Consider the following 69,802-nt stretch of genomic DNA (forward strand, 5'->3'; position numbering starts at 1 on the left):
CTGTCCCCTCTCTGGTTGTCTGAGTCCCCTCATGCCACACTTGACTTAACAAATGTGTTCTGAGTGGGGGAAACACATTTTTTATTAACTTTTGATGTTCAAGGCATGTGCCTCCTCCCAGAGACACACAAGAGCACATGAATATGACAACGCATTTCAGTAACAAAAGGCTTTATGCTGTTCTATAGGAAAGAGAAGATCTATGTTCTGCCAAAAATTGCCAAGAAGGTGACACAGGGACCAATACTGGAGACTGTCACCTCGTATACCTGGTGGCCAATTAATTGTGCTGTGCACCATGGTGAGAAGACAAGCCCTATGGCAGAGACAGAAGCTCGTTCAGCTGCTGTCTCTCCATGGCACACCGTTTAGTCCCAAATGTCAGTGAAACAAACCCCACCATTATGTTTGTTCACGAGGAACTGGATTTGACTGGCCAAACTTACTGTATGTAGGCTTTCAAACAGCCAGGCAGGCAGTTTTCTGTGGAGGTGGGTTCTCTTGGAGAGGGCAGTCTCCTGAAAGGTTTCCTGTCTTTTTGGCAAAGCCTGTGATGTGATGTCATTATGGTTTTTGCAATGTTGCCTTTTGCAGTAAATGCAGGTTTCTTATGTGGCTTTATTTACTTAGTGTGTTAACTCTATGAGTACAAGACTCATACTTTGAATAATGTGAGAGCACTGCATGGGAAAAAGTTGCAGGAGAGCTCCAGAACACTATACAACGTGGTGAGTTGTAACAGGGGCAGGGGAGACAAAACAGAGAGGTGGTTCTTGCTTATATCACTTATGGAGCAGGATGTGCATGTGAACATGTACAATCTATTTCTATACTTTTTTCCTTACAGTGAATTAGCATGGTTGCTATCCTTTCATGTTTGAAGACCACAGAACCTCAGTCTCTGCATAAAACCTTAATAACGGCATCTCAGACAGAATACCCCACACCTTACGCTTGCTGGAGACCTGTGCTAGTATAAACCGTGCAGCTTGTGTGCAAAGGAATAGAAGAACTCAAGGCAGATAAAGGAATAGGAGAACGTGCAAACTTTAGAAGTTGCTTTCTAGTTCATTACCTATCCCTTCTGACTCTTGTTCGCAAGTTATCCAGTAGCATGCTATAAGTAGGTCCAGCTCATACTAGCATTGGTGCTTTGCCCTGCTTGGACAGCACCTGTGAAGTTTGTAAGACAGTCTCTGGGCACTAGCCTTACGTACAGCAAACTCCCAAACTTGAGAAGAGGTCTGCATGGCCCTTCTTGGTTACTGGTCTGGAGAGCTGTGCTGGGGAGAAGTGGCTGAGTGTTGGAGATGCTGTTTGAGTGGCAGAAGTACTTAACAAAGCAATTGTAAGTGTTCCAAGTCAGCACAATAGTGTTAACCTCCCTTTGCGCTACTGTAAATAGGCACTCAAGGTGCAAGGCAGTGGGAACCTTCTCTTTATTTTTTTTGTTTCTGCTAACATGTATATTATGATGACACTCGAACTATTGCCTGTCTTTATTTTTCACAATTGTATTGTTGAATAATGAATCATTGTGCACAATAATATTGCCAGTATGCTGGAATGTGTTGTACTTACAATAGATCTTTATTTCTATATGTATCCATTGTGTGACCAGTGCCAATTACACCCGAAGAAATTATATTGTATCAAATGCTTATGGAATTGCTCTCTTTCACTGTAGGTCAAGGCTAGGCACACTGAGGGGATTGGCAGATAGATAACATGCATCCCCTGGCTTAAACCTCTGAGTCTAGAAGTGCTAACCCTAACAGAAAGAAGTGTGGCTGTCTAGGAGTAAGACTCACTGTGGTTGAGTCTGTAGTACTGGTGTCCAGGTTCACATGATGCAGCATGAAAGGAAGATGAAAGCGAAGGGCAGAGAAAAACACAATAGCAGGTTGATGGGTGCTCTTGTTCATAAGGCACCTGCTTTAAATGCTTGTTGTTCATGTTGGCCTGTCTGGCTTTTTTTGTTTGAGAAGCACTTTGGTTCAGGGAAGATCCACAAAGTCAGAAGGAAAGGAAAGTCTAAATCTGTAATGCAGCCCTCTTGTTACCTGCTGGGTGGCAGAAAAAGGAACAAATTTGTCCTTGCCCCATGTTTGAGTTATGGAATTGCTTACGAATGTACCTGCATGTCCTTGGAAGGATCAGACCAGGAAGGTGCTCGCAAGGACGGTTCCTGCACCAGGCTTCTGCCTGCTGGTAGAACTGGATGATGTCCCTTACAAAGGAGCACCAGGTAGGAGTTAGTGTCTGAAGTGGGAAGCTACTGCTGTTTCTGAGGTGCTTGTTTTAGCAGCCAGTAAGATTAATAGTAAATATTTTCAGCCTTGCAGATATTCTGTGGCTCCTGTGTTGCATAGGTGTCAGCCTGTGTTTTGAAGGATGCATTTGAGATGTGTGCTGGAGTAACAGTGTTTGAAAATGCAGCTGTTGAGAGATGAAGTGCTGTTCAGAGATTTATAAGCTGTTCATAGAATGCAGTCTGTATGAAGATGTAAGTGTTGCCCATCAGTGTAGTTGTCAGAAGTGTTGTGTGTCAAAGGTACTGGTGCCCGTGGATTGTCTTGGGCTTCTTGTAATGCCTTGTGCCATGACGAGCTGATGAAGAACTCTTGATCAGGATGTGTGTGAATGATGAATGACCAACTACAACACTTGACAGATGAGATGAAGATAGTTCTAAGCTTAAGCTGCAGCAAGTCTGAGCTGTGTAACCAGATAGTAACATCCACAGGAGCAGGAACTGTGTTTCTTGCTGTGTTGCTTTGCACAGTGCAATTCTGATTGAATTGCTGTCCTGGGCACCACCAGAACACAGGAAATAACTAATACTGGATTTAAAAACCAGGAACAGCCATGTGAGATTGTGGAGGCTGTGCAAACGTTAGTTTTCTGAAACTAATATAATCCAAACTGGGGATTAATCACATCCCTTAATACCCTGTTTGTCTGTAGTTGTTTAATAAGAAATCAAATTGAAATTAAATGATCAGATGATGTTCACAGTTGTGTTCTTTGGAACTACTTTTATGTCCTCATAAGCTGCTGGTTTGGCTTTTTAATTGAGGCTTTACCTTCTCTAGTGCATTATAATCCAAGAATCTCAAAGGACTGACAATAAATGGAGAGGATGCTGTATTGGTATATCTAGACTCACATTTCAAAGCCCTCTACAAACAGCTTTGCAAGCCTTCCAGCTTCCCTGGAGGGGGGGAAGGTAACTGGTGGTAGAAGCATTTGGTCTGTGTTCTGTTTGGAACACGAGACAGTACTATGGGCTTGGTTCTGTTCTTGACTGCTGATGATTTTTTTTTTGCAACTTAGTGAAGACTAAAGTCACGCGTGAAAAAGCTTTGACTCAGTCTTTCAGAAGTACAGGTTACCAGTGGATGAAGAAAGTGCAAAACTGCTTTACTTCTGCAGTACAAAGAGTAGCTTCTTCATCAGGCTCAATAAACCAAGGGCAAAATTAATTTTATAGTCCAGGAGTCCTAGTTGCCTGTTACTGACAGATGTTCTTGGGTTTCTCTGTGTCTGTATTTTCTGTGTATCTTTCTGTTCTGAAGTTAAGTTCTTGCTGGGTTGAGAGCAGGGCTTGTAGAAATGCGTTTGTAGCATCACATAAAGGATTGCAGTAAGCCTTCTTGTCCAGCCGTGTTAAGGTGTTTAGAACATGAGCAAAAAGTGTTGCTGTTGGGTCTCTCTGAAGATCTGCATTAATGCAGGTGTATTGTTGCATGACATCGAGATTGCCTTAATATGTTTCTGATGTGTTTGAATGTTGCTCTACAGTAACTGCTAGATTGTTTTCCATCCCTCAAATATTTTTTTACTATTGTGTTGCTAATGCAGCTTTCAGCCCAAATCTGTACTTTAGTGCAGCTCTGCATACTAAAATAGAAATGAGACTGGAAGGGATGATGGGATTGGGTTTCCCCTGAGGCAGTTAGTCAAGAACATATGTAAGCAGTTCAGAAGTGACCAATGCAAAATAGAACAATAAATGTCTTTTTAGGTCACTTCCCTGCCTGAAATTTTTCAGACTGAGACCCATCAGGATTTGCATCCTTGGTTTTTTTTTGTTGTCTTGGTTTAGAAGAGGAGACCTATCACTGGTCAGACCAAGAGTTTACCTAGCTCAATATCCTCTCTCTGACAGTAGTTAATAAAGCTAGTGTGAAATACATATAAATAAGTCTTCCAGTAACTGACAGTTTGGGGAATGTAGCTGATCGGAGCCTAGTTCTCCAGCTCTGATAAAATGCTTGGAGTTGCAGTGCTAAAACTGATTAACCCGACATTTTGATAGGGAATTTTGAGTCAATAGTTAAGCAAAGAATGTACAAGCAAAATAAGTGCTTATATTCCTTGAATACAGCTTCTCTGTCTCAGTTGCCACTTTGCTGTGTTTTCGGAATGAAGCCCAGGCTGAAGAAGAGGCACATTTGATTTCCTATGCTTTCGAGCAGGAATATCACAGTGTTGTCATGCTGCTTCTGCATGTTACAAACAAAGCAACAAAAAAAGTAATTTTCAGTTCTTGAGATACAAAGTGAAGAAAGAAAACGGGGTTGGTGCCCTCAACTTAATTGAGTAACATTTCAGGCCCAGTCTTGTGTAGCGATGTATGTCATGAGGCTGCTTTTGATGCCACCCTAGAGGCTGCCTCGTCTGACAAGCGGAATCCCTGCTGCCCTCGTTCCACCGCTCACAGCCTTATGTTATCTCTGAAGACTTATTCTGTGTTTGTTTCCTCCTCCAGCCTTGCTACTGTCCATCTCCTGTGCCAGAACTGAATAAGCCCGTTCATCTGACCCTGCCCAAATCATCTGGCATGTGGTTGTTCTTACCTCATGTATAATTTTCCTGATTCTGACTTAATTTTGTGACTTTGTGCTGCTCTTTCTGGAGCAATAGGTGTGTGTAGATCTTTCCCCTGTCTCCCAGGTGGGCTCAAACTGTGCTGGGCATGTTGTCGATGCCACACACGGTCTGTTGTTTTAGTTTATTTATAGAAGCAATTTATGCCCAGTGCAAGAGGGCAGGCAAGACTCCTGTACACTACCTTCTCCTTGGCGCCCAGCCAGCTTGCTGCAAATTTACTAATCTGTGCTTTTTAGTGTCTGTGATTTGAAAGGCTGAGCTGGAGCAGGAGGAGGGAGGAGTTAGTCCAGGAGACTGTAGAGAGAAAGGAAGTGAAGAATAGGAAATAATGTTAATACAATGGGGTGATACTGCATCAGCTGTGGGGTTTTTATAAAGCTTTTTGGCTGTAACTCTTGATGCAGTCAAGCGTAGAGAAAACAAGTTGACCTGCATGTACCTCCCAAGGGTTTGTGGATGAGAACACATTCATTTTCTGATATTAGAGCTCAGATTGCACATACGTTCACTCAGAAGTAAAGCAGCACCAAGAGTGTTGATTTAGGTGACTACATTTGGCTGATGGATTTGTAGTCTTGTCTTCTATGAGGTCTTAGTTTTTTTCCTTGGAACAGCCCAAGCGGGACTTCAGTGAACACAGTAAATTGGATCACTTTTTATAATGCTGGAACCCAGATACCACGTAGGTTTCCCATTTACCTTAGAAATCAGAATTTTGGCCAAAGCAGAAAGCTTCAGGAAAACATGTAGTGTAACATGAGCTGAGTCTTAATTCCTAGAGAGCTCATGCTTGTAAATGGAAGTGGTGCTTTTCCTACAGTAAAGCAGGATTTGATCCTGCAGGTTGGAGATCCATAACTAGAGTATTGTCTCAGTAATAGGGTACCTTTCTCTCAGGTACAGTAAGTTCAAAAGAAGCTGGTGTGTCTCGGATGGATTTGTTATGCTAAAAACTGATGCTAGGGTAGGATACTCACATATTGACCACAGACATCGATAGGAATGGAGCTGAGACAGCAGAAAGCTGCTAGAATGATGCAATGCCTCAAAGATTCCAGGGTTAATCCCAATGGAATGGAAAAACTAGAGCTGTATTACTTGAAAAACAAGTGAAAGACAAACCCCAGTTAACTCTCTACTTTTTAAAAGTCTCAAATAACAACAATGGGTTATGGTCTTATTTTAACTGGTAGAGTTGTACCAGAGGTCCTGTTACTCCAGACCTAGTAATTTACAGCTGTTGTTATTTGAGGTGTTAGAGATTGTAGGATTACTCCTTGCCCTACCTTGAAACTACTCTGCAGTTTTTGATATTATCAAGTTATTCTGACAGCCTCCCAGATGGATAATTACTTTTATAGCTGAGGAAAGCGAAATACAGAAGAATTTGCATAGGATTACCCAGGAAATCAGGGGCCAAACCAGGAGCTGAAACAAAACTGCTCAAGTCCTTGTCTGATGTGTTAAAACAAAAGCTCATTCCTCTTCACTTTGTCAGCATTAAGATCAGGCAGGACTAAGAGCAAGATGCTCAAAATGGAGAGCTGTGGATTTCTCATTTGCCAGAGTGGTTAGTCACTACTGAATTAGCAAAATTATTCATTGCCACAGCTGTCAAGGGAGGGAGGATTGTGTGCCAGAATGCCAGCACTGTAGGTAAGGCTTCTTTTAACAAAGAAACTATTCATGCTCTAGGAACCATGTTTTGAAGTGATGCTTCTGCTAGGCAAGGAAGCAAATGATAATATTTTCGGAAATGCTCAGTGGCTCTTGAAGAGCCACGTGGACAGCTGAGTACTTGAAAACCAGGCCACAAACTAGCAAGGTCATCGGCAGATGCAGCTTAGCTCAAAGCACTTGGATTTGGAAAAAGAAAAAGCAAAGGAGAACTTGTGGGCTGTGGCTGCCAAGTCAGCATTTGGAGAAGGATAGTGAAAGGCTTCCTTCCTTTGAAATGATGTGAAGTACACAAAAATCCAGGATTCTTGTGAATATAGAAAGAAGCTGCTGCTTTTGCCTTGGCAATATTTATGTCTGGAGTAGTTAGCCAGGAGAAACCGTGGGTGGAGGCAAGCCTCTGGCTGCTGTTGGCTCTTCCAGATGCATCATAGCGTTTACATGCTGGAACAACGGGGTGTCTTCTCAAGCCCCAAAGTGCAAGGTGTGAATGATTTTGTCATAGTTCAGGTAATTGTATTTTGTCAAAAGGAGGCATGCTAGCTTTCAGGCTCTGCTTCAACTTCCTTGTTCTTTCTGGATATTTTTTCAAAGAACAGCTGTATTAAATGAGCTTGTTAGCTTGGAACTTCAGCTGAAGGAGCTATAGCTGTCACAGACAGGATTAGAGATGTCCTGTGAGTACAGGCTTCTTCAGAACAACAAGCTCTTATCCTCCTTGAGGAGGAGCACTTGGTTTTCAGTGCCTAAAACTTTTTTGTGCCTGTGCCTGAGACTCCCTGTTAGAATCCGTGTATGCTTACAGAAGCAGAAAAGCTGTGAAAAGGGAAGGAAACAATCATTCACTCATTTGAAACTTCCTGTTTCATTTCAGGGACTTTCTGCCCCGTGGATCTGGCATCGTAACCAGGCGCCCGCTGGTCCTGCAGCTGGTAAATGCCAGCACAGGTATGTGAGCTACCTTCCCTGTGTGTCCAGCTGGATTGCTGTCTTGGTCAATAAAGGTCTTATTTGATCAGTGGCACTGCTCAGTGTGGAGCAAATAAATAAGAATTATCCCCAGTAAAAATGACCTGCAGCTGACTTTCAGTTCTACCTGTTTAACATCTGATGCATTAAGTGTTCAGAAGCAAGCTGCTGCTTGTTTTTTTTTTTTTCATTTTAATTTATTAGGCAAGGCTCCATGCATACACTTATCACAATTTTCCTTTGTCTGTGCAGTTGTGACTCTTATGAGTGGGTATGACCTAAAAGCCAAGTGACCCTGCTGATAACCTACTGAAATAAGGGGGTGAGATGATTTAATGTGCTGGAAACCCAGTGTGAGAACACTGGGGTCTGGGGAAGAAAGGCTACAGAGTTCTGTGGCTGGTCTTTTGGGCAGGTCACTGTTTTTGCTCCTTAGCGGCAGGATATTTTCGTTGCCATTCCCCTTAACGTAAGATCTCATCCGGGGTTTGGCAAGTGACTGTTTCAAGGTACTCTTCCTCTCCTGTCAGGTGAACTTGATCCATCCATGGCAGCCCTCTTGTCTACAGCAAGGAGACAATCTGACTTTTAGGAGGCTTTTAAAATTGAAACAGAGGGTTCTTGGATTGGTTAGCCCATTCAAGGACTGACACACAAAAAACCCAACCACCAGCCAATTAAAAATATTTTTTGTCAAAGTTTTTTCTTTTTTGCTCTCGAGACTTTGAGTCTGTTCTCATTATGTAATGAGGCTGTTACTTACCCCCAGCACTTTAATACAGAGCTAGCCCAAGCTCTCCTGAGCGCAACTGTTTTTGTTTTGCTTCAGGACATGATATTTTCGTTACATTTTGAGTATTTTTCTGATTTCAGTGACTATTTCTCACTCTCTGCTTCTGCTTAAATAGAATATGGTGAGTTTCTACACTGCAAAGGAAAGAAGTTCACTGATTTTGAGGAGATCCGTTTGGAGATTGAGGCTGAAACAGATCGTGTTACTGGCTCCAACAAAGGGATTTCCCCGGTGCCCATCAATCTTCGAGTCTACTCTCCCCATGGTGAGTCCTAATGCAGCATCTGAGTCAGGATCATAGATGAGAGAGGTTGCTGCTTTGTCATGAAATAGACAGAAAGAAGAGAGATGAAATGGGGAGCGTGCTTGGTTTTGACTTTAGTCTCCATATGCCTGGGCAATGCTCTATCAAACTGCCAGCTTAGTCACACTGCTAAAATGGGTTTGCCTGCCAGCTGAAGTATCTGACTGCTAGCAGAACTTCTTGAAACAACTGATGTCTGTGCAGAAACTTGTTCCTGAGGCTGTTCTTTTCCATCAGTATGGGCATTAAAGAGCTGCTGTATCTCCCTGCTTTCTGATACTGCTTTACTAGTCAAATAAATTGAATGAAAAAACAATTGCTGGGGAGAATGGCTTTCCTGAAGAGCACTTGCCTTCTGTTTGCATGTACATATGTACTTTTTATAATTTTCTCTGGGTAGTGCCTATGTCATGTGCTGTTCATCTTAGTGGAAGAATTCTGCTTCAACATAGTCCCAAATTTGCTAGCTCTTTAAATGCGAACAGCTGTATGGGCATTTTTTGGAAAGCAGCAGCTCAGTGTTACAGCAAGACAGTTACAGGGCTGCATATTGTAGTCCTTTAGAAGGCCCAGCTGACTTTGACAGGAGCCCCCTTTGAAGAAGAGTGGCAGGACTGAGCCCTTCAGTAACAGGGACAATGCTTAATGAGTGGAACCAGCTCTTCTGAATCTCCAGTCTTTGTTATGAAGTGGAAAAAATGTACTGTCATCTCTTCCCTTTCAGTGTAGTGTATGTAGAAGGACTTTGAGGGCACAGTTTCACTGATCGGTGCTATCTCCTATTTCCTATGTCTAGTCCTGAACCTGACCTTGGTGGATCTACCGGGTATGACAAAAGTCCCAGTAGGGGACCAGCCCCCTGACATCGAGTTTCAGATCAGAGATATGCTCATGCAGTTCGTCACCAAAGAGAATTGCCTCATCCTGGCAGTATCCCCAGCCAACTCTGATTTGGCCAATTCGGATGCCCTGAAGGTTGCGAAGGAGGTGGATCCTCAAGGTAAATATCTCTTAACTTAGCATGACATTACGAGACAGTGGCCTGATTTTTCCTTTGACCTTTTGGTTGTGATTAGCCCAGTAGCTGTGGGCTCTTCTCTGTCTTGGGTTGTCCCTCCACCAGCACACATTCTTCTGAGAAGTGTTAGTGAGTGTTCGCTGTTACTGTAATAGAATTTTTGTTATCCCCCTTTCCTCCTTTGTCCAAGCCCCATTTCTGAAGAGGTGAAGGATTCCCCTTCCTTTAGTTATGTCCATTCTGCCTGGAGGAAAGCAGGAAAATCTGCATTAGAATCCCTCTCTGCTGTGGCATAGCAGGATGTAACTGGGAAGTGAGCTAGATCATTGTCTGTTTTTTCTCTTGTGGCCTCTTGGACATGATGGGAACTTTAATGTTTGAGTTCAGGAGCCCTTGAGTAGCCAAGGTGGGCAATCTGTAAGCTCTGCGAACAGAGGAAAACATTATGTGAGTTGTTTGCTTGATCAAGTATGTTTGTGTTTTTTCCATAGGGCAACGCACTATTGGAGTCATCACTAAGCTGGATCTTATGGATGAAGGAACTGATGCACGAGATGTATTAGAAAATAAATTACTTCCTCTTCGTAGAGGTATGTTTCATCATGATTTGTCCATGATTTCCTTCCTCTATTTTCCCTGTGTGAAGTGTCCCGGTTTCATCTCCTTCCTCCAGTGCATCCCCTTCCTGCAACATCTGTTACACCTTGTGGTTAACCCACCTTTGTTCCTCTCTGGAACTGAGAAGAGCTGGGGAACAGGGATGAGTTGTGCTGTTAACAGGAGCTTTTTAGGTATTTGTATCTTAATAAGTAGTCCTAGCAGAAGCGTAGCCTTATGCTCTTATCTTTACTTCCTCTTTCCTTACTACTTTTAATAAGGCAAGATGCAAAAATGGAACTCCTGTCTAGAAGACTCCCCTTGTCTTTTATTTAGATGAGATTGCCATAGCATGTCAGATGAAATAATTTTGGGCTGTGATAGGTGCTGTGTATAGCACAGCCATAGCAAAGTACCTGTCCTAAGGACTTGACCAGAAGAGTGTCAAACAAATGAGATTAGGGTATGCTTGTGACTGGGGGAACACTCCTAAATAAGATAATTCTCTGTTGCATAGTTACTTTTGTCCTGCATACCAAAATATCAGAACCTGGATAATGCAGAGGAAGTTCTAGTTTTAAACTCTCTAATTGGTTCCTAATAATGTGTTGCCACTAGAATTCCCCTTTTGCGATGCTGCCAGCTGGCTAACTTCCTTCTCAGTTGGAATTCTGTTTGTTCTCATTCTTGCAACCATCTGATCTCTAACTCACTCTTACAGGTTACATTGGTGTAGTCAACAGAAGTCAGAAGGACATTGATGGCAAGAAGGACATTCAGGCAGCTCTGGCTGCAGAGAGAAAATTCTTTCTCTCCCACCCAGCCTACAGACACATGGCTGATCGCATGGGAACCCCCTACCTGCAGAAAGTATTGAACCAGGTACTGTCAGCAGTTAGGATCTGCTGCCCACTATGTCACAAGAATGGCTAGGTTGGCCATCAGGGCTCTTCTGAGATGGAAGAATACAGGAAAAGCAAAAAATTGTGGTCAGCAAACTGATAAATGGGCTAAACTGTTTTGCTGCAGTGAGACTTGTGAAGATTGGTTAACTCTTCCTCCTCTGCATCATGGAACACATTTTGGTGCCAAGTCCTGTGAAGTGTCTCTGACTTGTGAAACACATTAAGGCCAATAACAGAGCTTACACAAGGCAGAGCACTGCTTTATCCTCTAAGTGACACTGATGCAAAATCAATAGTTGGTTCATGGCATTTACACTATCAGAATGCAAAGTCTTTCTGGTTAAGCTAAAAGATACTTTCTGAATTTCTAGTGGTCTCTGTACCTAACAGAAAGCTGCAAAGATTTATTTAAATGTGATACTGGTAGTCATTTTCCCGTTTATTAAGGCTTTCTTGTCTCCTGTCTCATACAGTAGCAACTTATTTTTGCTTCCCTCTCTGCTCCCTTGAAATACTCCCTTAAGTGAAGAATTGCTTTGTGCTTTTTCCTCTTTATTTAAATATTAATCTTTAAACTGGAGGTTTCTACATCTGTGCTCTGTGGAAACCCTCTTACTAGAGCCTTATCAGAGGTTTTGGCTCCTTCCACCTTGCCTTGTCACCCTTAGTGTTGAAAAAGGTCTTCACCACCACCTTAGGTGTCAGTGGTGTGCTAATCTGAAGACAGAATAACCTTTACCATGGTGTAAATAGCAAATGCTAATACTGGTATGTGAAGCTTAATCTTGGGTTGGAGATAGCAGGCTTGTATGAAAGGGGGTTTAGTACCAGACTAGAAGGTAAAATGAAGGTCAAAAATAGATGGGCGCAATAGATAGGAGCTGGGAAGGCAGGATACACCTGGATCATAACTGGTATCTATCCTGGGATAGACTTTTTATTTGAACCACTCAGAAGAGAGGAGCATTCCTCTTTATTTTGTGGTGTGGAGGTAGCAAACTCTACCTGTAATCACCTAGGGGTTTATTATCATCTTAAACCTTCTTCTTGTGCAGCAATTGACCAACCACATCCGTGACACCCTGCCAGGGCTGCGGAACAAGCTCCAAAGCCAGCTTCTCTCCATTGAGAAGGAGGTGGAAGAGTACAAAAACTTTCGCCCTGATGACCCTGCTCGCAAGACCAAAGCACTGCTTCAGTAAGTGGCCTCAGCTGCGTGTCCCTCCCTGGAGATGACTGCTCAACCATGACTTCTGCTTCATGCTTTTTGTTTTCTTTCAGGATGGTCCAGCAATTTGCTGTGGACTTTGAGAAACGCATTGAAGGCTCTGGAGACCAAATTGATACCTATGAGCTGTCAGGAGGAGCTAGGATTAACCGCATCTTCCACGAGCGTTTTCCCTTTGAACTGGTGAAGGTACTGCTTTCCTGTGCTGCTTAGATCCATTTTGTCTTCTTGCCTGTTGTCTGTTACCTCTTCTGTCTGTCTCCTTAATCTGCTGGGTATCTTTCATCTCTTTCATTGTTTTTCCTCTTATCACTTTTTAAATTTTATCTCCTTTTTTGGAGCCTTCCCATAGTACTGACCTTTCTCTCAATCCCTCCCCTTGTGACAGAACTCTAACTGTTAGTTAAATGACAATATTTCTTTGGCTTAATTCCTAAATGCTAAATTAAGTGTGCAAAACAGCTTCCTTTAACACAAACAATAGTAAATCAATGACAATGTTCTTGCAGATATGTGAAATTCAAAGTAGCTTTGACATAACATAGTACAAATGGTGCTGAAACTTGTACTTCCTTGATCCTGAGCACCAGACTAGACCTAAAGTTGCCCTAATAGCTATGCAAGAAGCAGGAAAGAGGATGTAGGTATACCTGGGATTACTTCTGTCTGTCCCCTATCAAGGGCCTAGAGGTGGGAACAGTGTAGAAACTGTTTCACTCTCCTAACAGTTGAAGAGGACTTTTATTGAATTATAGTTTTCTTGGATAGCAAAGTTTGCTAACCTGATCAGAAGTGGTACAGGAAACCTTATTTTAATGTCAGTTGGAACAGACTTGAGAACCAAATCATTCCGTTCCTGGATTTTTTGCATTTTGCTTCCTTTCTTTGCATTTGAATAAGATGAGGTCTTTTTAGTGAAATACAAGAGCCTGCCTTGTATTGGATAATACATTTTTGTATGTGAGTTGTGAATCTGTTTGTGGTGTTCACTGAAAAAACAGCTGCCAAGAGGTCATGCTAAATCTGGGGAGACAAACCAGTTGGTTTTAGAAAGCAGTCTAGCACTTCAGTCCTATTGCTTTCTCAAAGAAGCTCCTTGGGAGCTGCTGGGGCTTGGCATCTGTAAATGTAGGCCCTTAGCTATTCATATTTGTCCAGGGTGTCTGCACTGGCAATAGAAGCTTTACAGCTGGACTCATTAGCCCAAGTGTTGGATACAATTTCATCTGTCACATGGTAGTGCTGGCATGGGACCTCTTCTCTGTAAAGCATGCTGTTGTGTATCCTGGGGTTGCGCAAGTGCCAAACAGTTATTGATAAAATTTTCTCTTGGTGCAGATGGAGTTTGATGAGAAGGAGCTGCGGCGGGAGATTAGCTACGCCATCAAGAACATCCATGGTATCAGGCACGTATCACGCACTAGGCAGACCATTGGCTGCATAGCCTTGTAAATACCTCTAGACCTTCCGAATGGAGTTGAAGACTTCAGAGGTACGGTAGGTCAGACAGAGGGGAGGAATAACCTCCTTGGACCACCCCAGTGAATTGAGTAGGGACAATCATCCAAGTCAGTTTGCTTTCTCTTCCCATGTGAGAGTCGCAGAAGCTTAAAAGGTAAAACTGCCTTGGTGACCAGACATTTTTTTTCCCCTCTTTATTGTGTCTTGACATAAGAAAGGATAGGAAGAGGGATGCAAGCCCATACTACTCCTTCATTTAGTTAAAACTAAGACGTAGGTTTTCACTTCCTGCCTCCATGCTCACCAGCAGTTAGTTGTTCAAACCAGTTGTTGGTACTGAGCACCTCTTCCCCTAGAGGTCTGAGGGAGCAATGGAGTGCCCATCACCAGGATCCCAAGGGCCCCAGGGCGTAGTTAGCAAACACACTTGTGTTTCATTCAGAAAGCACAGCCCTGAGACCCAGAGTGGTGCTGCTCCTGGGAGGGTGAGCAGGGCCTGGTGCCTGCCTGAGCCCTTCCTGCACACTGGGATGTGGACAAATACTGACCCAGATTCACTTTTATTCCTTTCTTTTGCTCAGTCACTAGCTGAGGTTCAGAAACGTTATCAAATGTGTTAATGTCCTAATCATTAAGAAAATCTTTCAGAAAGGCCTCGCACCTGCTGCACAACTGAGACAGAATGTGCTGCAGAGGGGTCAGTGCCTGGCAGCTGAGGTGGAGCCGTGGCCTGGCCGTGGCTGTCCAGCTGGGATCCGTTTTTGCCCTCAGCACCTCTGTCCTGGGAGGTGCCCAGCAGCCCCCATTTTCCATGGACTCCAGTCAGGGCTTGTCTGGGGACGTGACACTCCCCAGCCCCACATGTTGTGTTTCAGTGATGGTGCTTGCTCCAAGATGTGTGTGTAACGCTGTGACATTCTCCTTGCCCCTTCTCCCCCTCCTGCCTTGTCTTGTCCCCACCCTGGGTGTTTAGAACCGGTCTCTTCACACCCGACATGGCCTTTGAGACCATTGTGAAAAAGCAGGTGAAGAAGATTAAAGAACCTTGCCTGAAATGCGTGGACATGGTCATTTCGGAGTTAATCAATACCGTTAGACAGTGCACCAAGAAGGTAACCAGAGGCAGCATGGAGCTGGCACTTCCCTCTGCTCGCTGGCTGTGGCGCAGCACTGTGACCTGGGCAGGGACTTGCCTGCAGCCACAATTGGTGTTTCTAACCACCTCCTCCTCAGCATGACTAGACCTGAGCCGTACCAGCCTGGGGCGATCCAGCCAACAAGCCAAACAGGAGGGGAAGTACTGCAGGACATGGGCCGTGGCCCTGGTCCTGAAATGGTTTAGAGCTGAGGGGTGCTGGCGATGTCCCTGCCACCCCTCTGTCTGTAGCATGACTCCTGATTTCTTCCAAAACCAGTGGGATTTCTTATATGGTCACATTTGACTTTAAATTTAGTATCTGGGTTTATTTTCCAAGCCAGAAATGGGGATTTAAATTTTGTCCCTTCTGTTCTTGTAGAAGTGAGAGGGTTAATCCCAAACTAGCCTCTGGGTGCTGCTGAGGGGATGTATGGGGCTGAATTTCAGAGGCTGCAACAGTTATAGCTGTGGGTTGTATTGCAGGGAAACGTTCCTGTGGTGTTTGGCTTGGTTTCTGGTTGGCTTGGTCCATATTCTGTTCTGGAAGAGCAGCACATGGCTGAGAAGAATTGAGTTAGAAATGTCCATCAACCTCTGAGGTCCTCCTGCTCTCTCAGAGCGAGGGCTTTGGGTTTTACCCCTTGGGATCCGTACTGGTCTTAGGACTGAGGGAGGGAATCTGCCTTGGTTCTGCCCTTTGGACATTGCACCTTTTGATTCTGAGGTTGGGGTTGAAAGGAGCAAGATAAGACAACTTGTGCTGTTCCTCTCAGCCGTGGCTTGCTGCTCGACGCAGGGCTAGGTGCTGGTGAAAAGGCACCTCAGTTAGGATGGTGGTACGAGCGCTGGAGACTGGAATAGCTACGGGCTGTTCAGGTGCAGGTAAATGGGCATTGCAGGAGGTGTCTGGAGAGTCTGACACCGTGTGTCTGCAAGGGTGGGGAAAGGTGGTGATACTAGCCATCGCTTGCAGAAATGCCTTGTCCTTAGGGCCAAGAGCCTCTACGGAAGGGCTTGGGTGTGCAGACACATGCTTTGCCCCCCAGGACAGCCTGGGAAAGCAAAGTGGATGCAGTGAGATATTGCTCAGGTTTCTAGAGTGCTGGAGGAGCTTCCTTTTTCTGTCCTGCTGTTCTCTCTTGGAGTGTGTGACTGTGGGGAGCACCCAGAAAATTGCCATTAGAGCCTGGTGACAGGTAAGCACAGGCCCTCGGGCTGCCAAGTATCCAGAGTTGCCTCCTAACTGGATCAGAAGGGCCCTCCTTTTTCATGCCCTCTGAAGCTTGTCTTGATTTGGTCTTCATCCATCAGTTGCTATTCAGAATTTCCCATTCATTCTCTTTGCATCCTTTCCTCCATTTCCCACCTCTTTTTTTCACTGTTTCTTTTTGTTCCCTCTTTTACTGACAATTTCAGAATAGACCATCTGTTCTGACAGTGGCAAGTTCTTCCAGTGATCAGGTGGTGGGTACAGCGAGGTGGGAAATAAGAGACCCCAGGGATGTGGGGAAATGTCGGATTCAGGATTAAAGCATTCCATTTTAGCTTGGATCCTGCTGCTAAGAATTTGATGGTTGACTTCCGTGCTAGTTCCTCTGTGTGTGCTCTAGTAGCCATGGTTACAATTTTGGATCTGAAGAAACAAAATATTGTCATGCTCAGGTACTGGAAGGGACTGATGTTTTTGAATTTTTTTTTGTGCAGGGCCCCCAAGTCTGGTGGGGGAAACTGTATATCAAGCTTATCAGGGCAACTGATTTAGTAGGAAACTGCTGCTGAGTCAGAGGATGTGAACTTAACTCTGGAAATGCCCTTGCTTTGCTCAAAAGGGGCTGCTTTGGCACTTTGAGAGACCCTTGAGTGAAGCTGAATCCTGTAACATATTCCAGCTCTTGGCTGCTTAAAATGCAGACTAGTTGTAGTCCCATCATATGTGTTGAGGAGTGTTTTAATACTGGTGTTGCTTGGGATCTTGCAGATGTTATCCACAGAGATGTGAAGGAGGAAATACAATTTAAATGAGGTGGCGGTTATTTATAGCTAGCCCTGGGTTGGGTGTTAGCTGTAGGCACCCCAGGTTTGACTGTTAACTGTACCTTCAGAAAGGCAGTATCCCCTTCCCATGTCAAGCGGACGCTGTCCCCTGGAAAGCACTTGCAAAGCAGTAATGCCCCATGCTGAAACCAGTAACTCGGATTGTGTAACACTTTAGAGCTCCTACCAGCATGCTCTCTGTTAAAGATGTGCTGAAAAACTTCTTTGGCTGCAGTAGTCTTGAACTGGATTGATCTTGGCCATATTTTAGTAACTTTAGTTTCTGTGGACTTCCTGCTCTTTCATAGCGAGGCCACTGAGAATACAGTCTACTCAGTGTTGGTGGAAATTAATACTTCCCTATAAACCCCAGCAGGCGCATATTGAGTCTGAAGCTACAGGTTAGCTGGGGTGGAACAGATGCTTTGTATAGCTATGGATGCCCTGTAGCGTGTTTGTTTTTTTCCTAAATAATGTGTACATCTGTTCTTACTGAGGAAGTTAATGTTGCAGAGAAGGTGAGGGAGATAAAATATGCTCACTAAGTGGGGCAGTTTGTCTGAATCCCTGAAACTGAGAGACTTCAGTTCAGATCTGCCAAAACAAGATGCAAGTGACAGACCTTCACAAGTCTTAGCTTGGCTCCTGTTCGGGTTTCCTGCAGCTGGAATAAGGAAAACACAAAGGGGAGATAACTGGTGGGAAGGAAAGGGGGAATGCCTGAGACAAAGGGAAATGAGACGTGGTGACCCTCCAGGAAGAGAGGCAGTGGCTCACTGTGGCAAGCAGCTTTGCCTTAAAATCCAAAGAAGCTTTCCTTCAGGAAGAGATCACTTGATCCCTGGGGCGTTCCATCCGTTCATCTTGTTCTTGCCAGCTCACCATTTCACTGGCCCAGCTGCTCCTACCTCATTCCCCTTTGCCACTTCCATTTGCCTGTAGACTCTCCTGATACTTGGCAGTGCACAGGCCCCATAGCAATGCTCACCTGGTTCAATAAACTAATGGAATGAACCAAGATCTCACTTCTCATTTTGCCTTGTGTTTTCTCTCTTTTTCCCTTTTCCTTCCTTCTCTTTCCTCCTCCTTCCTGCTCTTTCTCTGCTTTGCTTTCTTCTTCCTCGTTGCTTCCTCCCACCCTGCCCCTGCCATGCAGAACGGGTCTCTTCACGCCTGACCTCGCTTTTGAAGCCATAGTGAAAAAGCAGGTGCAGAAGTTGAAGGAGCCGAGTCTGAAGTGTGTGGATATGGTAGTGAGTGAGCTCACATCCACCATCAGAAAGTGTAGCGAAAAGGTAAAGAAAACAAAAAATGCAAAGAAAGGTCAACGCCCACCCCCTTCCCACACACTTCCATGCTTTCTACACACACCTGCCAGGAACTCAGCAAAACTAGGGAGAGAAAATGGATATAAATATGCATCTGAACGAGAGCAGCAACCTGCAGTTTAAAAGCTGGCTAAGAAGTGGGCATCAGCTGATGGGCTCTTTAGCTGAGAAGTGAGCTGGGATCCAGTGGATTGCTCTGGAATACCCTTGTTCTCTGGCTCAGTGGCATCCACCTCAGTGTGGAACAAACTCTTTGCAAGCCCTGTTTGCCATGCCACTGGAACTTACGTGTTTTTGCTGGGATCCCCTTAAAAAAATCCAGATACTCTAGAAAAAGATAAAAAGCCAGAAAGAGACCTTGCACCCCCACAGCATGAGTTGTCTGCAGGTTTCATCTGCAGAGCTGTGTTGAGCGTTAGCATATACAAAACAACAATTGATTAAAAGTTTGGGGTGCAGGGTGTTCTGCAAGAGATACTCAGGGTCAACAGAAGATTACTGTCCCGAAAGGTTGGGTGGGGAAAAACTTTTCCAGGCATTACACCCTCTGCATCATTCTTCTGCTGATCCTCTCGCTCCATGGACCATGTGCAGTGGGAGGTAGTGGGGATGCTTTCCGTGCGTGCTGTGAAGCCTCAGGCTGGCACAGGGCAGCAGCAGGTGGAGAGGGAAACTGCCCAGAGTGACACCGAGTGTCAGATGCTGCTCGGTGCCTGGGGCAGGAGCGGGTTGGTGTCCCAGGCTGGTTTCTCCAGGAGGGGGCACCCACATGCCTCCTGAAAAAAAAAGGCATCTGTGGCAATTGGTGTTAAACTTGCCAGTGAGGGGCCAGAAACATGTCTGTGGCAGAACAGAAGCGTGTTCTGGGAACTGAGTTGGAAAGGGCTGTTCCATGAGTTATTTTAGGATTGAAAATTACAATTCCCTTCTTCCAGGGTTACAGCCAGACTCGCCAACACATACCCCTGAATTGGGAAGGAAGGGAAGATAAGAACTGGTGCGAGTTCAGAGTGAAGGCAAGGGCTGAGCTAATGAGGTCTAGTATGTAGGAATGCAGAGCTCACCTCTGCCAAGGAGATATTTCTGGTATGCCCTGAGCTCTGCCCAGGCTATTTCTTGCAGAGTCCTGCTGTTGCCAGATTGTGGGGACTGATGTGGCAATGCAGAGTAACTCCTTTCCAGCCTGTTTGTTATGTGGATTTTTTTATTTTGATGGGTTTGATTGCTTCTACTGGTTTCTGTATCTGGCTGGAGATGTCCCTTCTGGGTGGGGATGGAGAAGGATGATGAAAACCTCAAGGGTGCTGAATTCCAGTTTCTGTTGGATCACACTGTTAGAGTAGCAGGGTACCCACTTGCTCGGTGGATTTTAATCCATGACATAGTGGAGGACCCCATGAGGATGTTTCAAGGTGATGCAACCAAGATATATCCTGTAAGGGAAATGATAGTAGCAGTGACATTGTAGGAGACTAATGTCTAATAAAAGCTGGAAAGACCAGGGAGGCAGGTGTTAGAGATGAGAAATAACTGCTTGAATGAAGATATCTAGCAATTGTACTGGAAAATAAAAGGAAAGTTTTAGTAATGCTTGAAGTCAAATGCCTACAGGTAGTGAGAACCTTAGTCTTGCCTGTATCTCCCTCTGAAAGACAATAGGTCACTTTAAGATAGCAGCCAGCCTGAGATGGGTTCTGATGGCATAAGGCAGTAACAGCACCGGGGTATTAGTTAATTTGCAATCTTTATCTTGCATGTTATAGCCCTGACTGCTTGATGTGGACCAGAGCATGTGCTATTAGGGGAGGCATCTGGAAAAGGCTACTTTAGGACTGATGCTAATTGTAAGGTCATACCCAGCCCACTGTGTTGCAGACTGCTGCCTTTCAGATGACAAAAAACCTTTAAACTATAAGGTTAGTTTACACTAAACACTAAAAGTTCTGTAAGGCTTCTTGAAAGGAAGGCTGCTTGGGCTAACACCTCTTGAATTAGCTTAACAGTCCTGTAGCCTTGGTTTGTTGCTGTCCTGAGTATTGTGTTATTGTCTGTGTGCTGTCACAACTATTTCATTTCACTCTGAATGGTGAAGAAATCTTTGTGCAGTTGATAAAGTTGCATAGATGGAATAATATGAGACTATTAATAAAGAACACAGGAGGAAGCAAACCCATTTCTTTGTGTGCTATAGAAGTAGAGCTTTCCTGTATAGAGATTTGCAGTTGACTGTCTCTTGACTATTAGAGTGGGGGGCTGAAGAGAAGGTGGCTGTTAAGAGCTGTTCTGACTGGCCTGATTCTGAGCTTTTTCCAGTTGGTTTAAATGGAGAGTAACTCCAAAATCAATAGAAAGCTGGTATAAGCATGCAAGCCCTTACATCTAGGAGGACAGTGTTCCAGCGAGTGTTTTTCCAAAAGCAGAACCTTCTGTGCCAGACTGCACTGCAGCATCTCACAAGTGCTGGAAGGTCTTGCAAGTCAGCAGCCTTCAGCTGAAAGGTGATCTTTGGTGTGCTGGCAAGGGCTCCTGGAATCTGCAAAGAAGGGAACTAAGGAACATTGGGACAAATTTATTTTCAAAGAGGGCTGTGAGCTTGTATTTTGATTAAACAGGCAAAGGCAGCTAAAACAGGATTGGAAACCCACTTGAGCTAGGACATGATCCCAGGCTGACAGACTTAACCCCTCGGAGGGTCGTGTGCTCTCCTGTCTTTCAGAGTCATGGCATTTCTGGGTGCTGTTTGTACTGCTGGTGATAGCTCCTTGCCCCTCTATGCCCTATTGCATGTTCTCTGGTGCTGTGACATCCTGTGGCTTGTCTGTGTCCTCTTTGCTTGCCCACTCTTTCTTCTCCTGTGCATGCTTGGGGTTGGAAGCTCCTGCATGGGGACTGATGCTGTCAGTTTATTTTTTGCACATGAATGTTGCTGGATGACCTGGGTTCTGAATAAACGACAACTTGTTTTGCATTTTGTGCATTTGTACTGGTTGGGAATGGGGTAGTGGGGGGAGGTTTGTGGTTTTTTTGGTTGAGTGTTTCTTTTAATTTGAAGCAAAGAAGCTGAGACTTGCTTAGAGGTTTTCCAACTTCCTGTTTTTCTGTTTGACACAACTTGCCCACCTATCCTTTGCCAACCCGCCAAAGGAAACAGGAAGCTTTCCCTGTGTGTCTCTGAAGCAACCAGCTGCCTGAACTATAAAAAACATGGAGAACACCCAGTTTGTGCTTTTGCGACAAGGTGGTGGTGGGGAACACCATCTGCCTCTGTAGGGTCATTGGCATTCAAAACAAACCACAAATTTGAAAATAGGCAGTGTCAAAGCTAATCCTCAATTTCAGTTCCAGGCTATTGCAACTGCCTTGGCTGCAACGGTGCTGAAAGGGTTTGGGACTATTTGCAGTCAGATGTTAGGGATATTGTTGCTGGTTAGAGAAGGATCTGGCTTCCAGTAGTGATGCTGCATGCTTTCAGCCAGTTCCTTCTTGCTTATGTATACAGGACAAAAGGCCAAATCAGTTTAAGAAGCTCTCATGTAAATTGGAGGAAGAACACAAATGCAGTAAAGATCATAGGCAAATTAGATTTCTTTGTTTTACATACCCCCTTGAGGGGATATAAAAGACTATTAGGAAATGCTGTTTGTTACAGTCAAATTGGAGGTGATGTTTTTAAAAAATGGGGGAAAATATTTCACAGGGAATAGGTGAAGTAGGGAAGAAAGGGCTAGACCCTGGGTCTGGAGGATTAATTTCATTTGACTGTGCTGGGCCTGACCTGAGGAGCATACAGTTACTGCTATTGAAATCACTTGGGGCTTTTGAATCTAGGCAAGTAGGAAGGTGCTGTGTGAAACCCAGAGAGCCTCGAGGGTGCTCACTTTGGAAGGGTTTCTCATGTATGACTTCTGCAGACATTCTTCTTTTGAACCATAGCTAGTAAAGTCCTTCTGCTCTGAGCGGGAAAGGATTCCCTCCTCAGTCATGTGCCAAAAAATGTGGTGTAGGTGTGATGTGAATAACAGACTTCAACCGTGTAATCCCGCCCCAACACAGAGCAGGTAAAGCAGCTGGATGCGCAGAGCACAGTGTTTCTTGGAGACATGTCCCCAGGTTGGTCAGATCCTCTGTCTCTGCCTGCAGATGTTGATGGAGAGGACCAGATGCTTTCACTTAGTGCTCAGCAAATGGGGGATTGAAATCCACTTCACTTCCCAGGGAGACTTCCCCAGGATTTAGCAACAGGCCATAGGTTGTAGAACAGGTCATTCACCTACTTAGCCTACTACAGTGAGATGCTGAACATGTAAAGAAATTGTTCACTTCAACGGGAAAAACACAACGAGCAGTAAGTAGTGTGTTTACATCTGGGGTTTGTCAAGACCTTCATGCCAGGAAGAATGTGGTGGGTTTGGAGCAGGTCTCCAGTCAGGCAGAAAGGTTGCTACAAGAGTGAAAAGAGCTTTTCTCTGAAGCCCAAAGCAAGAGGGAATGAACTTTGCCCCCAGCAGATGTCCAGGAACTTGGAAAAATCTGTCTGCAAGTCCCAACTTTCTAGAACTTCACTTGAAAATATCTGATTGCAGGGTGTATGTGTGCATGCATATGTGTGGGGGGCCTTCTCCCCCCTTTATACCTCCCTTTCCCATGTGCACGTCCTTTCTCTCTCTTGCAGCTCAGCCAGTACCCTCACCTGCGTGAGGAAATGGAGAGGATTGTCACTACTCACATCCGTGAGAGAGAAGGCAGGACCAAAGATCAGGTAGGGGATTGGGAGTGTGTGTAAAAGGGGAAATTGGGTAGGGGACGCCTTTGAAGGGATGGTCTAGGCTAGAGTAGCCTGAGCCAAGGGGTGTCTGGCTGCAGAGGGATGATCAGATGAGCGATGAACAGGGCTCTGTCTGCCCCTGACTATTAGCAGCGTCAGTCACTAATGTCTGTCTTGCTATGTGTCTGTTTGGCAGGTCATGCTTCTAATAGACATCGAGCTGGCTTACATGAACACAAACCATGAGGACTTCATTGGCTTTGCCAAGTAAGCACCTACATACTATTGCTTCCTCTTCTCTGCATGTGTTTCCTCTAGCTCTGTCCTACAGCTGCTCCAGTGAATGGGCTGCAGAGGCCCTGGTGCAGATGCTGTGATCCCAGAGGATGGTTCCGCACTCAGTACTGCTTGTTTGTCAGTGGCTCTGTATTGCCCGGCTGGGGAGAACAGGGATGCGTAGAAGGGGGAGTTAGACTTTTAGGGTTGTGTCAGGGGGGGAAAAAGCAGAAGCCGTGGAGGGTTAGTGACCCAAGTGTGCTTCAGATGGGAGTGAGAAGATGAGCAGACCAGGCTGAGAGCGCAGATGGAAACAGACTGGGTTGTCAGGGCTTAACAAACAGTGGTGAGAGGCATGAACTCACTGTAGCAGCTACTTGATGGGAGCAGGATTCAGGTGGTGAAGAAGAGCCTGAGGGGTTTTGAATGTCTCTGCTGTTGTTTGCAGTGCTCAGCAGAGGAGCAGCCAGATGAGCAAGAAGAAGGCAGCTGGCAACCAGGTAGGCCAAGTTCCATCTCCTTCACTGCTGCACGAAGGACATGTTTGCTACCTGGAAGCTACCAGGTGGTCAAGTGCTGGGCTGGATGCAGCAGTGCTCTAAGTCTTTTGGGATTTTTTTATTTTACTTGTCAAACACTGTTTATACCTGGAAGAGGATAGTGTTTTAGGCTCACTGGAGTCAGGAAGAACTGAGCATGTAGCAACAACAAAGTGAGAGTGTTGTAGAGGGAAATCGATGTTTGATAATCAAGATCTGGTCTTGCCTTTCTGGTAGAAATCCCTACTAAGGTTGTGTAAATCCCTGGTTTTTTTTCAGCCCCTTCACTAGCTATGCTAACTCTTACACTGAGGTGAAGGGTACAGAACACTACTGAACTGTTGCAATACAGAATTGTATTTTCTAGTTGTCTTTCCCATCAGTGGTATCTACTTTCTAGAAGGGGATTTCAAGAGAGTTCATGGACTCTCTTGTGGAAAACTTCGCTGGAAATACTTGAACCTCTGTATAGGGAAACAAAGGGCAATTATAGCTGTAGTTGTGCTGGGTGTGTTAGGGAATGCACACATGGGAGAAGGCAGCAGTGGAGAGGAGGGTGTTCCCTTTTCTTTTAGGAACTGTAAGGAGTGTGCATGCAATAAAAAATGGGCTAATGACACTCTTCCCAGATTGGCTGGGGACATGGCAAGGCTATCTAGGCTGGAAGACCTTGTAGAAACAAAGCCTTAAAACAGCTTAATAGAGAATGGAAGCAAATGCTTTTGCTCAGTCTTTTTAAAGACCTTCACTCTTGACATCTATTCTCTAATGTGTTTGACCACCCTTCCCTGCATGTGAACATGCAGACTGTTTCAGTGCTGTTGGCAGGCAGGTAGGTCAGCAGGTTGGGCTGGCCAACCAACTATCTCATGGGATCTTGGAGCAGCTGTAGGGAACCCCATCCACTGCAGTATACCTTACTGAAGAGCTGAGGGTAGAAGAGTGCAAAGGGTAAGCTCTGGATCTACTGGTGAAGCACTTTGGCTTTTCCCATTAGCAGACTTTATTTTGGGATGGGGGTTGCTCTTGTTAACACCTTGGGGTAAAAGATTTGGTACCAGCTTCCAGTTTGTTTTATTTTTGAGCCTCTCTTTTCCTGCTCCAGCTTTCCTAGTAACCATCTCTCCTCTCTTTGCTCCTCTCCTGCTCTCTGCTCTGCTGCTGTTGCTATGGTTCCCCTTTGCAGGATGAGATCCTGGTGAGTAGAAGGCCACTCAGCAGGGTGTGCTCATGAACATTAATGTTGCATCTGGGAAGGCAAGAACAGTGCATAGACAAATTATTCCCTCTGCTGCTGAATGGGGAGAGGAGGGCAGCTGGCACTAGACACAGGTGAAGTAGAAATGAGGTGAAAAGGTAGTATGTTAGGGAAAAATTCAGAACTGCTGGTACATGTGAGTGAGTGGAGATAAAAAGCAGTAATCCAAGGATGTGTGGTTCTGTTTCACTGCCCCCTCCTGTCTACAGAGAGAATAGGACTATCTTCAGTTTAACAGTAGGAGCACTGGATCTTCATGTCATGCCTATGTTTACCTTTAGAGGGTAGATAAGGCAGGTAAAAGGGTTGTGTACCTCTATGGGTAGGCTGCTTACACAGTGCAACTTGCTAATATGCAGTGCAGTCATATGTTTTTTTAATGCCAGATCATTTTCAGCGAGCACATTCATACAACAAGGTACACACACATAATGCGTGCAGATGTTTTCAGGTGTTATCAGTGCAGTAGTACATATAAAAGCTAATGCATACTTACATTTGATTACTGCATGTGTGAAGCTCTAAACCAGCATGTGGTGAGCTGGAGTTCCCTAGAGAGTAGTAGCCTGGGTTTTTACAGACTAAACTTAAAGGAACTTGTTTTGCCCTAAACTAATGTGACTACTCAAATACCTGGGTACGCTGAAGTCCAGAGTACTAATTCCAGATGCACCATTTTGTTCTACTTAGTGTCTCCTGTTTACTAAACTCAATTCTTTCTGGGTTGCTTGCCCGTCTCTCCTTGAGTTGGTTCCCCCTACCCCTGAGCTGGGTCAAGCACTCGGCACATGCGGCGTGCCGAAAGGTGTGCTGCTGTCCTGGTTTTCTCTAAGCATGGCCTTTTCTGGGTGTGTTGCTGTGATCTGGTGCTTGTAGGTTGTGCCAGTGTCTGAGGCACTCTCGATGCAGTTCTTCCTGCGTCTCTTTCCTCTTGGCAGAGGGTATAATGCACAGCACTGCCAGGTTCCTTCCTGCGTCCTTTTTGTACTATTCCTGGCCCTTTTGAGGCAAAGACCTTCACTGGCCAGTTGAGTGGGGGGCTCTTCTGGCAGCAGCAGAGAGCACGGTGTTCCTTGTCTTTCCATACTACTGTGTGCAGGGATACCCTCTGATCCTTCCTCTGTCACCTGAGGCTGGGATTTTAAGGCCCTTGTTAATGCTCACTGCTTCCACCCCCTTAGGTCATCCGGAAGGGCTGGCTCACCATCAACAACATCGGGATCATGAAGGGTGGCTCCAAGGAGTATTGGTTTGTTCTGACAGCGGAGAACCTCTCCTGGTACAAGGATGATGAGGTGAGTAGCTCAACTCTGTGTCTTGAGTCTCAGGCATCTGATGAGGATAGGGCCTTCCATTCACAGGCTGTTCCAGGTGTATCTCCTGAGTACTGTCTGCAGCTTGTGACACCAGCTGGAGCTATCCTTGGGCCAGGTTCCGTGTGGTCTCAGCAGTGCTGAGCATTTCTGAATTGATGTGAACGTGGCTTTTTTGATGCACAAGGAGGAACATCTATGCTTGAAGCTCTGGGTCAGCAAGGGTTGACAAACACTTGGAATGAATTTGGCCTTTATCTGTCTTGCTGTGGTAGCCATGATCAAGGGTGTGATGGGTTAGTCCCAAGACTTGGACTTGGGTATTTGTGGGGCAGCCATAATGAGTTTCCTGAAGGAGTATGGCAGAGGTTTTTGTGCATCTTTCCTTGTCACAAGGAAAAAAGTTATCTCCTTGCTGAGCATAGCAACGGGAGCTTTGGACCTGAACCTGCAGCTCAGGTGCTGGCTCCTTCTGTCTTTGAGTAAATTGCTTAACCTCTCCAGGATTCAGTTGTTAAAAGACATTCTTGCTTTGTAGGTTTAATGCTTCTATATTGGACATACCAGTTAATGCAGTATTTGTAAAATTGTTTGAACTGTGAATGGTAAGATGTGTGGAATATCACTGATAGGAACATGGACCTACTCTGTAGAGCTGCTTGAGACTTTTGAATATTAGGAATTCTGGCAATGCGCTGTGGTGTGTTTGTGCTTCAGTGGGAAATAATACAAGTGGACAGAATTGTCCTAGCTGAAATTATCATTGTCAACAGTGTGTTGCTTCTTGTGCAAGACAAAGGTAGATAATTGTCTTTTCTGATTACGTCGAAAAGAGGGAATAGCTGGATGGATTTGGTAAGGACATGATCAAAAGGGTTAGCCCCACTCTGCTGGGGGATGACAAATGCCTGGTATGATGTAGTCATGCATTCTGAGTTATCAGGGTTTCTGATTGCAAGTAAAGAAGCTGCTCTGCCCCTTATTGTGGTTTGTGTCCCTCAGGTGTTCTGAGGCACACAGTAGTGTGTCTGGGAGCTGCAGCTAGGCTGGGCTTGTTTAGTTCATATCAGTGTGCCTGTTTCATTCTTGGCAGGTGGAAATGATGATAAATACGGTGATGAATCAGCCTCTAAATATCACTTTCTGCATGGAGACGGCTGCTGTGCTGCTATGGATGAGCAGGCAGCTCTTTCCTAATTAAAGAACCAGGCATTGAGATGGCTTTTGCTCAGTCAGTGTCTCTGGTATAAGACCCCTGCCCTTTGCCTTCAGAGTTGCTTGGGAAGGCTGCACTTTCCTCTAGGTTGCATGTGCAGGTCGAGTGGTTATAAACATCAAGTAGTATAATCAAAGCCAGCTGCTCCATCTGTATTACAGAGATGCTCAGAACTGCCTCTTCTTCCCTGGGGAGTGGGAGGGCAGGCTGCAGTGGGGATGTGCAAACTGTTGAGATATTCCAGTTGCTGGGACAGGGATTGGACCTCCCTTTCCTCCTGAGGGAGGGCTGCCTTGGGGGTCAGTAGCAACTGGAGGTCTGCACCGTTTCCCTTCTGCATAGCAAAGAGGTAGAGCTGCCTAATGAAAACAGCTGCCTGCCAGCCTCAGTCCCTTAAACACAGGAGAGCCAGTGCTGGTGTCTGAGCTGTCCTTGAGAAAGGAGCCTTTGTCTTCAACTGAGTGGCAGCAGGGGGGAAAGGGAAACATCGTTTTGTTTGCTTCCTCCCAAAGTTCAACTCCTTGATCACTGGCTGTTGTGAGGGAGAAAAGAAGCAACATCCACCTGGACTTCACAGTTGAGCCAGGCTAGAAGTTGGTGCACTTGAGGGGCAGCTTGGAAAGCCTTGAGCATGGGGATTCCCATCAAAACCTCAGACCTGCATGGAGCTGGCTCCATCCCGAGTAGCTGTCTGCAGAGCATGGTCCTCTGTCAGGCAGGGTTATCTCTGCATGTCTGTCCCAGAGCTCTCCTTCAACAATTCAGGAGGACTCGTGTCCTATACAGCCCCTAAACTGTTGGTGTGGTTTTTTTTAAAGGCTGTACACCATGATCTATCTTCACTTCAGCTCTGCGAGGAAGTGGGCAGCTGTGTCTGCCCCACCCTGCATTTCTGTGGGCTCTCTTGTCCCAGTTCCCTTGTGCTCTGGCAGCTTTCCAGCGGGAACGAGGACGGAGCCGAATCCACCTCGTTGTGGATGGAAGTGCTGGTGGCGGAGCTGTGGGTGACGATGGGGAAGGAGCAGGGTGAGGAGGTGTGTGCTGGGGTGAGGGTGAAGGCTGGGCTCGCACCTCTGGAGCTGGGAGGAGTGGGGACACAGCCTCTCCCTGCCCTGTTTTGTAAGCCAGGACCCAGAGTCTGCAGAATGAAGACATCTGGACCCCATTAGTGAAATACCAGTCTTTCCGCAGTGCTGGCTTGTTTTTCCTCTGCCTCTGAAGAAAGGAACTGAAACTTAAAGTGTCTTAAAGGGCCCAGTGTTATATGCTAGCAGGGATATACTGCTCATGATGCTCTGGAGGGGCCTGAAGGAGTGTGGGGAATGGGAGGGGAAGGAAAGAGCAGGCCAGGCGGGGGTGGAAAGTTGGCTCCCCACTTTGCCTTGCTGCCAAGAGCATGTGTGTGTGCTCCTGGGCTCTCTGTTTTTCTTCCTGTCTCCTTTCAATGAGTCAAACACTGGCCCCATGGAGAGCAGCCCTGCAGAAAGCTGGCCTCCCAAGACCTGGAGACCCTCCTGAGGTATCTGCACCTCCTGAACCCTGTGGGATTGTGCTGCAGGCCAGCGGTGGGAGGGAGAGGTGGGGAGGAGCCTTCTCTGGTTGCTGGTGATGCAGAGTGGTATTTTCTTGCTCAGGGAGGCCACAGTGTCCCCAGGGCTGGAGCAGCAGCACAGCACACAGGTTGGCTGCTCAGCAAGCACCATAGTGGACACAATAGAAGAGTCCTTCTGCCTGATCCTTTATGAAATGCACAGCACCCATGTCTCTGCAGGGCTTTCCTGCCTGCTGGAAAGGAGTGTGAGCTGGGCTAGAGCTGCTGGTGATGGGGACCTTGCAGGCAAGATGCAATGAGCGCTGTGCTCAGCGGTTGCTGTTAGTAAAGCTTACTGCTGCCCGCTCGAGAGGACCCCTGCGCTCCCAGCTCTGCAAGGGCGACTGTTTCTGCTGGAGTGTCGGTGTGCCCCTGTGTGCCGAGTGTTTGCACAGCTGGGTAGATGGATGTCTGCTCTTTCCTTTGGGGATTTGTGTGAGTGTACAATACAGATGGGACCTTCTGTCCTTACTCAGGTAAATTGTGTACTAGAAATCTGCGGCTTGTAAGAGCAGGTGACCACATGAGAAGAACGTGGCCTTATCTGCTTGTGTGAGGGTGTTCATGTGTTGCATGCAGTGTCGGTGCGTTTGAGTCCCGAGTGTGCACAGGAAGGGGTGGGCACAGAGTTTTAGGTACTTCCAGGTGCATGGGGGGTGTTTCATGCTCTTTATGCATCGTGTTGATTCACAGTTGTGCTTGAGCTCTCTCTGTCTCCATGACTTCTTTTCCTTGCAGTACAAAGGTATTCTCTGCTGTCCTGGGGAAGATGTGACCTTACTGGCAGTCGCTGGATAGCTGCTTATTCATACCTGTCAATATCTTGTACCCAATTCCAGCTTAAAGCAAACAACTTCTGGAGCATCCAAACCTCCAATTTTCAATCGTTTGTGGGTTTTTCTTTATATTAATGACCAGCATTCTTTATGATGTGAAATCCCCTTTCTCCAGTCACCTTTCTGCACCTGATTTTGCCTTCTCAGGTAGCAAAGCCCAGTGCAGCTGGAACTCTGCCAGGCCCATGTGTCCATCTCTCCGTTTTATGGCAAAGTTTAGCATGCGAAACACAAGCTATTCTGAACACAGCTACCCCTGGCCCCAAGTGCATGAAGCGCAAAGAAATAAGAAAGGGATGAGAGATGGAGGAGGAGTAAGAGGGTTGTGAGTAGGCTGGTAAAGAGACAGGCAAAAGTGACCATCAAGCATGGCTCCGAAGGGTTATATCCTCCCAGGCTGAGGAATGGGTGAACTTTGCATGCAGCTATGCCTGCAGCCCACCCTCCCCAAGCATGTCCCTCTGCCGTGCAGGTGTTGCTGTCCCCGTGCAGCACTGGCAGTGTGTGGTGTATCCCAGCACAGCCTAACCAATGTGCAGACTACTGTACAATCTCGTAGTCCTGAACAGGTAGTCTGAACACTGGGCAGACGGAGTGGAGCCTCTGCGATCTGCTCTCCGGCTATCAGCAGCTCATTAGTCCTTTCTCCTCCCTGCTTTTGGGATGGGGTTTTGGGGCAGAGATGGGGTGAAAGAAAGTCCAAGTCCTGACTGAAGAAAAATCCTCCTCTGGCAGATGGGAAGAAGTGTTGGTTTCTCCATGTTTCCAATTTGGAGCAAGGTTCCAAGCTCCCTCCTCCTCCAGTGCTGATGTTAGGCAGGTACCTGGTTTCCACCTGAGATGCTGTACCTTTTTAGAAAGAGAGAAAATAAATCAATTACTGTTGTTAGAGGAGGAAACGCTGTGAAGTTTTGGCTGTCACCCAGATGTGCAGAACTTGTAGCTTCATTCAACTCCTTTTCTTCCCTATGGAGCTGTGTGGAACGATTCCCAGGCCCCACACACCCCCATCTCCTGCCCAGTTCTGTCCTGTAGATCAGCCCTTTGCCTGGGGTCTGAAGCAAAACTCAAAACAGGACCAACCTTTGCTTCCAAGTCCTCAAAAGTCCCTTGACCCACCTTGGCCAGTTGCCTTTGCAGCTCACCTCCGGCTACTGCAGGAACAATCCGTATCCCATCTTTTTCTCCCCCCACTCTGTCTGGCATTGCTGAGCCTCCCTCCCTCCCTCCCTCTTCTGGTTTTTGCTCCCTCCCTTCTTGCTTCCCTCCTGTCCTTCTGCCTCAATTGACGTGGCAGTGGAAAGCTAACTAGACTCGAGGGAGGAGCTTGCTGGCTGCTGGGAAGGCCGGAGGTTGGCAGGAAGCGAGCAGGCTGACGGATGGGGTTGCGCGGGGGGAAAGGAAGGTTCCCTAACCCGCATGGAAACTTGAGGAATGCTGTTGCTTTGTGGTGCTTGGCTCCCATGTAACGATTCCAGATGTTAGCCCTAGCCCGTGTGGTTTGCTCCCTCGCTCCCTGGTGCTGCAGGGATAAAGTGAGCTCTATGTGTGCCGCATGTCTGCCTTCCAGGATCCCCTTCTCTTCTGTGCATGCTGGTGGATCGTTAAGATTTGTGGCCAAAAATATGAACTCCCACAACTCTCACTTTGGCTCTAACCATGTGCTGTGGAAGAGAAGCCAACCCTCTCCTTTTCCCAGGGGTGTGCAGCACTTTGCACGTGTGTTGCACTTTACCTCATCAAAGCAAGTCAAATACCTGGGGACGGTTCATCCCTGCCCTGGCACAGGGACAGGCGTAGGAAGAAACGTGGGCTTGTCCTTTGCAGTGGCTGGTGGGCATTGTTGTGACCTTAGAAAGGTCATGATAGTGGGGTTTGGGCACTATAGCCTCTCAAGCTACTCAGTTTCTGTGTCTCTCATATACCCTCTGATGGCTTCCTAGGGTTGTACTTAGCTTCATGTTTAAATCCACACGTTATTTCAGCCGACGTAAATAAAAATCTTTACTTTTGTGCAAGTGAGTTGATTGCCATTGCTGTGCTTACTAAGCCAACGGTAGTGGTTGTGATTAATCACATGAGTCCAGGCCTAGTGTCTACAGAGCTTTTGACCTAAATCAGCTTAAAATCTTAGGGTGCACTGTTTGAGTTTGACCAGCACTGCTTCCTGATGTAAACAAGCCATTGCAGCTGCCTTGCAGCTTGGAGCAGTGATCGCAGTGTCCAGTAAATCGTGCTCCGAGGATAAGTGATGCAGACTGGGGCTTCCTGGAGGAATCACAGCTTAGAAATTCATCTCTTCTAATGTGCGTTTTCTTGCAAAGACAAGAAGCAGAAAGCAGTTGGTAATGTCTTGTTTGGAGAGGTGGGATGGTGGTTCAACTTAAAATGCTCAGCTAGCTTGCTTTCGCATACTCCAGACTTTTTCAGAGACTTTTTCCTAATCTTGTGCGCATGTATTCGTGCAGTGTGTTGTTATCAATTGTGATGTTAATGTTTTTTCCAGTTGAGTAGAGGTTTATTACAGGAGTTCCCCAAAATGCTGTGTGTATGTTTAACACAAACGATTTGACTGAAACCCCAGTGTCTCTGGGGCAGACTTGTTCACCCATAGTGTGTTATGTTTTACAAGAAGGAAAGGGGATTAAGAGGTTTAAGCAAGATTAATTTCTCCTAATTTCACCCAGTCACCAATTAAAACAAGGGCAGTGCTCTTTCTCCTGTATCCCAGATCCTTGTCTCTGTGTTAAACAAGGTGTTTGTCATAACAGCTACAGGAAAACCTTTAATTAGTTTGTGTTCCAAATTCAAACTGAGACCTAATAATTCTGCCAGTTACTTTCTTGTACTGTGAGTGCCAATTTCCAGCCCTAGGGGAGCCCACACATGCATCTGTCAGCTTCATTTCACGTGTATCCAAGAGCAGGAAAATTTAACTTGCTGTTGAGGCAGTCCAATTGAATGGAAGAAATGCTTTGAGTCAGGCTGGCTGCCTGCCTCCTGGATTTTGTGAATTTCTTGTGGGTTATTACCTACAGGATAGCAACAAATAATTCAGATGATAATGCTGACCATTGGTGTCTCTGGCCAAAACCAATCTCTAGAGTTTAGCTACCGTAAGGAGGTGTGTAGCCACAATAAAGATGTTGCATCATCAGGCTGCAACTGCAGCATCCCTTTTTTCCTCCAGGTATTGTTTCACAGCCCCCAACTGGAATGGATAATAGCTCCTGGCCCCTTTCCTGGCCGTGTGTATCTTCTGTCTTTGATAGATGCAAAGAACAGACCTATATGGCTGTCTGCGCTACGTGGGGTGGGGGAGTAATCCTCTGGCACTTGCCCTGCCTGGGCAAGTAGCCTGCAGTCATCTCCTTCTGCAGTTCTCTGTGTGAGCAGCGTGACTCCCACTGGGAGCAGCAGCCCTGGTTAGGGGCAGCTAGCCCCATGTCTACACCATTCCCTAGCCAACGCTGAGCATCCGTGTTCTGTTTTGTACAGCCAGTCTGAGTGCTGCTGCCACTTCACCACCTCTCCTTGGCCTCATGGCTCTACAGATTAACTCGGAGCCAATGTGCACATTTTACATAACACAAACTCTGCTGCTGAGAGAGTTTTGCCTGATTATTTTTCTTCTTATAGATGAGGGGAGATCTCTTATGAGCAGCATAAGCCTCTTGGGATCAGACTGAAAGCTTTGAATATAGCATTTCACAAATTACTTTCCCATTTTGATGTGTGCTGGCTCTTCCTTTTCTTCCCCCCCCCCCCCCCCTCCAAGTCTGGAAGGCTGGAGAGAGAAGCCCTTTTCCCCCCTCAGCCAGGATGCTATTCAGCCATCGTGCATACTTCCAGATTGCTAACATATGGGCAGAGGGCTCAGCCAAAGTTGTCAGAGGCTCAGCCCTTGGCAGCTCATTCCACACTTTCCTGTCTCTACATTCAGGAAATGAAGTCAGAGTATTGATATAAAACAGACGGGGCTGAAAGCTGAGAAGCTGGAAGGGCTGAAGTGGGGAACAGGAAGGGGGAGATGGAGGGTGGCGGGGGCTTGTTGCGTTGTCCTGCGGCATGTGTGGGCTGGGGGTTTCTTGCCTTGTGCCTGTGTCCTCTGTTTGATTGCTCTTGCTACTCCAGAGTCAGAGGATGGATATTTTTATGCTGGCAGACTTTCCTCTGGTGTATGGAAAGCTCAGTGTACAGAGAGTGTTGTCTTGATCACGCAGCAGCATTTATGCAAGAGCTTGGAAGGGGTGAAAGTAAAACTCTGGCAGAGAGTGTGTATTTCCATAGCTGGGACACGGGATTCCCTTACCTTTTGACTTTTTTCCTGAAGAATGACTCCATCGCTAAATTTCTATGGAATTATGTGGTTCTAATGCAGAATTACTTTTCTCAGACAGCTTTAACATAAATTATTTTTGGACTAGTCCAGAGACTCTGTGGGATGAATTCACATAGTTCCAGCTAAGCGAGACTGCAGTGAGGACGGTTTGTCTTGCCTAAGGACTTAACACTTGATGTGCTTCACTTCTAGGTCACTGGTTCAACCTAATCCAGCACCATAATAACCAAAAGTCATAGAAAGCTGGAAGCTGTTTGTGGCTCACAGAACCTGAAATGGTCTGTGTGGCTCTGAGACTACTACCTAGCTGACAGCTGTCCCATCACAGAAATGCTTGCCTTCCTCTAATCTAGACTGATCAGCACTAATAAAAAATCCAGGGCAACTTGTTTGGAAGGGCTCTGCTACTTTCATAGCCTGACATCTTTGGTGGGGGAGAATGGAGAGTTTGGCAGCTACCCAACTGATCTCTTCTGTTTTCCAGATGCTGGCTTCTGAGAGATTGTTGCATAAATTTTGTAACGGATGGTATAGTTTGATCTTTGGGGCATGTTTGAACTCTGTAGTGTATGGTATCCTTAGCAAAGTCAAGTCAATTTAAGTAAAACTTAGAGGATGTTAGGCTGGACTTGCTGTCCTCTCGGTGTCTGAGCTCAGCAGCTTTGTCATCCTTATCTGCTGCTCTGCCCTGCCCCTCTCTTCTAGCTGGATCTTCAGGATCTCTGCTCACTGACCATCTTTGTTTTCCATCTTATTTCCCCTGACAGCAATCATGTTTTGTTGTTTCCAGGCAAGAAAGGTCTACAGACACACAAGATGCTCACAGGGGGACAGTCACACTTGCATGCTTGTGCACAAAAATAGGCTGGTTCTGTTTCAGTCTTGGATAGCTGCATTCAGCCTTTGGAGACCAGTGTGATGGCTCCCTCTCTTGTTGTGTTGGGGTATATATAATACCCAGCTGGAAGAGGATGTTCCAAACGGGCAATCATAGAATCATTCAGGTTGGAAAAGACCTCAAGGATCATCAAGTCCAACGGTCAACCCATACGTTTTGGAGATGCCATGAAAAGCAAGAGTGGAAAGTTCCCATCAGTAAACCTTACATCAAACTCACTTCTGTTAATTTGCTGTAGATCTAGATTTGAGACTAAGCAGGGAGAATGATTGCTGATTTAGTTTCTGAATGTAAAAATTAAGATCAGGTTTGTTTTTAAAAGATGATACCCAGGGTCAAAAACGTTGAGCTTGGGTTTTGGGTGCCTTGTTCTGTGTTTAGCTGGAGGTGTCTCATAGGAACCAGACTGGAGGTTGTGGTTGCAGTTACTCTGAAAAGTGGATCCCTTAAAGCTTTCTGAGTCTGGTCACTGGAATTTCAGACTCCTTGTTTTTAACATTCACCAAGCAGCAAAGTGCCCATGTTGCTTGAGCTTCTAATCATTCAGAGCATGAGATTTTCATTAATGAGCACAGTTAGTTGATATTTTTTCAACATAGGAGGCCTTCCAGTAACCTGTATTTTAGCCAGATCTGCTCCTTGATCTTCTGATATATATTTATTGTTCCTTAATACTTCAGAAGGGTTTACAGTACCCAAGAGAGTGTAGGACAGTGATGGGATGAAGTGAGAAAGTCAGGTTTTTTGGAGAGGTCAATTTATGTTGGTGTAGTTCATAACTTCTGTGTCAAACCAGCTTCTCTGTCACATGTGGGGCTGTTCTTGAACCTGGATATAGGCTTGTAGTGATTAAAAGTAAAACACTGATGTAGTGATGGTGGAGCTGAGAGGGCTGCAGTGTTTCCCCTGTAATGCCATCCTGAGAGCAGAGGTATGAGGAGCCTTTCCCAGGCAGACCCGCTTTGCTGACAAGTGGCTGGTGAGGGTCTCGGTGCTGCCTGACCCCTTGCTGGGAAGAGTGAGGACCTCGATGTTGACCACAGCCTGGGGAACTGAGACAGTGCTGTGCTGCTGCCAGCTCCTGGAGGAGTCGATGGGGCAGGGTTGTTGGGCTGCACGACAAAAGCCATCAGGAAGGACAAGCTCTGGTTTCTAGCGGTTCTCTCTTCTCATGGGCTTGAGGGCCCAGAGGACCTGGGTTGAGAATGTGGGGGCTGTGCAGCTGGCTGGCTTCTCTGTGCAGATGAAGTAGGGGCTTTCCTGGAGCAGTGAGTGACTTGTTACCAATCCCCTTTTCAGGAGAAGGAGAAGAAGTATATGTTACCAGTGGATAACCTGAAACTGCGAGATGTTGAGAAGGGATTCATGTCCAGCAAACACATCTTTGCTCTCTTCAACACTGAACAGAGGTATGCTCGCATCTCAACATGCCCAGCTGTTGAAGCTAGGGACAGGCTGTATGTAGTACTAGATGGGGGGGAGTAGGAAAGCTGTCCAAGAAAAATGTGCATATTGTTGAAGGGTAGCCATTTCTGGAGGCGACAGGAGACTTTTAAAAAGAAGTCTGACTTAATTCCTTCTGGTCTTACAGATGTGTACTGTTTTCTTTCTTCACCAGGGCATGGACTGCAGCATGACCTTAGCATTCAGCTGTTTGTGGTTACCTGGGTCTGGCTGTGGCTGAGTATGTTTATAATCAATGTTCTTAGTGAGTGCTAGGGAAAGCCACAGGAGATAGGGGACCCGGGTTTGCTGGAGAAGTCCAGCAGTGAGCACAAATGAAAAGGGAATGTTTTTCAGGTCCTGTTGAAACAAACAAGTGATTTGGAGGCAATCAAACTTGCTCATAAAAAACCCCTCATTTCCTTCCCCTTCTGCAGGGACATCATGAGGATACTAGCAAGGGACCAGGTGTCTCTGCCTTAAAATGATGGGAAGGTTCCCTGGTCATTGACAACTTTGTCAAATATGGGCAAATCTGATTTGCAGTGGAGAAGAATAAAATCTTTGTCTTCCTCTCAGGAATGTTTACAAGGACTACCGGCAGCTGGAGCTGGCCTGTGAGACTCAAGAGGAGGTGGATAGCTGGAAGGCTTCTTTCCTTCGTGCAGGAGTCTACCCAGAGCGTGTTGGGGTAAGTTACAGCCATAATAATGGGATGGAATGGAACACGGCGTGTATCTTAAGGATAGCTGTATCCTTTAATGTTAAAAATAAGTCCATGAAGGTTTTGTCACTTTCCTGAGCTGAGAATATTTTGGAACAAAAATTTAAGTTTTTGGTATGTCCCCAAAGGGGAGATAAAGTAGGCAAAGGCTGCCTTGATAAAACCCTTCTAGCTCTCATTTTGTGGGTATTAAATTCCCAGTGTAAGGAGAACATTTAACTACCTGACTACTAAGGGGTATGTGTCTGCTGAGGAAAGGCACCGTTCCTTTTCAGTAACACTCGCTGGTTAGGAGCTTCCTGGCTTATTAGTAGTTGTTCTCCCATTCCTTCCCCTGTCCAATTAGGAAGGGATGTTCTCTGAATTTTCCTTTTGCTTGGTAGATACCTTAATATGCTACTTTAGCAAGACCTCTATCTCTTCCATTATCCTTGTCCCACATCACTTGCTGTCAGCATTAGTTCTGCTTTAAAAGTATGTTCTAGAGAATTGTTGTATGTGTTCCTGTTCAAAGCCTTCCTGTTCCTCTGTGAGAGGAAGCTGCTATAAATAGTTTTCCTATTAGAAAAGTGATAATTGCATATCTCTTAGCATTCATTGCTTCTGATAGACTTCTTGCATTCATCTTTCCTGTTACACTTGAAGATTGTGGTTTTTGCCTTAAAGCATTTCCTGGCAAACTGATGTGATATTAAAAAAAAAAAAAGAGGATTAGGGACTAGACCTTTAACAATGACATGACTGCAAATTGGGTTTCCAGCAGACTGGGCCTCTTAAACACATCCTGGTAAAGGTCATGTGCCACCTCTTGGTGTGCAAATGGAGTGGTTTGACATGGGAACACTGATGGCTAGGCTGGCTGTCTCAACACCCTATGTAACGAATAATAAGTAGCCACTGTAGGTAAGGAAATTGTCCTTTGTTGCTAACAGTAAGATTTCCTTTGCAGAGCATCCCATTTTGATTTTCAGTTTAGCTAAACAATTCACTTGTTCCTCTTCCAGGGTAATCCAAGTATTTATTTTTAGTGGGAGTGGTCTTTTGCTCATTAGGTGCTATTATGGGATCTTCTCCAAATTCTGAGACAAACTAAAAGTCTTCTTTTACTTTTTTGTCCCTTTTTGTTTTGTTTTTTGTTTTTTCCACATATGCTCAAACTGGCCTGCCCAGGACAAGGACAAAGTAAGTCTGACCCTCTCTGCCTGTGTTGCCCCCCTGGGGCTCTCACCGGATAGCTCTATTTTGTTTTTTCCTTTTGTCAGTTTCCTGAGAGGTGTTTGCTTCTTCTCCCTCTTTGTATCTTTTGTTGGGTTGTTGCTGTTTGTTTCTGTTCTTGGTTTGAGTTTTCCTTTTTTCTTATTTCTCCCTTTTTGTATGACTTCTGAATCTTGGTGCAAACTTATTTTGGGTTTTTTTGAGAATTTTTTTTAAAGTTGTCCTGTTTGATGTCCACTTCCTTTTGTTTCTCACTGAGACCTTGCATTCCTTAATTATGTAAGATCTTCCCAGGAAAAGCTCAAATGAACAAAAGAATTTGCCCTTTCTCATATATTTTGTTCCCCAAAACAAAAGATAAACGATTTCATACACTGCTGCAAATCCTTCAGACTGAGGTGGTTTAAAAGAAAGATTTTTCCTTGTAAAATCAAGTTGTTTGTTTTTTTGAATAAGCCTTGAGAGGACACCTGTCTTTCGTGTTTTCCTGCTTTGAAACTGATCCCAAACAGATGAGCATTGGCAACTGCTTGCTGTCAAACAGCACAGTCCAGATTTTACCTTATAGCGAGCTGAACAATGCATTTCAGGCAGACAGGAACAGATTCATCTGCTTGGTGTGAAAGAAAATACAATTATGATTTACGATGCAGGATTTGCAGTTAAAGTGATCAGGAAGGTTTTCCAGGTTATTCCATCTACTTGCAGTCTGACAGAAGGAGCAGTTATTTCACCTCTCTGCATCTGTTCTGTCATTTGTATAATGAGGATAAAGATGCAGTGTGTCAGAGCCGGTAAGGCTTAATTTGTGGTGAGTGATTCTTAGATCTAAACTGAATCTGGGTTTGGAAAACCCAGCTCAGATGAAGAACCTTTCAGGAAGCTATAAACATTAAAAGCGAAAAATACAGCTTTGAGTATTCACTAGAGCTGTAACCTGTGAACGTTGGCCAGGAGTCCCTGTTGCCTTTCACCTTTGTGTAATAACTTTCCACTAAGAAAGCAGCTTTTCTGTGTAAAGCCCCTCAGATCTGAGCTGTGTGTTGACAATCACAGCTCAAAATGTGAGTTTATTTACTGCATGTACTTTGGGCATGTTCCCTTTTCTCTTAGTGCTCTCATGAAAAGCCAGTTTTGTGTCACATTAGAAGTACTAATCTGTGTCTCCTTTACTCTCCAGACCAGTGAAGCGGAAGAGAACGGCTCAGACAGTTTCATGCACTCCATGGACCCTCAGCTGGAGAGACAAGTGGAAACGATCAGGAACCTGGTGGATTCCTACATGGCAATTGTCAACAAAACCATCAGAGACCTCATGCCGAAGACAATCATGCACCTCATGATAAACAATGTACTTGTCACCTGGTGGCTGATGGAGCTGGGGAGAGACAAAGGGGGAAAATAGGGAGGAGAGAGAGAATTAAGATAAAATAAAGGCAGTTTGGAAGGACAAAGAGGTGGGGACAAAATGGAGTGTTTTGGGGTAGGCAGTGGAAATTGGTTCACTCTTTCTGCTCCTTTGCAGACCAAGGACTTTATCCATTCGGAGCTGCTGGCAAACCTGTACTCCTGCGGTGACCAGAATACGCTGATGGAGGAATCGGCAGAGCAGGCCCAGCGACGTGACGAAATGCTGCGCATGTACCATGCCCTGAAAGAAGCTCTCAACATCATTGGGGACATCAACACCAGCACCATCAGCACCCCTATGCCCCCACCGGTGGACGACTCTTGGCTGCAGGTGCAGAGCGTACCGTCCGGACGCAGGTACCAGAGGCTCAGGGGGAGAGCCCCGCAGACCTGCCTGATGCCTCTTTGGTGGCTAGCTGGGGCCTCCTGCTGAGACAGGGAGTCCTGCCCTTGCCCTCTTCTCCCTCCGGATGAAGAGTTCTGGGCTCTTGTGTTCGGAGGCTCCTAGGTCTGGAAAGCTATGTAGGGCTGCTGTGCCTTAACAGAGGACGTGGAGGCTTCGAAACCCTTTGGTTAGATGGGGCCTGAAGTAGCTTTGAAGGCAACCTGAAGCCTGATGTGGCCCTTGAAAGCCAAAGGGTGGTGTGTAAAGCAGAAGGAACACTGAAGTCACCCTTAGGTCCCCATATGCTGCCACAGAGGGATCCCAGGCCTGTTGTTGCAGTTGAATTTCTCTGTTTCTTTGCCAGGTCTCCAACGTCCAGCCCCACGCCGCAGAGGAGAGCTCCCGCTGTCCCACCCGCCAGACCTGGGTCTCGAGGTCCGGCTCCTGGACCACCTCCTGCTGGTGGGTCCACCCTGGGTGGTGCCCCCCCTGTGCCCTCCAGGCCGGGTGCCTCTCCTGATCCCTTTGGGCCCCCGCCTCAGGTTCCTTCTCGGCCTAATCGTGCTCCTCCTGGTGTTCCCAGGTAAGTCCTGAAACACTGCTCTGTGCAGCTGGGATATGTCCAGTTTTTGGTGGTGGCCTGGACAGCACTTAGCCTGCCGGGGCTGTAGGAGGAGAATGGAGTGCATGGTGTGGGTACAGTCTTTGCCTATTTGAACTGGGTCCGTAGAGAGGAGCCTTCTTGTCCACTGGTGTTTTGTTGTAGAGATGAGGCAGTGCCAAGGCAGCTCTTGGAAGAGAGGGGCGGCCTCTTCTCTGCACAAACCTCTGCAAAGGTTGGGGGAAGAGGACTTTGCACCTAAGGCCTTTATTGAAGCAATTGTACCAACACATCTGATCACCAGTGGGAGGTGGTCCCCAGAAAATCCCAGGACTGGAGCGACAGTTCCCCTTACAAGGCAGTTCCCCTCTGCATAGGGCTCCCTAAAGTCCGAAGTTGCCCCTTTCCTCCTGGCCCAGAGTTCTTCAAGATGACTTGAGGAAACCTGCATCTAAGCTGTTCAGATGCTTTTTGGCTGGGAGAATATTGCAATATCACTGGCAGGGAAATGGATGTTTTTAGGTATTTTTTTTGCTTCTGTAATCACTTTGAACATTTTCCAGTCTAGAGGGTTCAAATCACACTGCTTTGCTTTCCCATTAGGAAACTCCAGTTTCTTTACTGTTCATTCACTTCAAACACATTTCAACATAGTGATAAGGGATTTTCCCCTGTGCAGCTGAGCACATGTTCCTCTGCCGGACTTAGGGAGGCAGTCTGCAGCCAGGAATGCTTTTGGGTACTTGGTCTCCCTGTGAGGAAAAGGGAATTGCAGAGCAAAGAATGAATATAGCCAGAAACTCCCCAATGATATGCCAGAGGGAACACTTCCCTCATGGAAAAGACCTCCCCTCTAGTGGGTGCTGGTGGCAGATGTTTGAAGCTTTGCCATTTTCTGTGAGAACAGCCAGCAGGTCAAGGGGTGGTGATGCTGTATGGCAGAGGCAGTTCTTCCTCCTGGGAGAGTGCCTCCAGCTGACGCTTGGCACTGCCGGTTTGGAGAGGAAGTCTTCCCTGCCAGGCTGCATCCAGCTCAGATGGACGAGTCCAAAAAGATTATAGACTAGTTTCTGACTCTGGTGTGTGCAAATGCTTTTACTTTCTTGGTGTCTCTGCCCCAGTCCTCCCCATGCACCTTGATGCAGGTCCCACAGTAACTTGTCCACACGTGCCTCAGTGTTGCCCCAGGGACTGCAGTCCTGCTGGTGGCACCGACGGATGTCAGCATGCTTCTGCTGTGTATTTTGGCTCTTGCTTCTTGTGACCCTGCTTTTCCATATACTGTCACTTTGTGGTTTTGTTTTTAGTATAGTTATGCTTCTTTGTTTGTTGTCTTTCAGTTTCATTTCTTCACTCATGAAAAATATTCTATATACCTGATTGTCATGATAGGATTCCCCAAATGGGCTGAAATGAATTGGCCTTTTTTGAAGAAATCTGTCATAGCCTATCTTAATGGCTTTGCTGCTTTTTGCATGGGACAGAAGGGTTTAGGGGAAGGTAGCAAACAGGACTGGAGTGGAGGAAGAAAGTGTTTCATATTTAACTGAGCAAGCCCTTGCTTTAGAAGGAGAGATGGTAGGTTGGATTGCATGCTACAGACTGCCCTGATCTGGAGTTGAGAATGTAATTCCAGAAGCTGTGAAGTGATGCTCATTCCCTGATCCCCCTTTCTGATTCTTCCAGTTGTTCATAGACTCCTCCGGATCCTACCAGCTTGTCATTTGAGCTCACTGATGACTGGAGAATTTCCAATGACAAGGGACTCTTTCTCTTCCTCTCCTGTATATAGAATAAGGGTGTTCCCTGCTAGCACTTGGACTCGGGTCCTTCTGCCATGGGTGAACGAATGCCATCTCCATTGTTGCTTTTTTTAATACCCATCTTTTCCCTTGCTAACCAAGCTGCACTATTTTGTGTGTGTGAGAAAGGAACAAAGCTCTTGTACGTGGCATGAGTGGGCTTTGCTGTAGGAGTTGGTGCTGTGTAGGGCACTGGAAGTGCATGGTTGGTGACTGAATGTACTTTGTGTGTGTGTGCGCACTGATGCCTGTGGAGAGGTTTGGCAGTATGTTTGTGCTTCCAGGTTGTGTGAGCACCTATTTATGAATTATGAACTCGGACAAGTGTTGCTCCACTTTTTTCTCATAAACATAATTGTATAGACACATGGCTTCACGTATAAACACCACATGGTCAGTTTTCTTACGCAGGAAGGTTTTCCTCCATGTAATTAAGTACACTTAAAACAAGACTTGCTTACTAGCCTGCCTCTGTACTTAGCATTTATTCAGTCTACTATGGAAGTCTCTATTGCCAAATACATTCCTTTGGGAGCTGAAAGTTACAAACAGTATAAGGTCCTATGCTGTGCAATGAAGGACTGCATTCAGACTATACTATGCGGGAGGATTTGCTCTGGGAAAGAAAACCATGAAGATACATCTCCAGGTATTTAGGCTCTTCAGTTTAAAATAGTTTGAAAAACTGTAGGTGAAAGAGCTTAGGCAAGCTCAGAGGAGAAATAAGTTTGAGAATTATTTAATCTTTAAAAGAATTTGTTGAAGGCATTAATGGGTTCTCTGTTCTTTGGTACATCTAAGGACAAAGATGCAAGTGATCAGCATCACTGTGAGCATAACTGCACACAGCTTTGACTTGAATTATTCAGGAGGGCAGAGGAGCTGATCTCATGATTTGTGGCCTTCAAAATATGTCTTCACCTGCTGCTTCTCTTTTTGGGCAGTGCTCAGGTCTGCACATTATCTCCCTCTTTCCTGAGCTGTTTGCTTCACCTCTAGCATTTAATATGGTCAGAAGATAGGAATCCTCAGGGAGAGACTGGTCAAGCCCCCTGTGCCCAGCAGTAGCCACGCTGCTGGTTCCGCAGGTACAAATGTCAGCCTGGATGTGAGAGTGGACGTGCCGGGTGGGTGAGTGAGCAGTGGCCAGCAGGTGTGTGCAAAGATGGGATCGTGACTGTGTGTGAAGTCCTGCAGGGCAGAGTGGAGCCCTCCCCAGCAGTGCACGCTCAGCCGTGTTCTGGAGGGGGTGTGTGGATGTGTGTCTGTATGAGCACGTGTGTCTCTGTTCCACCTTCCTGACAGTCTGTGTGGCCTCTGCCTTGAACTGTCTGAACTGCCATGTTGATTTCATGTTGTCTTTCAGAATCACTATCAGTGACCCCTGAGGACTGGCAGCCACGGTACGTTTTGCACTCTCCCTGCGATGCATGAGTCGTTGTGTCCCCATCCTCCATCACTTCGCTCTGCAGCCCACCTCTGCTGCCTAGTTCTTGTGTTAGTAACAGAGTCCCTTGTCCAGTGAACCACCTCTGCCAGGATCTCATAAAGGGAGGAGTCTTGAACAGAAAAACTGGCTGATCAGAGACAGAGCAGCTGCTTGAGCTGCAGGAGCTGGGAAAGCCTCAGGACCTGGCTGAAGGTTACTAGAGGACCCTTTCTCTGCTTCCAGACAGGAGGTGGGATGGGGGAATGAGCTCTGCCCAACAAGGTGTAAACTGTGTGTATCTTTCATTGGCTTGTATCCACACTGACTGGGAGATCAGCTGAATGAACCCTGTTTTGATGTGGTTTGTCAGCTCTGTTAGGATCAAGATAGAGACTTCGGGAGCTGTTAGTTCAGACTCCTCTTCTTATTCTAATGTCTGGCTGGAGGAGTGCTGCTGTCCTCACTGTGTCCCTAGTGCTCATGGAAGGCAGGAGGAGTTTGGGTCCTTAATAGCAGGACTTCCATGCCTGAGTGCAGGGTAACTGACCTTGAATGTTCCCCGTTCTCCCTGTGTACCATCATCCCTGTTAGAAACTCCCTTTGCTTGTTCTTCACTTAACCCTTCACCTCCTAGGTTACTCTTCTGCTTCCATTCAAACTGCCTTCTCTCCTCTGCCTTCTACCCCTGTGAGAGGAAGGGTTTAGTGATCCATATCCCCCCAAATTCTCTGCCCTGAGCTCCTGCCTGTTTCCCTTTCCTGTCTCTCCCTGCATTTTGCAGCATTGTACTTGTTCAGTGCAGAGCAGGGTACTGGGGCAGGCTCAGGTGCACTGTGCTGGCCCAGCAGTTCTTCCTTGTCCTGTTAATGCTGAGGGTGTGGAGAGGGAGATCTGGCAAATTCTCCTGAGTCTCTTTTCTTGGCAACCTCCATCCTTTATTGTCAAAGGGGTAGACAGGGCAGAACAAGGCAGGCATGGGTGTTTTGGACCCTTTACGGATGTTTCTTGAAGTGAAAGGTCTGACTGAGGAGTGGAACAGCAGCTCCTGTCGGTTCCCTTGCTGCTGGTTATGGTGCAGAGAGCTGGGGAGTGTGTACTGAAGTCCTGTCTTAAGAACAGTGTGAGTTCAAGCCCCAGTTAAAGGGCAGGAGGGTTCACAGCTGGCCCCCAGCTTGCTGCAGATGGTGTCTGTTACTGCTGCATGTAACTGCAGTTAGAGCCGAGAGGTGTCACATCAAACCAGTGCAGTGGTGGTTCAGTGATTGACATCTTTGAGGACGTCATCTGTCAGAGGTGTGGGAGCAATCGGCAGCTTCCTCCAATACTCTGCCTGCTGCAGACATCCCTGGCAGCCCTGAAAACGTGCATCCTGGTGAACGACTTCAGGAAAGAGGCTCGGTGTTGTCTGTACCTCGTTCTGGGACTCGCTGTTATGGGGCATTCTGTTCTTAATCTGGTATAAAGAGCACCAAGGAAATAAAAATTAAACTAAAACAACACCAAAAAACAACCCAAACCCCCACCCCAAACCTTTTGTAGCCCAAGGGAATAAATGTAATATTTTACCATCTCTCTTAGGTCCTTAACAGCAGAGCTCTGGCCCTTTGGTTCCTAGATAGGATTAGCTCAGTGTTCTGTCTGCATATGGCTTGTAAGACTGACTTCGAGGGATGTGACAGTCTGTAACTGGTCTTCTCGGGCTCCTCCCAGGATTCAGGTCTTATTTCCCATGTACTGGAGACTGCCACAGGCTTCCCCATGAGCAGAACTTTGTTCCTTGTTCTGACAGAGGAGTGTGACTTTTCAGTGATGTGAAAGGGCTTGGCTAGCAGTGTGGTGAGGCAGACTGGAGCAGCATTTCAGGGGTAAATGCTACTTGAGAGGTACTCTGTCCCTGTTTGTGCTGGGAAGGGGCTTTCAGCCTTTTGTAACCTTACCAGGCGCATTCTGCAAGTGTTTCCAGAAAACCTGAGCAGAGACAAAACCTGTAACTTTAAAAAGTGACAGCTCCTCCCCCTAAAATGCTCTGAGTGCTGAGAGAAATAAGTGAAAATTAGAGTACATTACAAAAAAGCCGCCTCTCTCCCTGCAAATTATTTCTGCTCCTTTCAGCACTGTTTGTTCTGGTGAGGTCAAGTGGCCTCTCTTGCCAGAACACATTACACAGTGACACAGTGCAGCAACTTCAAGCATCCTTTTCTTGCAAATCCGCAGAGGCTGTTAGGACAACCTATCCAAACTCCTGAAATGCAAGAAGTCCTTCAAGCTTCTCAAAAATAAAAAAAAAAAGCCTTCTAACACATGTGACAGTGCAGCAGCATCTCACTGGAGGCTGAGCTGAAGTTTTGTAAGGTTTTCAAGTGCTGTTACTGTTCCAATGACAGCAGGAGCCCTCGAGTGCTTGGTACAGCTGCATTTACACCACGAGCACCCTTTAGAGATAGCGCACAGATCCCATTGTCATGAAGCTCAGGCTCACAGATTCCCCAGCTGTAACATCTCATTGCAAGTTTTCCTTCTGGGAGACTGTATTATTTCAGCATCCTTCCAGGGTGGCTGTAGTTTCCAGGTTAGCTCAATCCCATCATTATTTGTTGTGCAGGAGCAGTAACTTGATTGGCATGCTGACAGTGGGCTCTTGTAGTCCCCACTGCCACTTTCAGTCAAGGAAATAACATTGGGAAGTGTTTTAGTGTCTGAAGCGTTTCATGTGTCATTTCCCAAGGTAACCAATAAGGGGTTGTAATTGTTTTGAGATCTGGGGCTTGATAGATATGGAGCAATAAATTCTGCTGAGGTGTAATAACCAGGACTGCAGAGCTGCTCTGGTTCGTTTGCTGAGACGAGGGAGCTTGTCCCAGTTTATGGGACTATGTCTCCTCTGGTACCAGCATGATTATAGACTTGCAGTCAGAGCAAAATAAAAGCCTTCCCTGTCCTCAGAAGCGTGTATTGGCGCAAATATCCTCCTCTGCCCTGCTTCCCTTCCTCCCCTCCCTTTCCTCACCCTGTGTTAGGGGAGGGCTTTCATTTCCAGCAGTTAGTTGATTCTCTGTGATCTAAATTAAAGCTTGTCAGTGTGGAATTGTTCAGGCGTTAATTCTGCGACGCCTTGTTCTCTGTGATCAGTGCAAATGCTGCTTCTCTCGTTAGTCTACATCCTTTGGGTTTGCTCTTTGCATTTCAGGCAGTTTGGACTGTAAAACTACTCTGGCTTGGTACTGAACAATGTAATTAAAATTATACACCATCACGATGGTGCTTAGCTTGCAGACACTGCAGGGAGCATGATTTAAAGGAAAAATGTAGATTAGACTCACTGACTTACAGAACACTTTTTTTATCTGTAGAGTTCTTAAAAGCCTGTAGTCAGTCTGAAGTGGTCTTTCAAGTAGAGAGAGAGAGACAGCAGTGGTGTTGTCTTGTATTTTCTGGGCTTTTACTTTTCCCCAGTCCCTTACAGGATGGAGAACCTAGAACACATAATCCATGCAGAAAGCAAACACTTAAGTTGCTGCCCGCTCCCTTAGCTTAAGCATCGGCACAAGAGATGGAACAGAATGGAGCAGCAATGGCCAGAGTTCCTTTTGTTGAAGCTGCATTTGCTGAGCACCAGAACTAGAGAACTGAGAGCAGCAAAGAGGGACATCAAAGATGAGTGTGGTGTATTGGAACAGGGGATCTTGGGGTTTTGCAGTAGGCTCGAGGGCAGGGGAAGGTGCTCGTCCAAACCAGCCGAGAGCCTCTGACAGCAGCGCATCTCAGAGGACCCCATCCATGCTGTGTGACTGTCATGTGCTTGATACAGGAGCTCACTGTTGTCCATGCTTCTCAACTCTCATTCCAGAGCCGCTGCACTCACTGGCAATAGATCTCTGTACTTCCAAATTCCAGAGGGAGAGCAAAGCTGGCTGTCCAGCAGGTTGCTTTACGGGTGGTCCGTGCTGTGCAGAAGGGCCGGTGCGAGGCCTGATCCAAACCCGCGTGTCTCCTTTGCGGAGCTGCGCTCTGGGCGTTTGTGCCTCACGTTTTATTCTCTTGCTGGCTCAGGCGAGGTGGAGAAGCATGTGTGATTGTGACTGCGATTGCTGTGCTAACCACAGTGTGTGTTCTCTTGTTTTTTGTTTTCTGCTTTTTCACAGCAGAAGGGGCCCCGCCTCACCTACTCGACCTACCATAATCCGACCGGCTGAACCGTCCCTCTTAGATTTATAACTCGAGGCTGTAGACAGCTGGCAACGAACGCCGTGCTGGCGGCTTCCCCATTCCACCCTCCCTCCCACTGCCACAGTCACTCCTCTCATCCATCCCACCTCTCTGCCTCCTGCCACCCCTTCCCGGTGTGTTGTACAGCACTAGCCTAGTGATCGAGCTCTTCGTCTTCACCCCTGCGTCCTGTATTGCTTTGTGAGTGTAGAGTAGCCTTCACCCAGTGGCACGGATCCCCAACATACACGGGCTCCTTGGAGAGATCAGCTGCAGGGACGTCCTTATGTCCAGCTGGTGGCTGTCTGTCCACCCGGGTATTTCATCGGCTGGGTCCAGCCGGGATACGTGTCCTGCCCACATCCGTTAGCTGTAGCACCTGGGGCTGATCTGTAGCTGTTTTCTTTTCTTGTAGTTAAGAAGACAAAAGTGTGACTTAGGAAAAAAAAAAATACTATCAAAACATGACACCGTTAGGAACAGATTAAATGTCCTGTGTATTAGTTTGACTTCTAAGGTGCAAAAATTCATGTTGGGAACAGTGCAATCAATTTTATCTCAAAGTGAGGCAGGGAGATGGAGAAGGGGGGAACTCAAGGGATCGGCACAGTCCTGCTAGAGCGAAGGCTGAGATAGCGCGCACACACCTCTGCGTGCAGGGAGCTCACGGACCTGCTCGTGTTCACCTCCCCAAAAGAGCTGGGGACATCCTGCTGGGGACGCACGGGCTTGTGCCAGCGGTTGTCTCGCATCCTCATTTTTGGCTGACTTTCCTGAACCTGGCAGGGAGAGGGGAATAGATACGCTGCTCCCCCCTTGCAAACGGACAACCAAATGTTTTCAGGGAGTTTGCTGTGTAATGTTTTGTTAAAACTATTTCTGTGTTGAATAAGCACATCTTCCAGTGTGTTTTGGGTACTGTGGTGACTTCCTCTGTAGCCTTTTCTTCTTGCATGTGAATGGTACGTGTTTGGGGAAACTTGTAACCGTTGTTGATCGCAACTCATCTTCTTAAGGTTTGGTTTTTACTTTTCATGCTACATGTATAAAAAAAAAGACTTGAGAATTAAAAGTGTATCACCCCTGTACATCTCAGCTGTCATGTGTCTACCAGAGCTACATGAGCCACCTGTGTTGCAGGCTTTCAGCCAGGCTTGACTCAGGTTTAAATTCTCTTATTTCTGTGCTATTGCTCTTAATTTCTGTTGTGAATCCTCTATTGTTCTGATGCCAATTCCTTTCTGTATTTTAACTATTGTTTTACTACTTCTCCTCCTTTTCCTTCCCTTTTCCCTTTTTTCTTTGTTTTTCTTGTCTCTGAACTCCAGCCGGCCGGGTAAGGCCAGTCCCTCCCGCCCAGAGAGCCCAAAGCCACCATTTGACATGTAGGCCTGCTCCCTCTGAGACTCTTTGCCTGCCTCTTAGCTGTTCTGTCCTGGAATGGTCTGACTCCAATCTCACACTTGGCTTGTTTTGTTTGTATTTTGTGACACACACATATCAGATGTGACTGTAGTGAAACTGTTTTTTTGTTGGTTTTTTTTTTCTCAGCTGCTTAAAGGAGTTAAACAAGTATATTGTAGTAATGAGAAACATATCTTTACTGTTATAAATATATATAAATATATATATAAGATGAAAAATCTATCTATGTCCAGGTGTTTAAAGCCGTTTGTGCTTCCATGTGGATATTAGGAAATACTTAAGTAGGGAAAAAAAAGAATATCTATATACATATATACACACACACATCCACAAAGGTAACCAAATGCTGATGTTGAGTTTCTGAGCTGATGTTAAATTCTCTGCTTTGTGCAGTTGGGCTGTTGTATTACCCCAGAGTTGTGGGTGAGCTGTCTCAGTGCTGGTAGTAGCTGTGATGCAGTTTGTGATCTACCTGTCACTCTTGTTTATTGGATGAAATAAACGATCATTTCTGTATAATGAAGGTCTCCGTGACTAGAATAAAACCATCTCTCTTGTTATTTCTCTGGGTGATTTTCAACCTGTGTTTAATTATGACCTGATCTTTTCATCCCATAGAGCTTAAAAAGCTAGATGTGCGAGCAGGTGCTGTCACTGGTAGGGGAGGTGGAGCAGATGTGCAGCAGCAGCGGTACCCAGGAGCTGCCCTAGAGTGCAACAGCTCGTCAGGTGCGATCTGTAGTGCTTCCTTCCTAGGTGTGTTGTAGCTGTCTCTGTCTCATGTGTTTCTTTGGGCTGTAACTTCAGCTTCTACTCCACTGAGGCAATAACCATTGCTTGCCCTGCCCTGTCCTCAGTTTTTGTTTTCTTTTTTTTTTCCCTCACTGGAACTGTTCCATCTGTGCCTGGTGTCATATATATAGGGTTGATCTTATAGTTTTGCCTTCAAAAGTATAAAGTCGTTTGTATTCGTTCAAGTAAATATTAGAGCCTTATTTTGCAGAACTGGAAACCCCAGTCTGCCGGTTATCAGAGGTTAAGGATGTTCTGATGAGAACACCAGCTCTGCTGCCCAGGCCAGCGAAATTCCTGTCCACTCATCTCCAGCCTTGTCCACCAGTGTCCCCTTCCCGGTGTCACAGCTGTTCCCTGTGGTTATGCTTTAAGAAGCATTTTTCTCTCTCTCCTCCCATCAGAGGTGCAGAGGCAGCTCAGTTGCTCCAGTTTAAAGCTCTTGTGTCAGTTAACAGTGGTTCTGCCCCAGTGTCTGCTCTTCCTTTGCTCCAAGTACAGCTGGGGTCAGGGAAACACTGCTAAAGGGAACAGAGTGAAAAATGAATCTGAACGTGGCTCTGGCTGTGAAATGCTAGCCAAGAGAAATGTCTCTGGCATGTCAGCAGTCTGCCACCAGGAAAACAGTCATGAAAGCCAAGGGGAAAGGGCAGTGAGGCCAGGGCAGGTGTTTCCAGAGTTGAGCTGGCTTTTTTTAATAAAGAATACATTCTTTTTTTTTTCTGGCCAGATTTCAGGGTGACCTAAACAGAAGAAATACATCTAGTCTGTGCCCATCTGAATAAGTTTATTCAGAAAGCAAATTTGTAACAGGATTAAGTCACCTTTGCAACAGCCTGCAGCTCTTCTTCACTGTTCTTGTCTCCTTCACAGTGCTGGAGTAAACACCCAATAAATATTTATTCCATTTTTAATAATGCTCTGCGTTAAATCACAGCCCTGCCCCCAGTAGTTACACAGATTTATGAACAGCCTGAGCAGCTGTAAACACTGCACCAGGCTTTGTCCATCTTCAGGAGTATCCAGCATTTTACATGTGCACACCCCCTGACAGCCAGGAGCCTGGGAGCCCCTGTCGCTTGTGCTAACAACAGACCCTACTCATGCCATCCTGTGAAAGGAGTTCAGGAAACAGCTTCCATCTTCCACCTGTGGCCTTGTCTGAAAGCACCAGTTGTTCTGTGTGCCTTTTTTTTAGTTGTATATAGAAAAATCAAAATGAACCATTTGGGGGGAAAAACAAACAAAAACAACCAAACAAAAAAACCCCAAAACCTAAAGAAACCACGTCAGTCATCCCCTGCCCTGTACAGCTTGAGCAACATGGACAGAAAGGAAATGGTGCCTGGTGTCGTTGTTGCCAAACCCCGGAACTGATACCATGTCTCTCTTGCCGGGGCAGCAGGGAGGTGGTGTGTGTGCTTGAGGCACCAGCGCAGGCCCTGTGTGTCTGGGTCATACACTCTGCCAGGTCCCTTAACCCTCCCTGCGGGTCACCTTACAGCTGAAGCTGACCCTCCTCAGAGCAGGCACTGCTTGCCTGAAAGGGAAATTGCAAGATATCTACCTGCAGCTCACTTCACAGCTGCACCCCCCAGGGGTTTGCTTTGCTGCTGCGTCAGGGGAACTCTCTTCCCCCCCAGGTTTTGTTTTCTCCTTAGAGTCAGGGCTACAGCTTCACAGCAGTGCCAGGTGCTGCCTCTGCTGCTGCTGTGTGTCCCCAGACCTTCAACAGGGGCCCCAGGATCTTGGATTCCACCCCTCTAACACACCCAAATGGGAGAAGAGGAAATGTAAGTGATGGAAAACTGGAACCCCTAGAGACCAGAAATTCAAAACAAAGCATGTTTATTAAGTGGTTTCCTTTTACTTATTTCTCCCCTTTTTTAAAATAAATAAAACCTTCAGACACATACAAGTGAAACATCCTTCAAAGTGCAGTTACATTTCCACCCCACTCCCAAGAATCACATAAAGCTTTGTCAAGTAACCAAAAGACTCAAAAGGCCACCCTCGGTCCCCTCCCCTAGCACTGAGAGTAAATGGGGCTGTCATGCCGCCAGCCTGTCCCTTCTGGCTGCTCAAGGCTGACAAGGCTGGTTTGGGCACGGTTGCAAGAGGCAGGCTGCAGAAGAAAGTGGGAAGTTTGAGATACAGAGTATGAAACAAACCCAACCTGTTCAGAGTCCAGAGGGTTCATCAGCAGAATAAGTTAGTTACTTTGGGAGGCCTGGAAGGAACTAGGCCTGTGACAGTCATGAGTGACAGATCAGAACCGTTGCTCAGTTGCTGCTGTGACACTGGTGGCAGTCTGGGATAAGGGATTAAGTCATTTTGCCAAAGTCATGGAATCCTCTTCCCCCAGGTGAAGCACCAGCTGCCTGCCAGGGTTAGTCTGAGTCTGCCTGTGCGCCAAGCACAGCAAGTAACAGAAGGAAGAGAAAGGGAGGATGAGGTCTGATGCTCAAGCTCTGTCGGATGCAATCCCTCTTTCCTGATTTCTTTAAAGCAGATACCTGTCCTGGCCAAGGGCACTGAGCACAGCTCTCAGTTAAGTCCTTTCAGGCTCATAGAAAATTGTTGTAAATAAGATTTAGCGCCTCTTAAACTACCATGATTTTGACCTCATCGTTCTCGTCAGCACGGTAGAAGAAGGGAATGCAGGGGTTTTCCAGGGGGGAGCCCAGCTTCTCCTGAGGGTTCTGGATTTCTCTGAGAAGCTGCATTATTTGCTGTGCTGTGGGGTCCTGGCTGGGCTGAGCAGCTTTACTGTCACTGGGGGAGAAACCGGAGTGGTGAAGAGCAGCAGCCTCCTGTTCTGCTTCATCTGACAGACTCACTTCTCGTAGCCCTGTGAGGAACACAGACAAGCGGGCGGGTAACTTCCCATCCATGCACAACAGAGAGACCTCTGGTTATTCCATATTACAGAACGTGTCCTGGCTGCAGCTTACCTTCTCCATCAGTAGCGTTCAGTTCAATGCGCCTCTCCATGGGAAGTACGCTTTCACTCTGGCTTGCCTCTGGGTTCTGAGCAGCTGCTACGTACTTGCCGTACCATTCGTTCCTTTCCCTGACCAGGCGCATCACTAACTCCTGCAGTTCCAGTAGTTTTATCTGCACCAAAGTAAAGGAAACCTATGAAACACACACACCCCCGTGGCCACAAACACTGCGCTACAGTTTGCAGTCCTGCCTCTGTCACAAAATTACCAATTTCAAGCTTAAAGCTAGCTGAAGGGCAGGGGAGGGTTTGGACTGTGCGAGTGCTCCCAGGCCTGCCCTGCCTGGAGGAGTACGATAAAAAAGATTCCTTGCCTTCATCTCCTCCTTATCCTGAGCCAGTCTGCTGATGTACTCCTCCTTCTCCTGGTGCCGCTGTTTGAGGATGGCCCTCTGACTCTGGTACAACGCTATGTACTCCCCTGGAACACAAGAGAAATGTAAGGAGTGTTAGATGGGGGTACAAGCCTTACGGTGAGCACAGAACACCGTGGTGTGAGGATCCAGCAAATGCAGCCCTGGAGTGGAGATCAGCCTAGGCAGGCAGCAGTACGAGACCTGAGCTGCATGGCAGTTGGAGAACTCCAGCTCCAAAAGCTGTTGGGGACCTTCTGTTCCCCAAATAAATAACGCACTGAGCACGCTTCAGCTTGTGCTGGTGTTGCCTGAACGTACCGATGGTGTCTGTCTCCCCAGACAGCTGTATGCAGCGGTGTTCCAACTCCTCTAGCCGCTCCTTCAGGTCAGCTTTCTCACGCATCAGGTCTGTGAAACGGGACTGAACACAAAAACGGGGATCAATCACCCGAGCTGCTCATGTACAGAGAATACCTGCGGTAAAGACAACACCCTCCCTTCACACAGGTCTGAGCCTAGGGAACAAATCTTGCTGCCTTTGCAGCTTGTCTCAAATTTGATGCTGAAAAGGAACAGAGAGGAAAAGGCTAGAGAAGGCATAACAAAGCATCTCTCATTTTGGGAAGCAGAAGGGCTGATGAAACAGAGTTCTTTTTAACCTTCTCAGTGCTGGGACAGCACAACTCTGCTCGTACGTGGCTCCAAGACTGCAGACCACCTGCTTCATCCCAGCAGGGTGAAGACACCCAGTCTGTTTTTCAGCAATTTCTTTAGAAAAAGACCACAGCTGAGTGTTAGGCCCTTGTACTTATAGTCTTTAAGGGGGGTGGGAGTTACTGTGGCAAGCTCTCCTGTGCTGAGACAAGCAGCAATAAGCCTTATAGGAAGTAGCTTATTACTATGGAACATCAGCTGCTTATTCCCCTGCAGTGTGTGTGTGCTGTTAACAGAGTCTGACACTGGTGAAAGTCCAGCAGAGCAGGGTGGTGGGGCTGAAAGAGGAGAAGATCATTTGCTCACCTGTAGTTTCTCCATGGCTGTTTTCAAAGCCTCGTGAACCTCCACCGGAACAGTATCCATAGTGGAACCTGAGGGGACAGGTGTGACTTACAGTTCCCCCTTGGACACGATGCACTCACACAACCTGTAGGTCTGTTTCACAGGGGCCAGGGCCAGCGGGCCAAGGCATGTTGTTTGTCCCGCAACAGCAAAAAGTTTTTACCTCCACCCAGCAGCACATTATGTTGCTGTTCCTGCCTCAGAGCCGCTATTTGCTGCAGGAGGCTCCTGCACTGCTGCTTCTGAGCAGCCAGCTGCTGCCTCATGTCTTCCCGCTCCTTCTCTACTTGGGACATGGCAGAGGTCAAGAAAGCAACCTAGGAAGAATTCCAGAGTATGCAGATGAGTGCTTCCCCTGTGCATCTCAGGACAAAGAGAGTAACGGTTTACCCTGTTTCATTTCGGGGTTCGAAACCAAAGTACTAAGTGATTGCCCTGGAACTAAGCCAGGCAGCTGCCACTGCATCTCATCTCGTTCCCAAGTAGTACGAATACGCAGGTGAAACACTAGCTCCCACAATAGCTGTTTGATCGCAGTATTTCCCAATTATGACTGTACTTATAGAAAAATCTAGTAGATATTCAGTACCATTCCAAATTGCCTTCCAAACTACAGAGAACATCATTGTAATTAGAGAGCTACTCTGCCAGCTGAGTTGTCTTCATAATTAAAGCCACTGCCAGACTATCTCACAAGGATGCTGCAGAAGTCACTCAAATTATTCTATGATTCTAAGTCTTGATTTTCTGCTGCTGTGCACAAGGAACTCTGACACTTTCCTCATTACTGTGCCTCAGCTGGTAGGGATCACAGCTGAAAACAGCCATTCCATGTACCCACTGGAACCTCTCGATTTCTAGATGTTTGTTTATAACTAAAACCAAAGGCTTTTCTACCCATTAAGACTCACCATTTCTTCATGGCTCTCAAACTTCTCTGGGATCACAAATGAAGATTTTTGGATTTCTTCTGTCATTTCTTCACTTTCATCTCCATCTCCTGTAAAAGGCGGAAGGTGAACAAAGAGGTAATATCTCAGAGAGCCCAGCTCTGCCTCCTCCCTGGACACCAGCTGCAGCCACTCACCATCCAGTCGGTGCAAAATCCTCCCATCCAGGTCTGCTGCTAACTGACTGATCTGGGCCTGCAGCTCTTTGTTCTCCTTAGCTACAGCTTCCAGACTTTCCTGCAAGAGAGAAGCAGAAGATCACTGAAACCTGCACAAGGCAGACTGCAAACAGTCACAACACCTTCAGGCAGTAGCACCACGCACACAAAAAGCAATGCTTCTGCTCCAGACACATATCATTCACCGGTATGGCACAGGGTGTAATCATGGAATCATAGAACAGCCCAGGCTGGAAGGGACTGCAGAAGATCATCTGGTCCAACCTCTTGCTTAATTAATATTTAATGCAGTTAAGCACCTTTCCTTCCATCTTTTCACTTGCCCCTTTTCGCTGTTACCTTGGTCTGCTGCAGCTCTTTCAGGTGCATTTCCACCGTCACTTTCCCCTGCACCTCCTCATGCTGGAGCCGATCCATGAGCTGTGTCTGCAGCAGGTACTGTTTGTGCAGTTCCTCCTTCTCGGCAGCCAGCTGCTGGTACGCCACCGTGTACTGCTGCAGGTAGGTGTAGTACTGGTCCCGCTGCTCCTGCAGACCCTGCGCCTCCTGTGTTTTCAGCTCCAGCTAACGCAACAAGATCAAACTGTCACATCAAACCATTTCTGCCAGAAAAGCTGATCCCTGTGACATGATCCAAACTGTCAACGTTGCCCCAAAGCCACCAACTAGGCAGGCAGCCACCACCTGCCCCCACATGCTGGTCCCCCACATCAGACAGCAGATGATGGGGGAAGGCTCCCAGCTTGATCCTTACAATACCAATTTCCATCCTTCCATCAAAGTCTGGAGGGTTGCCAGCAGTTTGCATAAACCGCTGCGTACCTGCCCTGCCATCCCCCGGCTGTTGCTTACCGTCTCTTTGAGCTCCCCCAGGTTCTCCTGCAGCTGCCCAAGCTTCTTGGCCAGCTCCTTCTTGACGTGTTGTTCTGAATGTAGGGCGCTTGTAACCTCCATGTTTTCATTTGTCTGCGAGACAAATACCACTGGGTAGGGAAATTGTCCCAACCAACATAAACACATGCTCTCAATAAACCATATTCATTCCCGATACAACAGGGTACCATCCCTCTTGTTATTCTGGCCTGGAACTAAGGGCCATAAATTGACTGTTCAAGGCAGTAAATAACTTAGAAGGTTTAGAAGATGGGAGAAGAGCAAGGAAAGAGCCAGGGGAATCGGTGCTGGGACAGTGCCAAGAAGAGGCCTGGCATGTCACACAGCCTGTCAGCTCCAAAGCAGATGGGTGGTACGAATATCCCAAACAGAGCCACAGACATTCAAAAAACAAGAAGAGGAGTTCAGAAAGTACTAAAGAAAAATCAGCAGCTAGCCCATGTGTCAGTTTGCCAGGGCCCCGAAGGGGAAGCTGCTACACTACTGAAGGAAGAGTAAGGATTCAGCTCCAGGACGGGTAAGAATGAGAGGACTGCTGAGAACTTCTTTCTCACGGGCAAATACAGGGAATGGAAAACTAGTATCTTCAAGGGTAAAAGGGCAGGAGGAATACTCAGGGAAAGAAACAGTGTGACTGCCAGGGGATGAGAAGGAAAAGGAAACTGCTCTGGACACAGATATTGGTTCATCGGCCAGAGCACCTGAGGGACTAAGGGATTACAGGGAACCTCCTGGCGTGGGAATACATCTCGCAGAAGGTGGAGTATCCACAGCTTCAGAGGACAAGAGACAGATAAGGCTTCTGCCAGTTTTTTACATCTGTGCTATGAAAGGACTGCACCAGTGAGGGAAGCATGGGGAAAAGAAGCACGAAAGAGACATACCAGTTTGACAAACCCATTCTGCAGCTCAGCCAGCTGCTCCTTCAGCTCCCGATTTTGTCTCAGTGCCCTACTGATTGTGGCCTTGTCACTCTGCATGTCCTCCAGAATCTGCTGTCTGTCCACAGACTCCTCACTGTAGCGCTGCACAGCCTTCTCGAGCTCCAGCAGCCGCTCCTCCTGCTCCCGGTTGAGGTGGCTCAGCTGCTCGTTGTCCCAGACCTGGGCCTGGTACTGCCCGTGCAGCGCCTCCTTCTCTTGCTGCAGCCGTTGGATCTCCTCCTGCAGACTCAGCTCAGCTGCTGTGGGCTCTGCTGGTGAGGAAGGCTCGATATCCATGGGCTTCACTGCTGAGGAAATGGAATCAAAAGCAGCTCAGCCAAATGTGAATGACAGTGTAATACACATCACTATCACGGATGCAAAGCATACCCCAACCTATAGGGCTCCATGACCCAGAAGGTATCACCATCTGCAGTATCCAGTCCTCACTGCAGGGCACTGAGAGAAATGAAGGAGTAAATGACCCCAAAACCAAGCCCAGCATCCTCTGGTGCTGCTGACTCCCTCACAGCCCCAGCAAGAGCATCCTGCCTTCCCAAACTCTGATGCCAGAGAGGATGACAGGACAGTGAGGTGGATACGAAAGACGTGAACAGGCTGCTGGTCTGTTAGTGGAAGTAGTTCACTTGCTGTTTGCTGGGATGAAAGATTCCCCAGTGTCACCAGGACTTCAGCTGCCTTCATGGCTTCAGAGCACGAGACCTACCTGCACCTCATGTGCAGAAGCTCCTGCACAGCAAGGACAGAGTTAACCAGCTGGTAGTGTGCAGTGTGAAGCCCCACTCTGGAAGCCCTACCTGATTTGCTCAGCAGCTCTGTAACATTGGCTTCCAGCTCCCGAATTTGGGTCATGTACTGCTCCTTCTCCTCTGCCATTGTGCGGACCTGCAAGGCCACACAAGTGAAAGTTAAAACAATGTTCACGGTGCATTTACTCCTGCCTGTGTTACCCAAAAGCAGCTGTGATACTGCCCCTGACGTTACCTGCTCAGAGAGCTGCTCTACCCGCTGCTGCCAGATGCTCCTCTCCTCCTTCAGTTTCTCTACGTACTGATCCCTTTCTTCCTGCAGCTGGTGAAGTGACTCTGAGAGCTGTTCAAAATAAAACACAAAGGAAATCATATTGGCTGAATAAATTTGTCAGTGACTGCTTAAGGGATAAAAGCCGGAAGGAACTAGTTAATGCAAAGCTCAGGCTGCATTCTTCTGCCACACAAGTTTCTTTCACAGAAATCAAGATTTGGATCATATTTCATACAACTTCTTACCTGAGCAACCTGGGCTTCCAGGCTCACCTTCTGCTCCAGTGCCATCTGCAACTGCTGGTTGGCATCCGGACTCCCTGCCTGATTTGAGAACTGCCAACAAAAATCAAAAAGTTATCGCAAAATGTTAATGTTCAGTTTCTGTGTAGCCTTTCCCTGATAGTAACCTGCCACACGATCCACGTTGTAACCTTCTATAGTTCTTTACAGTGCTCCAACTCGCAGTGAAGTTCAATGAAAAAAAAGCTTAGATTTTAACCCTGTAACACAGGCTGAACTGGGCAGCTCCTCCCTACCAATTTTATATTACTTTTTTTTTAATTAAGAAAATGTGCTTTAACCAAATCATTTCACTCAGAAACTCTCTGCATTCCCAGAGTCTGTATTATACATTTATCAGATGGTATAAAAGCTTGTGACCTTAATAGTTGTCAAATATGTGAAGAATTTAAAGCCAGTGTCTGGAACATGTCAGTGGGCTAAGCAGCAGGGCTGGTTCAGCTGAGACACACTCCTTTTCCCTGAAGAGTAGCAGTTGGCTACTCAAAGGGTAACTTAAGCCACTGTCTGGGGGTAAAAAAACAGGGAAAAAAGCCATTTCTTCCCTCACAGGCTCACCTTAACACCAAGGTGAACTCTCTGAACTGCTAACAGCTGGGTTCGTGCATTCCCTTCCTAACTGGCTGTTTGTCTTAACTTTCCCCAGCTGACCCTCAGGTTGCCCTTGTCCAATTCACCTCCATCTGCCAGGGTGGGTACAAACACCACCCCTGCTCAACTGGTTTCTCAGTGAGACTGCACAGCAACTGAGTAACCAAAATGCTGAACAGACACAAGCAAGAAAAGTCACCGTATTTTCACACTTGGTACATTCAGTCACCCTCTCATATTGTGTAACATTCTCTTAGCAGACCAATGTCACAATGATTTTCAATCTACTGCTCCAGCTCCTTGGAACACAGAGGATGTCTTGATGAGACTTTGTGCCTTCCTTTAAAAACAAAACAGCCTTGCCCCCACTGTCAGAAGCGGTGTCTTTCAATGACCAGTGTGATCTACCCTCACATCTCAGAAGCGTTACGGTTACCTGTTGAATCATCAGTTCAGCCATTTCCAGTTTCTTATGCAAATCCTCCATATCCAGCTGCAGAGCTGAGTTCTTGGAAACCAGGGAGTGCACCTTTTCTGACAGCTCCGAATTCTGCTGCTTTGTTTCCTCACTACTTTTGCTGAAACAAACAAAAAATTGGAGTGGCATCACTATGTTTACTATGTTTTGCTGATGTCCATGTCAAATTTACAATCCAGTTCTTCATGGCAGCTAGAACCACTAGACATCAGATCTAGTGACTTTTTTTTTTTTTTTAATTAAATTGAATATCCAGCTGCCCAATTCACCACCTGTGGTCTGTGCCCCTTGTTATGTTTTGTGGCTCTACTGAGAACAGTAGTGTTTCTCTGCGGTAACAAGCAGAATGGACTTACCTTTGCTTGTACAGTTCCAGTTTCAGGTTGTCTCGCTCCTTCACTAACTCTTTGTTATGCTGGAGAAAAAGGAAATTCTTGATTCATCTACATTTAGCCAAACAAATAAGATGTTCAATAAACACTTCATTTCACCTTTAGCAGATCAGCTAAGTGGAAAAGGTCATAACTGTGGCAAAAATCCTCAGGACAGGTTTGCTTAGAACCTCCTGAATTTGCCAGGAATAAGTCTGCTCAGTCTTTTCAAGTGTGATGCTACTAACTGACCATGAGGTTATTTCTGCTAAATTCTGGATTAATATCAATACTGAAGTGTCTGTTTGATGGAGACCCTCCTGGGACATGTCTCAGTGAGGCTTCTGTTGTGCCAAGCTGGCAACACTAATGAAGTCAGGTGCCAGATCTGAAGACAGAAACTGGACCATATGGTTAGTGGTCACAGAAATCTGAATGAAGTTTGCCTTGATCATGGAGAATACAGGGCTTTACAAGGTTAATTAACAATTAACAAGGTTAATTTCTGCCTCTTCTCTAAGCAGGGACTACAGACTTTGCAGTACTGTAGTGACAAGCGAATAGCCAAAGGCAGAGCTGCTGGTTAAGCATAAACAGAAGTGACTCTTACCTTCTCTGACTGTTTTTGCTGCATAGAGATGGAGGACAAAGTACGTTCTAGCTCTGTTATCCTCTGGCGGGATGAACGTAAATGAGCAGCGAGGTTTTCAGCTTCTCCTAAACAAGTCAGAGCAGAGTCAGTGGTGGCCAGACCACAAAGAGCTTTTTGGAACTGGCTGAACAGCACTTTCTGCTTTGTCAACAAGCTCTAAAAGCACCACAGAGCTTTGTAGATCAGTAGACCTGGTTCCACTCCTGCCTCTACAGGTGAATCATTACCAACGCTGGGCGGTGAAGCTCTCTAACTACAGTCCTCACTTTTAGAAGGAGATGATGAAAGTTCCTTTGCAGAAATATTGACAATATGTTGTTTGGGGTTTTTTTCCTAATAGAATAAGTTCCTCAAATTTATTTCAGAATGAAAGGCTTGGGTAAAACCTACATTAACATGACAGCTGTGTGGGAGAGAGGGCGGAGAAAAGGGAACAAAGTTTTAAAAGAATCAGAAGAAAGTCAGAAAGGAACAGTCTGGGGTAGTCACCAGGCCCAAACAGGGCTGACAAGGCTTTAGTGATGCACAAAGAACCTCAACTGCCATGGGATCAACATGCTCCCCTTTGGGGGCAGCTATGATGACAGAAGCAGTGACAGTGCCAAGTGTTGCTCATTAAGGAGTCAGGGAGTGTTGGGAGCTGGCTGCCAGCAACTATCATGCCTGGGACTTGAAATCCACAGTTCAACCAACAGCTTGAGCTGGAGTGCTCACACTCACCTGATTTCTGCCGTGCAGCTTGCTGAGTGTGTCCAAGGACCGTCTGCAACTCAGACTTCTCAGAAACGAGAATTCCAATAGTCTGGATATGAACCTTTGGGAAATGAAAATCAGCTCAGTGCAAAACCTCTTTGCTTTTAACTGCAACATCCCTGTTGCCACAAAAGGATAATTCAATACAGGTAAAGAGCTCTCGCAGTTAAGACCAGTCTGCCTGACTCTCCCAGTTCTCCTGAAGGAATGGACTCACATGGCTTCCATGGCTTCCAGGATGAAGACTGTGAGCAGTCAATAATCCAGCAAACAGCAGAAGCCAGGTGATATTACTGCAGTGGAGGCTCTGCCTTACCTGTAGCTGTTCCCTCAGTGCTGCTTGCTCTTTAGAAAATTTCTGTTCAAACACCTTCTTCTCCTGTGTAAACAAATTATGCCTACTCAGCACAAAAATGTACATACTTAACCCTTGTTGTTTTATGTCAAACTGAAAAAGCAGTGCTTCACTGGTAGTACTTCCAGCATCTAAATGATATCAGTATTTTAAGGACATACTTCAGTCTTCCGTTATTTTAACTACTTCATTGTTTATCCATCCTAGAATGGCAGTGACGGCACAGCACAATCACGATTAGCATAAACGTGGCAGTGTTTGGAATGCAAACTGCTGGCAAGGACTTAAAACTGTAATCTTCTGCCTCCACTGCACTCCGCCAATACCCGAGCATTTAAATATTAGCTTTCGTCAAAATAAGAACACTGCCTGCCAGGCCCAACTCATGAACTCAAAATATTCAACCTTGTGCTACCAATGAAACTGAATCTAACGTAAGACGAGATCAGATATGCCTGTGCGACAGTCCACTAAGCTTTCTAGTCCTCAAAGAAACAGATCCCTATTTCTGTATCTATCCAAAAATAGGACACACCTTACCTTCTCCAGCTGATTCACTGCTTCTTGGTTCTGCTGTTTCTGTGGAAGAAAATTGATGTGCCAGTATTAAGAGAAAATACTCTCCTACTGCTGAAACTCCATTTCACTTTAACAAAGTAAGATACAAGTGAATACACACAGGATTTCCATTATCCTTTCTGTATAAGTCTAGGAAGTTTGTCTTAGCTATTAAAAATAACAGATTTGGGGCTCCCTTCACTAATGTACTTTATATGCCAGATATGTTTTTCATTGCTCAGTACATTACCACAGTTCTTCCCAAATACCACTCCTGAAACCCCTGTGTATTTGTATCTGAGCATCCACCAACGTCAGTTAAACTTGCATCCCACATCTGTGGAATTAATAATCCTGCTGTATTAGGATCATCACCAAAAATGCTTTAAAAAAAACACAAACAAAACCCACAAAACCCACAGTCTTTTCCTTTAACTGAGACCTTAGGCCCTTATCCCACTTAACAACTGGCCTTTAGGTCCCGCAGAGCTGCACTGACCGCAGGCTTCTGCAGAAGGTGGTATGAGAAAGAGCTGAAGCGAAGAACAGGGATAATTCTGTCCTAGCCGATCGCAATCTTATGGGTGAAGTATTTGGAGACCTGTTGACTGTACATGGTGCATCTTTAGACATGGGGTGAAGGAGCCACAAGTGGCAGCCACACAAACCCTGCTGCTGTGTCTGCCATTTGCTGCTGTTGTCCCCCAGCAGTGTTCTCACAGATGTCTCATAATTAACTCCGTAATTAGTACTTTTTCCCATTCCCAAAGAATGGATATTGGCCAGGCTGTTTACTGCTGCTACTTCAATGCATTTTGAAACACAACTACAGATGGAAGGGTGATGAGTCAGAGGTTTTGATTCTAGCCATGCCAGTGCACAACATAACCAGGAAAAGTAAAGGTGCTACACAGCTGCAGGCAAACAGAAAAGCAGGCAAAGGAGGAGACTCCTGGGTGGGCAGTGCGCTATGCCAGGTACCTCTGCAGCCCAGCTAAAAGCCAGAAAGAAACAGAATGGAACAAAAATAACCCAAAACAAAAACTAAACAAGAGGGGTCATGGGGTACACTGGGAAATGCAGAACTTTGGGAAAAGTTTGAGAGAGGAACAAAATGGGGAAAAGTATTTCACACAAGAAAGGCTCTTTTCAGACTGAAACCAGTCCACTTAGCTGCATTGCTTGCAGTGTTAAAGCTGAAGGCTGAAAAGCAGCAGCGGGAATCCATGCAGGCCACAGGACAAAGCAGTTCATTCACTGTGCCAAGAGAAGCTGAGGATATGATCAGAAACCAGTCCCAGGCTCTCTCTTAGGCCTATTGCTCCCACTCTGCTGATATATTTAGAACAGCATCACCACCTGCAGAAACAGGTTTTCACACTGCTGCCAGCACCAGAATTCTGTACTTCACAGATTCAGACCAGCAGCAGAAATAGCTGTTTTATCAGGATGCTTCTCATCCAGGGAAAGCATGATGAGACCACCAGAGCACACTTAAATGGAAACAACAAAACTCTGTTTCTTGTTCCTCAGATGAGCCAATATATTCACAGGTGGCCTTAGACTTTGATGCTCTGAACAGGTTTTCCATAAAGCCCATTTTGTTTTTTACAAAGTGCTGTGTGAGCAGCCTTCCTTGTGGCACTAGGAGAGAACCCATAACCTTGCAGACACCCAGAGAGCATGGAGGAGCGGCAAAGACAATGTCAAACTGGTTGGTTGGATTTTTTGCTTACCAATTCCTCTATCTTTGTAACGAGCTGTTTGTTAGTTAGATTGCTGGAATCCAGGGCTACTGCCAGCTCCTGGTAACGTGTCTGATGGGCACATGCAGACAGGAGAAAAAGGAAGTAGCAGAAGAGGAGGAGGGGAGGAAAAAAGTAATAATTAAAAAGAACAGAAAAATAAATCGTTATCACAGTTTGATATAATCAGGTTCTCCAAACAAAACAAAATCTATGTTTTCAACAAAAGCAGCTGGGACATCAACATTTTTTATCCATTCTGCCAAGGCTTCATTTTGACATAAAAGTGAATCAGAAATAAGAACTGCAGTTGCATGGAAGCCAGATTATCCCCACTCCCCAAACCAGGAACACCTCCTACTGTTGGCCACAACTACCTGATTACAGCACAAGACCACACCAGACAGCGATGTACATGAACTGTGCATTCAATTAGGTCTCATTAACACTGCTGTAAGCACGAAGTCCCAATAAATGATCAACAGCAGCAAATAAGAAAGAAGAGAAGAAAATTATAGACTGACAACTTACTTCCATTTCCTTAATATTTGTAGAAGAAACAGCACTTTCCCCATTCACATACGATGTAGACTAGAAATAAGCCAGTCAAGTAAGTCAGTGTTATTCCCCAAGGCAACAAATCACTATTAAGTAAGAACCAACTATCATCATAATACTTCTTCCAGCACCTTTCCCTTCAAAGTACCACAGACAGGCACAGAAAATACACTTTTCTTGCTAAGGACAGATGCAGACTCCCCCTTGACAAGCTGATGTGAATTATGCAGAATGACTCCAGATTCGTTTCCACTTGATCAAGAATACATCTTTCCATGACTACATGCTGTTCATTCATCCCACTCTGCCTTTCTTCCTACTGCTGAGATTTTACATTCCTAAAGCAGGAGTTTTCACTTCTCAGCGCTTAAATATCTCATTGTTTAGCAGGATGACTGCAGACACCTCTGAGATTGAAGTGTGTTTTCTTGAGCTGACTGCTTAAAGCTCCACATCAAGCATCAAGAGAATTAATAGGACAAGAGGATCAAAACGAGGCCGTACCTGAGAAACCAGGCCATTGAGTTGTTCAGACAACTGGCGGAGACCTTCTGTTGACGAGAAAGACCTGGGAACAAAGAAAAACCTTGCAATGAGAATTTCTCCCAAAGAACTGGCCAAATCAGAACAGCACAGGGTAGGAATAAAACCTTAATTTGTTCAACACTTTGGGCATGTTGCAAAGCTGTTTGATAAACAAACACAGACACTTACCTGTTCTCATGCAAAGCATTTTTATGATCCTCAGCTTCATGAATCTGTGGATTGAAACACAAAAATTTACAAGCATGTAAAAGAAGACAGGGGTCACATTTGTGAATGTGTCACTAAGATTTGATTACATCTGGGCTCAGGTTCTGCAGAACCTGTAGTTACTGCTTCCCAAGAAAAGATGAACTTACACCACCAGCTTACTCCTGGCTTACACATAATTTCTGAGTGGTGTGAGCCTGGGTTTCATGGAATGGAGAAACTTAAGTGTTACAGGCTCTATGTTTGCTGTTACTATTTATCAATATAATCAACATTTTGCTTTGCTGGGAAAAACTTCAACTGACTCTCTAAGTAGTGAAAGGCAATGCAGGCTGATCTGACCAGAGACCTTCAGTTGTATTAAGGGTGCCTTCTGCTAATGAAATAGAGGAGGGGAACAAAAATAGCACCTTTGGGAAATGCAGGGGCACGTGCACGGTGGTACTCTCTCTGCTCTCACAGACAGACGATGACTAGGTGGAGAGTGGAGAAATGTATTTTTAACAGGAGAAAATCTGAACTAGTCATGTCATGCTTATGAAGATCATCTTTCTCAGAAAAAATGTGGGATCACTGACCAATAATCAATGGTTCAATGGCGGTATTCATGACAATTCACAAACCTGTGTCAGCTGCATGCTCCCTGGAGCAGGCAGAACAGAACCACAACTAGGCAGACTGTTGCTGTTAGATAGCACAGGGACATCGGCAGCAAGCTGTTCAGCATTACGCGTGGCAACATCACTGTCAAAGTACGCCTGTCACAAAACACATCACAAGAATTACAGCCTTCGTGCACAATGAAATAAAACACACATGAACACATCACCTTGTGATCTGCCTGTGAAAATCAGACAGATGTGAACAATCAATCATTTAGAAACGTGTGGAAGGGAATCTGTGTTCTCCCCAGAGCAAACGGGTGACGGCATCAGCCCACGAACAATCACTGTCCCAGACCTGCGCCCTCTCAGAGCAAGTCTGAAGAATCAGTGTCCCACAGTCAAACTTGCTTCTTTAACATGGGGCAATAAATGTCACCCAGCTCTAAGTTCACACAGTAGAATTGCTGCAGAGGATTCGCCAAAAAGCACGCAAGGGCAAAGCCAGATGGTAGTCACTCTGCTTTGAAAAGCACCACCTTCGAGATGTGTCTGGGGAAAACACAGATCACCGGATGCAAATGAAGATGGAAAAGAACAGGTTAGTGACTACTTGAAAACTGGGTTAGTCAAACTCAGTTGCTCTGTCTAAAACTCAAGGAAGCTTGTGGCATGCCATGAACCACAAGTTTAGAAACAGGACATTTATGAACAGTCCAAACTGAGCGTGGCTGGGAGCAGGTGCCTGTGGCCCTGCTGGAGCTGTGAATCCCGTGACTAGAAGAATATAAATGGAAAAGAGAAGGGCCAAAAAACTATTTGTGGACAGCGATGCAAGTTCTCATCCAGCTTTCGTGGGAGGATGAATAGCACCTGATGGTACCTCTACCAAGCCACAGTGACCTGGATAATTTAATCTATCCTGTACAGCATCAGAGAGCCCTGTGTGTTTAGTGTTTTATGGCAATTTGGTTTATTTCATCATCCAGCTCCAGTAAGTCATCACTTGACAACACTACAAAGCAAATGAGATAATCTTTCACCAGTCAACCCCACCAACACATTGCAAGCCTCTGCTATTCCATCTGAAAGAGTTCCCTCTTTCTGCAGTCCCTTCCTTCTTGGCACTTCACAGGAAACAAGGAATCTCTCTTGGCATGCCCTGTGTACCTGCTCAGCACTTCATGAATCAAGCAGCAAGGAGAACACAGTGACAGTGAAGAGAGATTTAATGAAAGCAATAGGCTGGAAGACTGCAGAGGGAAACAAATAGAATTTTCTCAATTTCTTTTTAGCAGGACAGATACTTGTGCTCTGAAGGAGCAATATACGTCAGGTGCTTATAGGAAGGTCAAGAATTCCCTCATGTCACCAGCTACAGGTCACTTCACCTTTATTGGTTCAGACACACATCGATATAGACCATCAGATGGACAGAAGGAATACCTTCCCCAGTACCTCTCAAAAATGGTTCCTAAATTGTTTCTGAACACGACATTCTCTTTGCTTAATGTTCCAAGATTCAAAAACCAGTAACGTGCCTTAACCACAACAACTCCTTCCTTCCTCCTCCACTATAAGCAGTTTTGAAATAAATTTTTAAAACTCCAAAAAACTATTTGAACAGCTGAATTTGTTGGAAACAGAAAGATTTAGGAGCAACACTTATCTGGAAATTATGTATTGTGAGCTTCTAATAATGTAAAATAAAAGTTAGTAATTCTGCTCAGCGTAGCATATAGTAGGATCTATTTGCTTTCACACAAAGGCTCCTATTTTGTTGGATTTTCTGTGTTTCACAGCCAAGAAAGCTGAAGAGGGTGAGATGGGAGGGGTCTGCCTCACACTAAGGCACCAATGGCAGCAGCAGCTCCGATGCTAACAATCAGCTTTGCTGCCCTATTAGTGTCAAGTGAGTTTCTGAACAGCATTTTCCTGACTCAGGATTTTTACGAGTCAGCAACTGGAAAGAGAAATGTTTCTTTCATTACATATTGCAATGAAATATTATTTTTCAAATTATTCCTAAAAGCCCAGACATAATAATCCACAAATTCCATAATAGCCCATCAGATCAAAATGTATCTCCCCATGCTAAAGAAAGAGAGGGAAAAAAACTGAAAACAAGAATGAATAGAAGTAATAAATCCCCCATTTTCAGAACAGGACTAAAACTGTAGACACAGGCAGGCCTTCAGTGCAAGACCAAATGCCATCTCAGCAGCAGCACTGGACCACCCATCTTCATCGCACCCTCCAATGTGAAACAAGCCTCCTTCTCCAAGATCTGTCTCATACCCCTGGTGATTACAATAGTTCTATTTATTGCTGGAGACATGGGGATATGCAGTTAATGCAAGAATGAGATACATTATGACAACTAGATTGAACCAGTGGTAGGGAAATAAGCTGCTGAAATGATGCAATGCAATGAAATGAAAAGCAGGGCTTTGGTACAACAAAATTGGAAAAAAAATCTGGGCTATAAAATTTTACTTCCCTGAGTTTCTATCACAATTTGAGCCTTATTTAAATAAACTGCCTGAAATACATTTTTTTAAAAGGTTGGTTGTTTCTGAACACATTCCTATTGCTTATTGGCATGCTTCCTGCCCTTGCCTCTTCAGAAGCTTGGGAACGTGAAGACCCTAAAGACTGTAAATGCTTCACCTAGGAGTCATTTGCTCTCAGTGAAGGGCAAGGATTTGAAATGTATCTGTCACAACCAGCAGGAAGGGGGTGGGGAAAGGCTGCAGAAATCTTAAATGTGCCACTAGCTAATTATGTGTCTTCATAGAAGCAACAAGTGAGCTAGAACCATAAAGCGAGCTAGAACATGCTCTAGAACCATAAAGCCAGCT

At 46.0% G+C, this 69,802-nt stretch overlaps 2 protein-coding genes across 2 annotated transcripts in view; one reads left to right on the forward strand and one right to left on the reverse strand.

The window, feature by feature from the left end:
- Nucleotides 1-7,378: 7,378 nt before the first annotated feature.
- On the forward strand, nt 7,379-49,014 carry DNM1 (dynamin 1; the record flags this gene model as incomplete). Its single annotated transcript, XM_010076281.1, is given in 22 exon segments — nt 7,379-7,521; nt 8,451-8,600; nt 9,436-9,639; nt 10,149-10,247; nt 10,976-11,136; nt 12,215-12,357; nt 12,441-12,576; nt 13,726-13,793; nt 14,822-14,960; nt 23,021-23,107; nt 23,310-23,380; nt 23,838-23,889; nt 25,115-25,126; nt 26,368-26,481; nt 36,682-36,791; nt 37,405-37,516; nt 38,720-38,731; nt 39,945-40,115; nt 40,290-40,531; nt 40,924-41,142; nt 44,329-44,365; nt 48,534-49,014. Coding segments are annotated over 21 exon segments (2,467 nt in total), but the record flags the coding sequence as incomplete, so codon positions are not given.
- Nucleotides 49,015-53,417: 4,403 nt separating this feature from the next.
- Nucleotides 53,418-69,802, reverse strand: part of GOLGA2 (golgin A2) — a gene marked incomplete at its 5' end in the record, with an annotated part of 17,953 nt that continues 1,568 nt past the window's right edge. Inside the window, 25 exons of the mRNA XM_010076282.1 lie at nt 53,418-53,665; nt 53,769-53,931; nt 54,133-54,239; nt 54,493-54,595; nt 55,195-55,262; nt 55,397-55,550; nt 56,145-56,233; nt 56,321-56,420; nt 56,702-56,926; nt 57,215-57,328; nt 58,141-58,487; nt 58,998-59,085; nt 59,185-59,292; nt 59,469-59,558; nt 60,553-60,694; nt 60,951-61,009; nt 61,576-61,682; nt 62,338-62,431; nt 62,687-62,749; nt 63,266-63,304; nt 65,020-65,100; nt 65,560-65,619; nt 66,091-66,154; nt 66,301-66,344; nt 66,963-67,097. Of these exons, the coding sequence (XP_010074584.1) occupies nt 53,418-53,665; nt 53,769-53,931; nt 54,133-54,239; nt 54,493-54,595; nt 55,195-55,262; nt 55,397-55,550; nt 56,145-56,233; nt 56,321-56,420; nt 56,702-56,926; nt 57,215-57,328; nt 58,141-58,487; nt 58,998-59,085; nt 59,185-59,292; nt 59,469-59,558; nt 60,553-60,694; nt 60,951-61,009; nt 61,576-61,682; nt 62,338-62,431; nt 62,687-62,749; nt 63,266-63,304; nt 65,020-65,100; nt 65,560-65,619; nt 66,091-66,154; nt 66,301-66,344; nt 66,963-67,097 (2,892 nt within the window). The remainder of the gene's footprint in view (nt 53,666-53,768; nt 53,932-54,132; nt 54,240-54,492; nt 54,596-55,194; nt 55,263-55,396; nt 55,551-56,144; nt 56,234-56,320; nt 56,421-56,701; nt 56,927-57,214; nt 57,329-58,140; nt 58,488-58,997; nt 59,086-59,184; nt 59,293-59,468; nt 59,559-60,552; nt 60,695-60,950; nt 61,010-61,575; nt 61,683-62,337; nt 62,432-62,686; nt 62,750-63,265; nt 63,305-65,019; nt 65,101-65,559; nt 65,620-66,090; nt 66,155-66,300; nt 66,345-66,962; nt 67,098-69,802) is intronic.

Source organism: Pterocles gutturalis, unplaced genomic scaffold (assembly GCF_000699245.1).
Source record: "Pterocles gutturalis isolate BGI_N339 unplaced genomic scaffold, ASM69924v1 scaffold20913, whole genome shotgun sequence".
In the NCBI taxonomy this organism is placed as follows: Eukaryota; Metazoa; Chordata; class Aves; order Pterocliformes; family Pteroclidae; genus Pterocles; species Pterocles gutturalis.